This window comes from Sinohyriopsis cumingii, chromosome 16 (assembly GCF_028554795.1).
Source record: "Sinohyriopsis cumingii isolate HCF-2022 chromosome 16, ASM2855479v2, whole genome shotgun sequence".
NCBI classification, from domain to species: Eukaryota; Metazoa; Mollusca; class Bivalvia; order Unionida; family Unionidae; genus Sinohyriopsis; species Sinohyriopsis cumingii.
The window spans coordinates 53,464,056-53,536,144 of record NC_142976.1 but is presented as its reverse complement, the minus strand read 5'-3'; the positions used below and the strand labels follow the sequence as shown (position 1 = coordinate 53,536,144).

The 72,089-nt window shown below is 34.8% G+C and overlaps 1 protein-coding gene across 1 annotated transcript; it reads right to left on the bottom strand.

Annotated features, from left to right (window-relative positions):
- Window positions 1–16,672: 16,672 nt before the first annotated feature.
- On the bottom strand, window positions 16,673–65,411 carry LOC149780428 (protein zer-1 homolog). The gene is made up of 17 exons (XM_089937354.1): window positions 65,313–65,411; window positions 56,829–57,688; window positions 48,766–48,978; window positions 46,436–46,538; window positions 44,773–44,922; window positions 43,422–43,480; window positions 41,334–41,396; window positions 38,994–39,048; window positions 37,424–37,477; window positions 34,050–34,223; window positions 32,050–32,140; window positions 28,356–28,426; window positions 27,443–27,490; window positions 23,807–23,874; window positions 21,304–21,492; window positions 20,455–20,552; window positions 16,673–17,162 (listed from the first exon to the last, which is right to left on the bottom strand). Exons 2-17 carry the CDS (start codon window positions 57,653–57,655, stop codon window positions 16,960–16,962), a joined length of 2,466 nt encoding a protein of 821 aa, XP_089793480.1. The 5' UTR covers window positions 57,656–57,688; window positions 65,313–65,411; the 3' UTR covers window positions 16,673–16,959.
- Window positions 65,412–72,089: the final 6,678 nt, after the last annotated feature.

Sequence of the window (72,089 nt, the reverse complement as noted above, 5' to 3'; positions counted from 1 at the left end):
TAATGTATTGTCAAGGAAAGGGCTGGATGTAGACGAGTGGATGTACTACTAATGTATTGTCAAGGAAAGGGCTGGATGTAGACGAGTGGATGTACTACTAATGTATTGTCAAGGAAAGGGCTGGATGTAGACGAGTGGATGTACTACTAATGTATTGTCAAGGAAAGGGCTGGATGTAGACAGTGGATGTACTACTAATGTATTGTCAAGGAAAGGGCTGGATGTAGACAGTGGATGTACTACTAATGTATTGTCAAGGATAGGGCTGAATGTATGAAGCAGTGGATGTAGTTGTAACATGATTGGGAGGGATGTATGTTTGATGGAGTAGATATACTTCTGTTACAGTTGGGAGTGCTGGACGCACCAGGCTTTGGATGTCCTTCTAATATTATATGACAGAGAGGGTTGGATGTACGAGGCAGTGGATGTACTCTTAATTTATTATGATTGGAAAATGTATGTGACTTTTCAAGGCAATCCAATGAAAACTGCATGAGTAATTTACATACAGACAAAAGAAATTATTGTTGGAGGGTCACAAAGGAAAAGATAAATTCAAGACATTTTTTAAAAACCTGGGAATGTATGTCAAGCCCACGATCAAAGTACTGATGAAAAACTTGAACTAAGATGTTAACTTTTGACACAACCTTCTCAGCTGCTTCATGAAAGGTGGCTGCTACTCATATCATGTGTCACTAACATGCAATCAGCAGTACAATTACATCGCACCCTCCAAATGTATCATACTCCTCTCCATTAATGTAGGACTTGAATAATGTATCATGCACATCTCCATTATACAAAGGACTCCAATGTATCACATAATCTCCATTATCTGTAGTATCCTCAAAATGTATCATGCAAATATTGATGATCTCCAGGACCCTCATAATGTATCATGCAAATCTTAATGATCTCCAGGACCCTCATAATGTATCATGCAAATCTTAATGATCTCCGGACCCTCATAATGTATCATGCAAATCTTGATTATCTCCAGGACCCTCATAATGTATCATGCACATTTCCACTATATGTATGATCCTCCAAATTTTATAATGCACATTTCAATTAGGACTCTCAAAATTAATTATGCACATCTCCATTATCTGTAGGACTCATAATGTATCATGCACATTTCCATTATGACTCTCAAAACTAATTATGCACATCTCCATTATCTGTAGGACTCATAATGTATCATGCACATTTCCGTTATGACTCTCAAAACGTATTATGCACATCTCCATTATCTGTAGGACTCATAATGTATCATGCACATTTCCATTATGACTCTCAAAACGTATTATGCACATCTCCATTATCTGTAGGACTCATAATGTATCATGCACATTTCCATTATGACTCTCAAAACGTATTATGCACATCTCCGTTATCTGTAGGACTCATAATGTATCATGCACATTTCCATTATGACTCTCAAAACGTATTATGCACATCTCCATTATCTGTAGGACTCGTAATGTATCATGCACATTTCCATTATGACTCTCAAAACGTATTATGCACATCTCCATTATCTGTAGGACTCGTAATGTATCATGCACATTTCCATTATGACTCTCAAAACGTATTATGCACATCTCCATTATCTGTAGGACTCATAATGTATCATGCACATTTCCATTATGACTCTCAAAACGTATTATGCACATCTCCATTATCTGTAGGACTCATAATGTATCATGCACATTTCCATTACGACTCTCAAAACGTATTATGCACATCTCCATTATCTGTAGGACTCATAATGTATCATGCACATTTCCATTACGACTCTCAAAACGTATTATGCACATCTCCATTATCTGTAGGACTCATAATGTATCATGCACATTTCCATTACGCCTCTCAAAACGTATTATGCACATCTCCATTATCTGTAGGACTCATAATGTATCATGCACATTTCCATTACGACTCTCAAAACGTATTATGCACATCTCCATTATCTGTAGGACTCATAATGTATCATGCACATTTCCATTACGCCTCTCAAAACGTATTATGCACATCTCCATTATCTGTAGGACTCATAATGTATCATGCACATTTCCATTACGCCTCTCAAAACGTATTATGCACATCTCCATTATCTGTAGGACTCATAATGTATCATGCACATTTCCATTACGACTCTCAAAATGTATTATGCACATCTCCATTATCTGTAGGACTCATAATGTATCATGCACATTTCCATTATGACTCTCAAAATGTATTATGCACATCTCCATTATCTGTAGGACTCATAATGTATCATGCACATTTCCATTATGACTCTCAAAATGTATTATGCACATCTCCATTATCTGTAGGACTCATAATGTATCATGCACATTTCCATTATGACTCTCAAAACGTATTATGCACATCTCCATTATCTGTAGGACTCATAATGTATCATGCACATTTCCATTATGACTCTCAAAACGTATTATGCACATCTCCATTATCTGTAGGACTCATAATGTATCATGCACATTTCCATTATGACTCAAAAAATGTATTATGCACATCTCCATTATCTGTAGGACTCATAATGTATCATGCACATTTCCATTACGACTCTCAAAACGTATTATGCACATCTCCATTATCTGTAGGACTCATAATGTATCATGCACATTTCCATTATGACTCTCAAAATGTATTATGCACATCTCCATTATCTGTAGGACTCATAATGTATCATGCACATTTCCATTATGACTCTCAAAACGTATTATGCACATCTCCATTATCTGTAGGACTCATAATGTATCATGCACATTTCCATTACGACTCAAAACGTATTATGCACATCTCCATTATCTGTAGGACTCATAATGTATCATGCACATTTCCATTATGACTCTCAAAATGTATTATGCACATCTCCATTATCTGTAGGACTCATAATGTATCATGCACATTTCCATTATGACTCTCAAAACTAATTATGCACATCTCCATTATCTGTAGGACTCATAATGTATCATGCACATTTCCATTATGACTCTCAAAACGTATTATGCACATCTCCATTATCTGTAGGACTCATAATGTATCATGCACATTTCCATTACGACTCTCAAAACGTATTATGCACATCTCCATTATCTGTAGGACTCATAATGTATTATGCACATTTCCATTATGACTCTCAAAACTAATTATGCACATCTCCATTATCTGTAGGACTCTCACAGTGGCTGATGCACATCTCATTTAACTGTGAAAATTTTGAGCTAAGTTTCAAGGCAATGTATTTAAAACTGAAGGATGAGTTCAAGATGCACACTTTCACTATAGTGACAAGGCACTTGAAAAATGACTTTTTTTTTCAAGCACAAACTTCATTCTGTACTCTTACAGGTTTTATATGTACATCTATTTATAACGATGCAGAAACTTTTCAAGGCAATACATTAGTTTTTTGTTCCTTGGTGCTTTAAACAGCACTTTTTAACACATAATTAGGTGCATCATGCCAAGGAAATAGAGCTAAGTGACCACTGGGTATACACCAAGGCAGCCAACCTGGGATGACTGGGATGGATCAAGGACCCATGACTTTGGATTCAGTCCAATCTTTACCAACTGAGCTACTCCCACAATGAAATCTGTAGGAGTTGATTACACACCAATACATACTCTATAATGTTGTGCGTGTGTAATTTGGATTTTTAATGTAACTTTAACAATTTTTCAGTCATATCGCTACAATGTCTGCAGTGTGGCACATGATGCAGTGATGTCTAGCACTGGGGCATCATGCTGCAGACATGTAGCATGATGTCCCACCCAGTCACATTATTTTGACACCAGGCCGACCAGTCATAACACTGACATCTTAATGCTGAGTGCCAAGCGAGGCAGCTGTTAGTACCATTTCTGTAAGCCTTTGGTATGACTCGGCTGGGGATCAAACCCATGACCTGCCGTATCCGAGGTGGACTCTCTAAGCACTAGGCCACCGGAGTGGTCCTATGATGTTGTGACATACACAAGAGTTGATCACACACAAATACATACCCTATGATGTTATGGCATACACAAGAGTTGATCAACAATAGATGACCATGCACAAATACACAATGTATGATGTCCCGACATACACAAGAATTGATCACACACAAATACTTACCCTATGATGTGACAGACGAGTTGATCACACACAAATACATACCCTATGATGTGACAGACGAGTTGATCACACACAAATACATACCATATGACGTTGTGACGTACACAAGAGTTGATCACACACAAATACATACCCTATGACGTTGTGACGTACACAAGAGTTGATCACACACAAATACATACCCTATGACGTTGTGACATACACAAGAGTTGACCACACACAAATACATACCCTATGATGTTGTGACATACATAAGAGTTGACCACACAAATACATACCCTATGATGTTGTGACATACACAAGAGTTGACCACACAAATACATACCCTATGATGTTGTGACATACACAAGAGTTGACCACACAAATACATACCCTATGATGTTGTGACATAAACAAGAGTTGACCACACAAATACATACCCTATGATGTTGTGACGTACACAAGAGTTGACCACACACAAATACATACCCTATGATGTTGTGACATACACAAGAGTTGACCACACACAAATACATACCCTATGATGTTGTGACATACACAAGAGTTGACCACACACAAATACATACCCTATGATGTTGTGACATACACAAGAGTTGACCACACACACATACCCTATGATGATGTTGTGACATACACAAGAGTTGACCACACACAAATATATACCCTATGATGTTATGGCCAGACGTGCAATCCTGTATGACCTGTGACAATTTTTAGTTGGGATATACGTATGTCAGATGCTAAGAAAGCCACACAGCAATGTGAAGTCAACATGATTGCATTCAAGAATATCCTGAGGAATATTGTTATCAAATTTGAATGGCTCACACTGATGAAGGACCATATAGTAACCCTGACATGACTACACAGCTAGGTAAGTTCAAGCTGGGCCAGATTAAACATAAGGAGGCTCTATGCCACCCATCTTCTAGACCTCCAAATGAAAACCAAAATAGATCAAAAGTTACAGTGGCTCTTTATTGCATTTTAAAGCACAAATAAAGACATAAACACACTAGTACATAATTAAATTTACATCTCAAAATATGCATCAGGTATATCAATTAACATACAATATTTATATCTAAAATTGTACAGCAGCTACAGAAAAAGTGACAAAATTTCTTACATCAATACATCTAAAGTTATACACAGAAACAACAACCTCTACGAAAGCCCAATAAAAAAAGTTTTGTATACTGCTGAATCATAAATATTTATAGAGCTAAAATTATATCCACATGTGTCTTGTCTTATTTACGCCTGGCAATATTGAATGGATCTGAACTCAATTAACTGACCTGAAATAGTAACAATAAGTTTCAAGCAGGTTTTTATTTCCTGGATATCTTAAATCAAATAAAAATAAATGAAAATCATAAATTTAAATTTTCAGATTCTACAGTATATTACATGTTAGGTATCATACTTCCCATTCTGCAAATCAGATGTAACATCTCCATGTAGCTTCTAACAGAATCAGTTTTCCATCCTTTCCTTAAAAATTAACCAATCAGTACTTAATTTTACTTGTATTGATTAGAGGGCAGCCTAAAAATCAACTGGCCAGGTTCAGCCTCTTAGCTTATCCAAAGGATGACCAAGATGAAAACCATGATTTGTCAGATGTAGCAAGATCATTATGGTCAGTTAAATTTACTGTCGTCATAGCTGACTACAATGACCAATATGTTGTATTACTGATCTGTATGCTTTAAATTATTGTTATGCTTTAGATCAAAATTATAAAGTACCACAAAAAAAGGGATGTGTGTGTGTGTGATTAGGATTTTTAAGGTAACTTTTAAAAAAAAATCAGTCATATTGCTATGATGTCTGTATTGTGACAGTTAATAGTGATGTCTAGCACTGGGGCTTCATGCTGCAGACATGTAGCATGATATTCCACCCAGTCACATTATCCTGATACCAAGCCGACCAGTCCTAACACTACCTCTTAATGCTGAACGCCAAGTGAGGCAGCTGTTAGTACCAGTTCTGTAAGTCTTTGGTATGACTCGGCCAGGGATCGAACCCACGACCTCCCGCTTCCAAGGCAGATGTTCTAACCACTAGGCCACCAGAGCAATAACCAAAAAAAATTGAAGGAAATATGTAAGGAGAGAAATAAACTCTTGAACAAAAGGTTGCCTGCCAAAGCAATAGAGAGCTGACAAATATGTAGAAATCATATTGGTTGCAAATATATGACAAATATGTAGAAATCATAATGGTTGCAAATATATGACAAATATGTAGAAATCATATTGGTTGCAAATATATGACAAATATGTAGAAATCATATCGGTTGCAAATATATGGCAGAATAAAAACAAATGGATATAACAGACATGTAAAATCAACACAATTTACTAGGAACAGTTTGGATGTGTTTGTTTGAACACATTATTGGCAACATGATGTCTAGGAAATGGGAGCTGAATGCTTTCCCCCAGGACACATTAATACAGATGACCTGTACTGGTCTGGGCTACAAGGCTATACTCAAATTCCAAATCTGAAGTTCTTCCCAATGAGCTATCAGAGCTCTAGGTAAAGAAAACAGAGTATAAACCTTAACTGAAAGAAAAAGGTCACTGTGACTTCTTCGCCTGTATCATGCATATGTACAAGCCTACACATGGTTTGACCTAAATAATTCTGTCCATTTATCCTTTCAAACTGAATACTTGTATTCGTAAAGGCCTAGTCCACTCGAAAATTAGACATCGTAATAGAGACGGTGGAGGAGTCTTTTAAATTTGACATTATAATAAATGTGGGTTTATTATCAAAAACATTAGTAAAAAGTTTTTATTACTTCAGTAGGCAAGAAAGAAACTCCTGGCAATATATAATAATACAAACCTAATACATATAGTAACATTACCATAGTAACATATAAGTCAATTCCAAATGCAGACATAGGCCCTCACCTGCCTCAACATAATGAGCCAGTTGATCTGGGTCTATGACATCTGTTCTACTGATCACTCCTCAAAAACTACATACACCCAGGTCTGCCAGTATATGCAACAGCAGATCAGGATCTATGATATCTGTCATACCGATCACTCCTTACAAACTACATAACACCCAGGTCTGCCAGCACATTATGCGACAGCTGATCTGGGTCAATGAAGTTTGCTGTTGGATTTAACTTGTAGCTGAATAAAGCACACACCCTCAGTATTGTTCACTATGATGCAATAAAGCAGATCATGTTGAAGATATGTGACTCAAATATTTTAACACAAAACCTTACTATGATACAACAAGCTCTATGACTGAGAAAGTCAAAGCAACAAATTAGCATGCACTTTAACCTCATCTTTTTTTGCTTTATTTTCTATGCCATGAAATCATGGCCATAAAATGATCAAAAACCACGGTATAATAAATGATTGCACTGATCACCCCATAACATCTTTTATGTAATCTCCAGTAACCATAGTAACTATATTACTCGAGCTGACAATAACTTTACACAAAATTGATATTGACAACGAAAATTTGACCCCTGATATGCTATGAAAGAAATAAAACAATAAAATGAATATTCTTTTCTTGATATCAAAGTAGAGGTAGTAAAATAACTTCATAATAAGCAGAAATTCATGCTATTTTGTATTTTTTTCCCCTTATAAATAAACCACTGTTCTTTAAATGTGATACAAAAGTCTACTATGTATGATACGAAGTAAAAGGCCTAGAAAAATTTATGTGGACATGAGCTAAACACAAAGGATTAAGCTATAGTAGTAAAGCAAAATAAAGGTCACAGTGACCTTGTTTGACTGTAATGGTGTAGTACTAACATATATGCATCCAATTATCAAGTTTCATAATTATAATATGATCAGCACCTAATAAATGATCTTAAAATACAAAACCAACAATGTCACTGATGCATAAAATATAGGTCATAGAGACTTCATTTTGCAATAGGATGTAGTAATTGTCCAGATGCATTTTCTGCCCATGTTTCCTGACTCAATGTAGAATAGCATGCATACAGCATTCCAAATGGTGTGCTACTAAGATAATTACAAAAACCTGAAATACAAATCATGATGAGCCTTAGAGTGTGGTACAAACAGAGATGCATATCATCGATTTTATGACTGTAATGACCTGAGAAATTGACCTCAAATAACAAAATTAATTCCAAGTCAGCAAATCATAAATTATGAGCCATAATGACCAACTACGTCTGCAATAAGGGAGCAGCGGTCATCAAGATTCATTCCTAAACATGTTGCATGATTCTAGATAGGATAGTATGTACAAAGCATGCAAAAATTGTGGTCATAAATGAAATGCATAAGTTTGACCTTGCCTGTGAAATGTAGGTCACAGTGACCTTTTTGTAAGAATGTAGTACAAGAAGAAATCTACACAATCATTCAGTTTGATGATTCCAGTACAAAGACAGTTTCTTTGATAAAACAAACTTACAATGACTGTGAACTCTGACCTTTAGACCCCAGAATTCATAGGTTTATATTTATCCTATGTGCATGCCATCAACAAAATGTAGTCAAGGAACTTATTCTAAAACAGAAGTTACTCTGCAAAAAAACTCTTCTCCCTGCTCCACAATGACCTTAACCTCTGACCCCAAATCAGAAGGCCTTTTATGTGTACAACCACCGCAAACGTTTTTGTCAACATATGGGGTCCAGAAAAAAAAACCTGTGTAAAAATGTTTTTGTTTTTTCAGTAACCTTGAACTCTGAACCCATTGTGTAAGTAGTACACAAATATATGCCTTTCACCCAACTGTTTATGTCAAGCAAATATGTCTTGATTTTGTTGAAGTGTACATGATGTCAAGAAGACACTAGCATTGTATGCAGCTAAAGTGTTCTTGGAACATTCTTCCCAAATGATATAAATTTAATTTGTTCTCCATTATATGTGAATTGGCTTTGTTTTCTTAATTAATCCACATTTACAGCACCCATCTATTACTTCAATGTTTGGGGCAACTAGTTTTCATTACATATTTTTATTCACAAGGACCTGGTTAAACTACCCACTACAAAGTAACGAGTTACCTTTCTAACACCATTAATGGGAGACAAAGCTGCAACATTTATAAAAACCTTAGTCAGGTTACTACCTATATAACTGTTTAGAAAATCGTAACCAGTTACATGAACATGCAAGTGGCTTCCAGTGACATAAGAAATACCCATTCCAATTAAGCGATCTGCTACCACATCTCTGTTTAAGATGACTGTTTATTAGGGTTTTTCTGTTAAATCTTTCTTAAAGTATTGACGATTTTCACATCGAATGCAGCATTGCTAGAAAAAAGCCAAAGTTGATGAGAATTGGCTGTACCACACGTAACTACATTATACATCATATTGAGTGACTTATCATGCTGAAAAAAATTCTTTAAACCCTTTACCTTTGAAAATGTGTTCGAAAACAGAATGTGTGATGTGTAACATTTTATTTTAAAGATACATTGTTTAACTTTGTAAACCACTAAAGTTTCTTACTGTCATTGCAGGCCCTGTGAAGCATGGTATGTACATTAACTTTGTAAACCACTAAAGTTTCTTACTGTCAATGCAGGCCATGTGAAGCATGTTATGTACGTATCCAGACTGTACGTCCTGCTGCATTATTATTTTCATCATATACATATATACCTGCCAACGAGAAGCAATGTCGTGATGATGAAAGTTTCTTTTAACAAAACTGTTTGATATATTTGATATAATGAACAAAAAAAGTCTTAAAAACTGAATCCTGTCAAAATAAGAGGTAGAAATCATGCATAAAAAAATTGCAAACTGAGTGAGGTATGAATATCCATCAGCAGCTGAAATCACGATAAGCAGATTGTGGGAAAGGAAGAGTTCTGAATTGTTTTAATTAAGTGACATCATTTCAGCCATTGTATATAAGGCTACATCAAAACAGTGCTTTAAAACACAACAAATTTAGGATTTATTGATTTTAAACCAGATTATATTTAACTTCACTAAGCCAAGAACTAAATGTGAAAAAAAAAATTTTTTACAGCAGTCATAAAAGAAAATATGACATTTAATGGAATCCGTGTTCATACCAATATTAAAAGTGGTTTATTTTGCGGAATTTTACAGCCAGGGTAATCTATGTTAAAATGGGACAGCCTAAATATGAGGTCCAGTTTCTACTTTCACTTTCTTTTCAACCAGTGCTGCCAACATTGCAATGTCATCACATAAGTTAATGTGAAACATATGCATCAAAACTGGACAATTATGACCTACTTTTCAGGGTCTTTTCAACATTGCTTAAACATATAGATGTGTGCACCGAAATGAGGGAATCTCACAAGCAACTCTAAGTTATAGTTCATAGTCTATGGATATCTTTATAAATGAAAATAAAATTGTCCTACATAGCCCAAAATGTCCTGCCATTGCAGGTTAAGCAATTTTCAAAAATACTGTTGAAGTTACACAGAATTAGTTTATTACATTTAGCTTGTAATTTATACATACAATATTACATGACACATTTGATAAATTATACAGCATGACACAGTCCTGCCAAAACAATGGCAATATGATGCTGACTGTGTAGACAACATGTCTATAAACAACTGACCAAGCAAGTATGGTGCAGGTAGTGTAAAAAAGGGTCAAACTGCAAGCCAGACAACCAAAATGAAACAAAGCTAAAAGAAAAGTATCCCTTAAAGGGACTGATGATCTTACTGAAAATAATGTCCAGGAATTCAAGACAAGCTCATTTCTTTATTTCAATTACTACTTGTTGAAACCAGTGGATATTTCTAAGCAAAATAAGATTCTTTAAATTAGTCACTGTGACTATTGGGATGTAAGACCAGCACCACTTTCAGTGTGGACCAACTTGACACTATTTGGAGCATTTTGATGAAACGTCATATGAATATGGGTAGTAGTAACAAAAATTTCAAGACAGCTGCTATTATGGCCATACTACAGATAAGCATCAACTTAATTTAGGACCAGACAGACATCATATAAAGCCTTCTCATGAACAACTCGTGTTGATATGATGACTTTTTGTTTAGCAATAAAAGGGCAATAGTGGCCATATTGGATGTCAAATTCACACCATTTTCATTTATGACCAACCAGACATCACAGTAAGTGTTTTGGCATAAAACCCAGTGTGATATTGCCATCCATATAGGAGAAAAACAAAATGTTCATAATTGGCACTGTCAGTCACAATGGAGATCAGAAAACCCCATCTTTATATGACTTTTCATACAGGAGGATTAGCTATAACAAGATTTTCAAGATGGCCGCTGTGATGGCCATACTGGATGTCAGATGGGCAATGTTTTCATTTAGAACCATGCAGATATCATTAGAAATCTTTCAGAAAACATTATGTTGAATTGACCAGTAATACTGGATGTCCAAGCATCAGCATTTTCTTTTACAATGAACCTGCCATGGTAAGAAGTCTCTGGTGAAAACCCAATTTCAATATGACTTTCCATTCAGGAAATGTAAATACAACATAGCTTTTCAAAATGGCTACCATGACAGTCTAAGTGGACATCATTTAGGACCAACTAATCATAATAAAAAGTCTTTTAGTTAAAAACCCATGATGATACGACAATCCATTTAGGAGTAGCAATGACAAGAGATTTCAAGATGGCCACTGAAGTGGTTATATTGGATGTCTGCATGGCAAAATTTTCATTTACAACCAACTAAACATACTACAAGATTTTCTGGCAGAAACTCCACATTGTTAAACTTTCCATTTGGGGGAGAAGCAATAACAAGATTTTCTTCAGATGGCTGCCATGGCAACCATACTGGACATCAGATCATTTCCATTTTCATTCATTATCAAATAGACATCATGAGAAGTCTTTTTAGTGAGTAATAATAACAAGATTCGCAGCAGCAATATTGGATATCCAAGCATTTTTCACTTAGGGCCAAGCAGACATTAAAGACCTTTTGGTGTAAACCGCACAAAATGACCAGTCTTGAACAGAAGAGAAGTCATAAGATTTTCAAGATCACTGAATGACAGCTTCACAAACTAGATGTGATGAATGTAATCCTCCAAGTAGACACAATTCTAGTAACACGTGTGCTAATGAATATCCATTCTAGTAACACATGTGTGCTAATGAATATCCATTCTAGTAACACATGTGTGCTAATGAATATCCATTCTAGTAACATATGTGTGCTAATGAATATCCATTCTAGTGACATGTGTGCTAATGAATATCCATTCTAGTGACGTGTGCTAATGAATATCCATTCTAGTGACATGTGTGCTAATGAATGGATATGTGGATAATGATGACGGACAACAGGCTATTAAGTAAGCTATTCTGGTTCATGACTAGTAAATTAAAAAATCTATATAGCTCATATTTATTACCTACGATGCATACACTGGGATATCCCAAGAAAATGAAATACTGAAAACAATACCATTCTGATAGCGAACAATTTTAGTGAATTTATCACCTGAACTAAAAATATAATTACATTCAAATTTATAGCGATACTGCTGTAGAAAGTGCATTATGACACTGAGAAAAAATAAATACTGAAAAGTCATGAGTACGCTCAATTTTCCAAAATCAGTTCTGCAGAATACACTGTCTCACCAACAACAGTACCAATGCTGTATCTCCAAACAAGCCAAATGCCAACAATGACATTACTGTGTCACCAAATGGCAGCAGGCCTGACTAAAAAGCAAGAGACTGATCATGCTAAATATGCCAATTTATAATAGTTTGCTTTTCCTTGTTTTGAAATTGATGTTAACACCTCAGTAAATAAGATGCTTTTTCTCTGTACCAAATGTTCTGGAAGAATTAAATCAATTACAAATTCAAGCCCTGTGCATTTACTGTGCTTACTTAATCTATTTTCACCATAATCCTTCCATTTTACTACCCTGACTTGTGTGGGCTTACTTAATCTATTTTTACCATAATCCTTCCAGTTTACTACCCTGACTTGTGTGGGTTTACTCAATCTATTTTTACCATAATCCTTCCAGTTTACTACCCTGACTTGTGTGGGTTTACTCAATCTATTTTTACCATAATCCTTCCATTTTACTGCCCTGACTTGTGTGAGTTTACTCAATCTATTTTTACCATAATCCTTCCATTTTACTGCCCTGACTTGTGTGGGTTTACTCAATCTATTTTTACCATAATCATTCCATTTTACTGCCCTGACTTGTGTGGGTTTACTCAGTCTATTTTTACCATAATCCTTCCATTTTGCTGCCCTGACTTGTGTGGGTTTACTCAATCTATTTTTACCATAATCCTTCCATTTTACTGCCCTGACTTGTGTGGGTTTACTCAATCTATTTTTACCATAATCCTTCCATTTTACTGCCCTGACTTGTGTGGGTTTACTCAATCTATTTTTACCATAATCATTCCATTTTACTGCCCTGACTTGTGTGGGTTTACTCAGTCTATTTTTACCATAATCCTTCCATTTTACTGCCCTGACTTGTGTTGGTTTACTCAATCTATTTTTACCATAATCCTTCCATTTTACTGCCCTGACTTGTGTGGGTTTACTCAGTCTATTTTTACCATAATCCTTCCATTTTACTGCCCTGACTTGTGTTGGTTTACTCAATCTATTTTTACCATAATCCTTCCATTTTACTGCCCTGACTTGTGTGGGTTTACTCAATCTATTTTTACCATAATCATTCCATTTTACTGCCCTGACTTGTGTGGGTTTACTCAGTCTATTTTTACCATAATCCTTCCATTTTAATGAGCCTCTAGTATAGCTCAAATGGAATGAAATAAGGTATTCGTCAATCTTTATCCAAATATACTTATTGTCAAAAGAATATTAGTTTTACAAAACCCCAAAATACTTAACACTACCTGGCAATATGATATCCTGCTAAATCAGGAACCTTTCTCTGTCAAACACAATAATATTCACCTAAATCAGTTATCTTTCTCTGCCAAGCAATGTGATAACCACTTACATCATGTACCTCTCTCTGCCAAGCAATGTGATAACCACTTACATCATGTACCTCTCTCTGCTAAGGTCTATGATATCTACCTTGATCAGGTATTCTTCTCTGCCGAGCAATGTGAAATCCACCTAAATCAGGTACCATTCTCTGCCAGACCCAATAATATCCACCTAAATCAGGTACCTTGCTCTGCCAGACCCAATAATATCCACCTAAATCAGGTACCATTCTCTGCCAGACCCAATAATATCCACCTAAATCAGGTACCATTCTCTGCCAGACCCAATAATATCCACCTAAATCAGGTACCATTCTCTGCCAGACCCAATAATATCCACCTAAATCAGGTACCATTCTCTGCCAGACCCAATAATATCCACCTAAATCAGGCACCTTGTTCTGCCAGCCACAGTGAATTCCACCTAAATCAGGTGTGTATCTCCACCAGGCACTGTGATATCTCCTTATGGATCTTCCTCTCCCAGGCACTAAGATATCCATTCAAATTAGGTACTTTTCTCTGTCAATGTCATCCACTTAAATCAGGTATCTTTCTCTGACAGGCACTATGAAATCTACATAAATCAGACATCTTTCTCTACAAGTCACTTGTATCCACCTAAACCAGGCATTTATCATGCCAAACAGATACCCACCAAAATCAGGCACTTTTCTTTGCCAGACACAATAAAATCAATTTCAACCAAGTACCTTTCTCTGCCAGACACTGATATCCACCTCAATGAGGCATCTTTGTCCAGCAGACACTGATATCCACCTCGACCATATACCTTTCTCCTCCAGACCTCATGTTATGAACCTAAATCAAGAATCTTTCTCCACCAGGCTATGATATCCACCTAAATCAGTCATCTTTTTCTGCCAGACTATGACATCCCCCTAAAGAATCACTCTCCTCTGCCCTACTATGACATCCCCCTAAAGAAGCACTTTTCTCTGCCAGACTACGACATCCCCCTAAAGAATCACTCTTCTCTGCCAGACTTTAACATCCCCTTAAAGAATCACTCTTCTCTGCCAGACTATGGCAGCCACCTAATCCAGGTACCTTTCAAGCTAGACACCACCAGATAATATATTTGCACTGACTGGATATCACAATGAAATAATACCCCCACATTCTACATGATTCATGCATTAAAATTACTATTCCTACACAGCTCGACATGATTGGAGTTAACAATTTCATTTCTTTTGCAACTGTTCAACTTGTAAAGCAGTCACAGACTATATGTATACAAACTATGCAAGTGTTTGTTCGAATGGCAGAAAGACGAGATTGATATGATGAACAAATATATTACAGTCATCAGGCTGATATGTACTCAATTGCCATATCAACTGAGTTCTTTCTAAAACTCTGAACAAAAAAAGAAATTCTGTATTAATTACATACAGTGCTTAAAGAACTTTTCCATTTTCTGTAGATATAAGGCAATCTACTTAAAGATGTGAATCAATTCAAAACAAATATAAATTTATACAGGTATGATTTACTGTGAAATCATACTGATCCTCAAATATCAGTGAAATCCACTGAACCCTCCAGTCTGGTTTGTGATTGAAAAAAGAAGATGTATCTTTATCAAACATCGTATCAGTCATGTAAGATCTAATATATATATCAATGAATTTCAATACAGCCTGGTTGCATTCATGAATTTCAATAGTCTTGATGCATCAAAGAATTTCAATACAGCCTGGATGCATCAATGAATTTCAATACAGCCTGGATGCATCAATGAATTTCAATAAAGACTGGATGTATCAATGGATTTCATTGCAGCCTGAATGCATCAATGAATTTCAATAGTCTTGATGCATAAATGAACTTCAATACTGCCTGGATGCATCAATGGATTTCATTACAGCCAGGATGTATCAATGAATTTCAATACAGCCTGGATCCATCAATGGATTTCAATGCAGCCTGGTTGCATTCATGAATTTAAATACAGCCTGGATGCATTGAAGAGTTTCAATGCAGCCTCAATGCATCAATGAATTTCAATACAGCCCAGATACATCAATGTTTCCTGTTATTTCAGCAACAAGAGTACAGTGATTGGCTCGTTATAATCTTGCCCCATTTTTAGTAGTGTAGATAAAGAAATATTTTTGCAGAAACCACTTTTCTTAGTCAGCAACTCTGGTCTTTGACACTAAATCAACAGGGTTCTTCCTTACTTCAAGTGCAAACACACACAAATCATGATAAATGTAGGTGATAGTGAACTTAAGTTATTATACAGAAACTATTTTACTACTTTCAGTCAAAGTGACATGACCTTCTACTCTTGTAGGGTTCTCCTTACCTCATATGCAAACCATTCACAAAGTCTGGTAAAAGCAGAGATGGAAAACGACGAGTTATTATACATAAATCATTTTTTCTTCTTTCAGTCAGTGTGACCTTCTGCAAATGTGATAAGATTCTTTTTCACTCAACAAAATTTTGGCAACTGTACATGAGTTTGTTCAAGTTATTGTGCTCAAGGAAGTTAGCAGAGACACAGACTATGGTGGAGAGACAACATCATAGCATAATAACAGTCTACTTTGTGGCTGGCAAATAAAAATCAAATGGATTTCTGTTTGATAGTAATAACAAAGCTGTATGAAAGGTCTCACTATTACTAACATGTATTCATATTCACAAATGAACCGTGTATAAACAAATTAGAAGACAGAAAAGATTAATCATCACTGGAACTGTTTTCAACAAGTCAGGTTAGTAAGCACATATTACTAAGAGAAAAATAATTGCGTCTTTATAAGTGCTCATCGTCTTCCGATTCTGATGCCATGACAACATCCTCCATAACCTGCTCAGTACCATCCTTGTACTTTCTGTACATGTCCAAGATGTTGCTGGCCAGTATTTTGATGGCTGGGAGGGTACATGGGTTAGTGAACACTTGATTAAGGAGCTCAATTCCCTTCTCAGACTCCAAAATTGGGTAGTATTTATCAGCTGAAAAGAAAAATAAAAGTTCTGCAGAATATAATTTTGCAACCACTTGACAGCAAAATCTTGTTGAATTGCAATCTTTACTTTCTTTGCCATCGTCAGGTTGTCCCACGCGAATTTTCTCAAAGTATGTTTCATGAGATGATCTGATGAGATTAGGATATGATACAATACGTAAATCATGCATGCAGTGTTCATTTCAGGCCAATCTATTTTTCTAATGACCTATATTTTTTAATTCTGGGACAAGACAGTTGACTCTAAGGTACCCATAGGGCATACAAAAAGACTCTGGAAAATACAGAGCAAAGATTATTATGGATGACTTTAGACTGACTAAACTGAATGCACCATACACTGGCTTACTAAAACACTTTTCTTTGCCAAAGAAACATAAAAGAATCGATTTCATTGGTTAAAACAAATGCCTTAATGATTTAGATTACCTTGATAAAAAAATATGAGCACATGGTTGGTGAATACACATAGAAAATGGTTTCTGAATAATAACTCTATGCAAAATGTGAAACTGTAGAGTGCCACCTAAAGCCTAAAATGTGCAGATGGAAAAGAAATCTGGATTAACAGGAAGGTTCTTCCAATAAATCATTATTTAATGTTAAGGTACACAGTCATCGTTTACTATGCACAGTACACAGGAGGAACATGGTAGATTGATTATGTGAATGCTCACATATTTCAAACCCTGACCACGTAACAAAATCTTGCAGATTGTTCAAATCTGGAACTTTCTGATACGATTAAATTTTTAAATTACATACACATGACAAAATCTTCCCAGCAATGTTCTGCAGCCATTTTTGAGCCTTTCTGCAGTAAGAAAACATCATTATTTGTTTATTTTTTTTTTTATTGAAACTTGAACAGCTAATGAACAACATGAGGTTACATTAGGGTACTTTAGTATCAGAAATTTTCAAGAGGGACTAATTTTTGTGGTTTTCATTTTTGCTCTGAACCATGAATTTAAACACCCAATGAAAAATTAGCCAATTATGAGGTTGGGCAACCCCACTCCCCATTTTCTTACTGTTTTTACTCTTTGGAGATTAACAATTTAACAATACTAGTAGTATATGATAAATCAATATCAATACTGTAATCTGGTAATAAAATATCAACTATTATACATGTTTGTTTTATTTGTATCCTTTGGAAAAAGACTTATTAAGCATTTTATATTGTTTCAATGCACACATATCAATAAGGTATCTGGCATCAGGTAATTGAAATTTCCACTCAATGCACACATATCAATAAGGTATATGGCATCTGGTAATTGAAATTTCCACTCGATGTCTTAAATCAATATGTCAGATAAGCAAGGATAGTGAGGAATGAGAAAAAGCACAAGGTATCCAACACTAATAATATTGAAAATGAAAGAAAGAATAATAAGTACTTATTGTCAAGTGGTTGAATTTGTCTGTACATGAGCAGGCACAAAAAATGGAGTGATACCCCGTCTTTCAATTTTGTTGGCAATTTATGGGCTCTAAACATAGCAAGTGTTGGCATTGCCTGCTGATTGCATTGAGCAAGGGGCAGCCAATCACGTGTTTTATTCAAATATGGAATTATGGCATTATCCACATAATGAATTACTTCTGTGTTAGTTTGTTTGCATCACTTAACTCGAGGAAAACTACACCCTTAGGCAGATGTCTGCCACTCTTTCATGCATAAATGAGACGTGGGGCCAGGAAGGTACTGGATTTTGTTATTGCGGGTAAAATTATAATCTGTCTCTTGTCATCTAGTGCAAAAACTGGCACTTGTTTACATATACAGACTTGCATTTTCTACTCACCACCTGGTACAAGTTGGCACCTGGTCTAATCCCAATTTGTCTGGAATATTGTGCTGTTTCACTACAGTTTCAACATCCTCTGAGAACTTGTTCTCATCAAAGTCACAGAGCAGCTCTTTAAATGCCTTTTTTACCCCTCGCTTAACAAATCCTATATGGTCAAGTATGTGACCTCGCCCAGTGCTTGGCAATGCTGATGTGTCCACTGTAAAATGTCAGCTTGCTGCAAGCATGCAGGGCGATCACAGACTCTGTCAAACCCATACAATCCTTATATTTATCATTGCCCCCATTAATTCTAACTTTCTTGATCCAATCCTTTACCTCTGTCTCAAGCAAGCTTCCTAGCAAAGGGCTGCCCTGGTGTGACTTAAGTACATTAGAAAATTCTTGCCCATTTTGCTTTTAACTTTATGTATTGGTTCCAAATACTCCGTACAGTGGTCTCACTAACTGTACAACTCATATCGCTGCTGACTTCCTCAATGTAACTGTTACACTCTCTTCGCTTTCTTTTCCAGGATGGTGAATGAAGCAAGGATTCTAATGGATTATTTGCTGCCTGGTAAGGAAGATTATGTACCATGATCACAGCTTCTGACGAGTTAGGAAATCCAGGCACCAAGAGGGCCTAAGATGAACTTTACCAGACTTAAACCACTGTTTTAACATCATGATTGTTTAAAAGTATTGATGGTGCAACTTTATGGACAGTAGTTTAAATAAGAATCATACAGATGTACTTTAATAACAGATCTGCCTAGAAATGTTGACTGTGTCAGCTTCCTTTGATGTTGATGAATCAAACAAAAACCGTTGTATATGACTGATCTTGACAAATGTTTCATTTGATAGTGTTATTTTAGTGTTGTTGACTGTGTTTGACTTCCACTGATGTCACTTGGACAAAAAAATATAGTGTACGTATTGAACTTGTCAAGACTTTAAATTGTGCTCAGACAAGTGGCAGTATGGATTTAAACATACTACATTTGCATTGGCATCATTGTATTCTTTTGGATTCTTTATTTTGGGTAACTGAAGAGGTTGAACCAAGAATTTCAATACCTACTAATATAAAAACTTTGACTGGCAAAACCACATTTAAATACCCACTAAATATCTTTTTCTTACAAAACCATGAAAACTGAGCAAAATGAAGAAAATGATACTCCAGTATTCAGATATCCAGTGCAGCAAAGAGAGTTTCAAGAAAGCAAAAGCCATCCTGCATTTCATACAGTGTATTATTTAATAAGAAATGGTTGGAAAAGTGAGTTATCTAATAATATGATGACTCATACAAGTTTATGAATTTTAATATGCAACTAGTACTGACAATATCCAGGTTTGTGTAATCTGCCAATTCTGAAACATTTTTTAATGTCTGAGCTACTTCCTTGCATCTATATCAAGAAGTAAAATGTCTGCATTAAGCACCACTGGTGGTGCTGCTATACATACGATAGACTTGGGTGAGGTTGCACAGCGCCCACACAGCCCAGTGCTGAACGGCAGGTGTATGATAACATCTGGCAAGTTTTAAAATGGGCTCAAAGGACCTGCAACAAAAGAGATTAAATTAATTTTATCAGGAGTATGTCATGAAATCATACCAACTGTATGTGGAGGGTATTCAACTTGAACATTTTTCATGGTCTGTATTTGGAGACAAAAGTGACATATTGCAGGATTTATTATAGGATGCATGATGGAGTCACACAACACATGAAATTTACCAAATGTACAAAAATCAAAAGTAATGTTTGCATGCCTAATTTTCAATTACTTTGTTAAATCCCCTCCATGTTATAAAAAAAACTCTCCCTTTTTAAAACAAAGGGAGAAGTGTTCCCCCTAAATTTGTGATTATAAAACAGACCCTGATATTTTCATTCTAAATTTTTTCACAGTGAACTTATCATTACACAATTCCTTTGGAAAAGAGTGGTTAAAAAGAATATGTGAATACAAATCAAAACCTACATTGCTATAAATCACCAAATTCAATGCACAGTGATTTTGTGCTACGTTAACAAGAATTAAACAGGCAAAATATTTATTCCAGCTTTATACTGTATGCATATTGCCAATAAATATACCAACAAAACTGAATGTCACAAAGAGTAATTTACCTGCATTTGATACTGAATGTCAAAGAGTAATTAACCTGTATCTGATACTGTCACTAAAGGTAATTTACCTGTAGCTGATACCACATGTCAAAAAAGCAATTTACCTGCAACTGTTACTAAATTTCATCAAAAGTAATTTATCTGTAGTAGATAATAAAAGTCACCAAAAGTAATTTACCTGTAGTTGATATTACGTTTGCTGGACAGAGGCCACCTTTCGATAGCTTGGACAATACCTCTGAGCACTTCGTTACGTGTGGGAGATTCTACGGTCCAAGTCTCTGGACTATCAGAGGCTATGTGAGACAGGACACCAGCTGAGTTATAGCTAACTTCTATGCCATCTTTAGTGGAGCTGAGAAATGCACTGTAAGACAAAATAAAATATAGTCCCCCATCATGTCAAAATGTATGTTAGAGAAAAAATAATTTATTAAAGATTTCAAATGTAGGAAGTTATCTTTACAAAATAGGCAGGGAAGTGATAACTAGAAAGTGTGAATGGTGGATGGATGGATGAACACCAATTTAGGATCCAATAAATTACACATGATGTACAGACCAACATAATATCCAATAAATTACACATGATGTACAGACCAACATACTATCCAATAATTTATTTACACATGATGTACAGACGAACATACTATCCAATAAATTACACATGATGTACAGACCAACATAGTTTCCAATAAATTACACATGATGTACAGACCAACATACTATCCAATAAATTACACATGATGTACAGACCAACATACTATCCAATAAATTACATGTGATGTACAGACCAACATAGTTTCCAATAAATTGCACATGATGTACAGACCAACACAGTATCCAATAAATTACACATGATGTACAGGCCAACATACTATCCAATAAATTACACATGATGTACAGACCAACACAGTATCCAATAAATTACACATGATGTACAGACCAACATAGTATCCAATAAATAACACATGATGTACAGACCAACATTGTATCCAAAAATTTACACATGATGTACACACCAACACAGTATCCAATAAATTACACATGATGTACACACCAACAGTTTCCAATAAATTACACATGATGTACACACCAACATAGTTTCCAATAAATTACATATGATGTACACACCAACACAGCATCCAATAATTTACACATGATGTACACACCAACTTAGTTGCCAATAATTACACATGATGTACCGACCAACATACTTTCCAATAAATTACACATGATGTACACACCAACACAGCATCCAATATATTACACATGATGTACACACCAACATAGTTTCCAATAAATTACACATGATGTACAGACCAACACAGTATCCAATAAATTACACATGATGTACAGACCAACACAGTATCCAATAAATTACACATGATGTACAGACCAATATAGTTTCTAATAATTTACACATGATGTACACACCACCAGTTTCCAATAATTTACACACCAACATAGTTTCCAATAAATTACACAAGATGTACAGACCAACACAGTATCCAATAAATTACACATGATGTACAGACCAACACAGTATCCAATAAATTACACATGATGTACAGACTAACATAGTTTCCAATAATTTACACATGATGTACACACCAACATAGTTTCCAATAATTTACACATGATGTACAGACCAACACAGTATCCAATAAATTACACATGATGTACAGACCAACATAGCATCCAATAAATTACACATGATGTACACACCAACAGTTTCCAATAAATTATACATGATGTACACACCAACATAGTTTCCAGTAAATTACATATCATGTACAGACCAACATAGTTTCCAATAAATGACACATGATGTACCGACCAACATAGTTTCCAATAATTTAAACATGATGTACAGACCAACACAGTATCCAATAAATTACACATGATATACAGGCCAACATAGTATCCAATAAATTACACATGATGTACAGACCAACATAGTTTCCAATAAATTACACATGATGTACAGACCAACATAGTTTCCAATAATTTAAACATGATGCACAGACCAACACATTATCCAACAAATTACACATGTACACATCAACAAAGTGTCCAATAAATTAACTCATTATGTACTGACCAACATAGTTTCCAATAAATTACACATGATGTACAGACCAACACAGTATCCAATAAATTACACATGATGTACACACCAACAAAGTGTCCAATAAATTACACATTATTTACACACCAACATGATGGTCATATTTAAAAGAGTGAAAAAATTGGATGAGAGAAATAATCTTATGTAGGTGTTTGAATCAAAACAATGAAATCCTAGTCACAGGTTTAAATAATTTGTCCTCAGCAGAGCCTTGTGGGGAGACAAAAAAAATGTAACCCTGCGACTGGAATTTCCTTGTCTCAGTGAAAACCTCAACATAGATTCTCTTAATCCACAACTTCACTCATTTTTCTTCAGTCTTCTTTACATTTCCAAGCATGTATTTATAATTATTCTTTATTGGAAGCCATGCAAAATCATGTGTTTTATTACTATAACTAACAATTCTTGTTAAGTAATTGATGCTTCAAGAAACTATATTTGCATTTCACGAAAATTCGACATCTATATTTTAGAGATCCTTAAACATGTTACAAACCTGAAAGAAACCACACAAGTATAAACTGCTGATGGTTAAAAATGTACTTACTATATCACAGACATGTACTTGGGATCCATCAGATGGACTCGGAGTTCTTTAACTTCCGCTATGTTTCCCTGAATATGCAAAGCACATATATAAATATTTTAGACCTGAATGCACGAAAAATAGTGTAAGGAGAAAAACAAATGCAACTAAATTTTAAAATCAAACAATCTAAAATCAGCATTTAAACACTGATTGGAGATTAGGCAATCTAAAATCAGCATGGGACATGATTGGAGATTAGGCAATCTAAAATCAGCATGGGACATGATTGGAGATTAGACAATCTAAAATCAGCATTTAAACACTGATTGGAGATTAGGCAATCTAAAATCAGCATGGGACATGATTGGAGATTAGACAATCTAAAATCAGCATTTAAACACTGATTGGAGATTAGGCAAAAATTACAGTTATTGTGCTAGCAGTTGTTTAATTGTAATTACAACAGAAGGGAAAGAAAAGAGGATCATGATTCAGAATGAGAAGTGGCAGAGATGGTGATGGTGGTGTTATGTATATTTGATTTAATTTATATTTAACTTAAATGTTTGTTAGTTTTAATTTTTTTATTTTTTTCATTACATGCTATTGTATGTATGTATGTATGTATGCATGTATGTATGTATGTATGGATGCATTCATGCATGCATGTAGTGTTTTGTGGCACCTCACCACAATAGTGGTCATATGGTGCAAACTAAAGAAAAAGTTTTTAAAAAATATGCAGAAGTTTTTGTAAGGTACAAAGTGGAAATTGCAAGAAAACAAGAGCAAACACTATTATAAGCATGATCCAAGAGAAAAGTAATGTAACTTTATTTACTGGATTTGACATTGTCTAGAAATTCAGTTCAGTTCTGTTTGACTGTTTTTTGTAAACAACTAATAATAGAAACTTTGTATCTAATGCTGACCTAGTTCCCGACCTTGATTCAAAACAAGTAAGAGTTGAAGTAAACAACTTGTTTTTATTTTATTGTTTTATTTCTTTCTCAGAGTAAGATTCATAAAGAGAAATCTAGGCCATACTTGGAGTACATGATAATTAACATGTAGCAATTCTTACAAACTCTGGTTTTTCCAGAGGATTGACCCACATCCAGGCTTCTGTTTTGCGCTGTAGCTAAATTTATTATTTATGTTTTGAGAAATAATAGTCATTACTTGCCTTAACACTTGAGAAGTTGAAATGTTTTACGTTGTGACCAGTTTTTGGGCTAATTATTTTGTTTTCTTCAAATTATTTGGATTCCAAGAGATTATTTTTCCCCAGAAATACTTGTGCTCTAAATTAATTCATGGACAAGGACAGTTATCAAAATTTACACAGAATTCATACACTGGAATATTATTTTCTGTGATTCAACAAAGAACTGTTGACACATCAGTAGGACGCTGACCACAGCATGTGTCATCACCTTCCATTTTGGATTTCATCGGGATTCGAACTCAGATTCAACAGGACTTTTTTTTTACTAGGACTTCTATTTTCTAATTCTTGGATTATTTTTGGATTTGATTCGATAAGTTCTTTTTCTCATTTTTACCTTGTTTTTCCAGAGAAATAAAATATTTGTTAAATTTTACAAAGCTTACTGTCTTCACTCTTTTCTTGTTACTGTTTGAAAGGCACTAAACACGTAACAGTGGTCACAGTAGAAATATTGGTGGTAGCGTGGACAATAGTGGTAGCAACATCAGTGGCAGAGGTGGTCATGGTGGTAGGACTGAATAGAAATATTTGTTGTTGTGTGGACAAATGTAACAGCAGTGGTAGTAGTGCTAGTGGATATTGATTGTGATGTGGACAGTGGTCGCAACAGCAGTGGTATAAGTGATGGTGTTAACAGTACTAAAAATAAATAATGGTGGCGGTTTGGGCAATGTAAGTGCCAGAAGTAGTAGTAGAGGTGGTGGTGGTGGTCACAGTACTAAATAGCAAGGCTCTAAATTAATGCTAATCCACAACCCCAACATGTGTGTGTATGTATGTATGTATGTATGCATGTATGTGTGTGTGTGTATGTATGTATGTATGTATGTATGTGTGTGTGTATGTATATATGTATGTATGTATGTGTGTGTGTGTATGTGCATGTATGTATGTATGTGTGTGTGTATGTATGTGCGTGCATGTATGTATCTGGATGTGTATGTATATTTGTATGTGTATATATGTATGTATATATGTATGTATGTACATGTGTATGTATGTATGTGCATGTGTATGTATGTATGTGTGTATGTATGTGTATGTATTTATGTATGTGTGTGTGCATATATGCATGTATGTATGAATGTATGTATGTATGCATGTCTGTATGTCTATATGTATGTATGTATATAGCAATGTATGTATGTATGTATGCATGTATGTATGTATGTATGTATGTATGTGTGTGTGCATGTGCATGTATGTATGTGCGTCTGTATGTATGTTTGTATGTGTATGTATGTATGTACGTGTATGTATGTGCATGTGTATGTATGTATGTGTGTATGTATTTATGCATGTGTGTGTATTTATGTATGTGTGTGTGTATGTATGTATGTATGAATGTATGTATGTATGCATGTATGCCTGTATGTCTATATGTATGTATGTATGTATGTAGCAATGTATGTATGTATGTATGTATGTCTGTCTGTATGTATGCATGTATGTATGTATGTGCATGTGTATGTTTGTATGTGTATGTATGTACGTATGTGCATGTGTATGTATGTGTGTATGTGTGTGTATGTATGTATGTGTGTGTATGTATGTATGCATGTCTGTATGTCTATATGTATGTATGTAGCAATGTATATATGTATGTATGTGTGTATGTATGTATGTGTGTGTATGTATGTGCATGTATGTATGTATGTATGTGCATGTGTATGTATGTTTGTATGTGTATGTATGTATGTACATGTGTACATATGTATGTTCATGTGTATGTATGTATGTGTGTATGTATGTATGTGTATGTATGTATGTATGTATGTATGTATGTATGAATGTATGTATGTATGCATGTATGTCTGTATGTATGTCTATATGTATGTATGTATGTATGTAGCAATGTATGTATGTATGTAGTTATGTATGTCTGTCTGTCTCTTTGCATGTATCCATGCATGTAGTGTTTTATGGCACCTCGCCACAATAGTTGTCATGTGGTGCAAACTAAAGAAAATGTTTTTAAAAAATATGCATAAGTTTTTGCAAGGTGCAAAGTGGAAATTGCAAGAAAACAAGAGTAAACACTATTATAAGCATGATCCAAGAGGAAAGTGCGTTACTGAAACAAAATCCTACTGTACAATGAATAGAAATATTGGTGGAGGTATAGACAGGGTAAAAACAGCAGCAGTCACCAAGATGGTGGTAGTGATAGTATTAAATAGAAATATTGGAAGTGGTATGGACAGGGTAGAAACAGCAGCAGTCACAGAGATAGTGGTAATAATATTATTGAAAAGAAATATTGGTGGTGGTGTGGACAGGGTAAGACCAACAGTAGTCACAGAGATAGTGATAATAATATTGTTAAATAGAAATATTGGTGGTGGTGTGGACAGGGTAACAAAATCAGTGGCAGGTGACGGTGGTGACAGGGAAGCTGTAACGAGTAGAGCAAGATAATTTACCATTAATCCCATCATGTTCCTCAGTAGTTCCTCTTTTTCTGGAAATTTCTACCAAAAAATAAACATAAAAATCTATTATCTACTGTAAAATATACAAATGTGTCAGATTCAAAGGGTCAAAGTTTCAATACCCAAATAAGCTGCATCTGTGCATCTTTGGCAAAGGCATCATGCTCAAATTTTCCCAGCATCATATAGTCAATGTGTTAAAAGTACCATAATAACTATCAGGACAACTGACGTATGGAATACAAGATCACATAAAAGACCACTCTGATTAGCTAGGCAAATCTGCTATTTATCACTAAAGTTGGCACTTTAGTACATAACGAACTACTTAACACTACACCATAATCACAAGCCATTAGGCAAAAATACAAAACAAAAGTAATATTCTCTTATCACTTGTATATTTTTAAAAACCTGGAAATCTTGCCGCATGCAGCTTCAGGTGAAAAGGTACACAGAAGATTACTGCCTAAATCTATGTGATAGCTGAGGCCATACATGACACTGAAGCTTGCCATGAATTGATGGATCTACTGAGCAGTGATAGCTGTCCCCCTCATTATAACAACAACGGATGCCAAATTTAAAGTCTTAATTATCACAAATAATGACATTACAAGTATCAGCTAACAGTCTATACTAGCTTGTTAAATGAAAAAAAAATGCAGAGCATGCCTAACACAAGATTTTTGAGTGATAAAGAAACAATCTAAATTTGTCTCATGTCACAATAACTGATTTTTACTGTAGTGATTTTGTATGTCTAGGAATCATAGCTACATGGACAATAGTGTTGATGATTTCTGTAAGCTGTCAGAGCACAGATAAATTTGATTGGCCATGGTTGAAATGAATGCAATGTCATGAAGCTAATGACAGGTGGGCCTACAAGATTTTTACTTACCTCTACACATGCTATAAAATGTTGCATCCCACCCTCAAGTATGAATTTCTGGCAGTTTGACGGGGTCTCATCTGCAAAACATTAACAAAATTTATCTATGGTGCTCCACATTTTTCATATCACTCTCATATAAACATATTATTGCAGCTAATAACGACAAGAAAATCTCATAAGGAAATGGTTGACAAATATATTGAAATACAATATACATGTATTTTAATTTTATAATGTTTTGTCATGTTGCTGTAAAGCAACTATGCTTCAAAACTGCATTGGAAACCACTTTCTGAAATAAAGAATGCCACAGAGGATTAAAGAAATGTAATGAATGCTAGAAAGAACCAAAGAAATGTAATGAATGCTACAGAGAAATGTAAGGAATGATGGATAGAAAAAAGAATATTTAATGAAAGATGGACAGAAACAAAGAAATGAAAGATGGAGAGAAATAAAGAAATGTAATGAATGATGGATATAAATAAATCTAATTCAAGAAATCTAATGAATGCTACAGAGAATTAAAGAAATGATTTAATGACTAAGAACAAATGAAAACCAACTTGAAATATATCGTAAAATACTTGAATGTAGTATAAGCATTATTGACCATTTGACAAGAATTAAGATGGCATGATACTGCTTAAGGTATGATGAAATCATCAATTGGGATACAAAATATTTGTGTATAATAAGTACAGAGTAAAATTCAGTCAAACAATAGGTGGAGTATACTTTCCAGTGATGAGAAAACTCTAAAGCTTTGCTCAAACCTGAGAAAGAGCACCAAATGAAAGCTATTTCTGAGGTCACTTGAGTATGTCTAGGCATGAGTGACTGAAGTGATTTGGCATCAGACCCTCTAAGGGAAGACCACTCTTGTTTGACTTCCATTTTGGTAGGCAAGTGACATTTTAGCTTTTAATTGCTAAGACAAAGTAACAATTTGGTCCATGTCTTTCTGTCACCTGGAAAGCCTAGACTTGTTAAGTAGTATAATACTCCAAATGTAACATCATTGGGTTATGTATTTGAAATACTTGCATCAAACTGAAAGCATTAAAAAATGCCAGCAATTACAAATCATAATTTGTTAAAATATATGGACATTAATTATTGTCTTCTTACCATCTTGTTGTTTTCCTTTCAATTTATTGTACAAGTCTAATTTGCAACAGCTCATAAAAAGAATAGAACTTTTTTGTGTTATACTTTCACAAAATAATTTTGAATAATTTCCAGTCCAATTTTTGCAATTATGCACAAGATTTTCTTCATTAAATTATGGACACAATATAAAACTAACTTAGCAAATACGATTTTTCATATTACTGAAGTTCTTGAACTTCTCCAAATTCATAAAGATGAGGTTAAAAGTGATAATAAAATGTAAACTAAATATAATGAGGTTGCAAGTCATAATCAAATGTAAACCAAATATAATGAGGCAGCTACAAGTCATAATCAGATGTAAACAAAATATGGAAAGGTTACAAGTCATAATCAAATGTAAACCAAATATAATAAGGCAGCTACAAGTCATAATCAGATGTAAACTGAATATGAGGCCTTGTTAATTTACATCATATATGAAAATCTCCCTATATCTTAATGACAATTTCTAGAATCAGATTTTCCCCCATCATTATCAATCTGGATTCGTTTTTATGGAATATATTTGTCGTGTTTGTCAGATCCAACTGCAAAACAATACAGACCATGGACCGCACTGGTGACTAGTGGTTAGAGCGTCCGCCTCAGATGCGGGAGGTCGTGAGTTTGATCCCCGGCAGAGTCATAACAAAGACTTACAAAAATGGTACTAACAGCTGCCTCACTTGGCGCTCAGCATTAAGAGGTTAGTGTTAGGACTGGTCAGCCTGGTGTCAGGATAATGTGACTGGGTGGGACATCATGCTACATGTGTGCTGACATATATGGGTCTATGTCAGTGTTTCCCTTTACACACATTTGTGAGTCAGGGATGCATGCTGGAGGAAAATGACACACATACATTTTGTTGCCGTGGGTTTCTTTTAATGCAAAGGATTCGCATAATGTGATCAGGATTTATTTAATATCCAATGCATTGGATGAGGGATGGCATCATGTATACTTCGAGCATGGGCATTGACTGGTTCCCCGCTTTGAGCTCCTCTATTCAGATAGAAGAGTGCAAAGCAAGAAGATAGAAAATAAGGAACCAGACTACCATAGGCAATATTATGACGGAGTAGCTTCCCATATCTCACATGCTCTCACACGATTTCCATCGAGCTCAGCAATAAGTCATCTAGATGTTTAACTTCAATGCTTGTTGCACTAGAAAGTGATCTCCAGATGAAACATAGTGCACTAAGAATCATTAGCAAAGAAAGTGAAAGTAGCAAAACCCAAAAGAGTAACTGTGGACCTAACTTTATATGGAGAAAATAATTCCCTTGACTGGAATACAGCACATCCATTAGGATAACCGGTGTGACTTCTGATCACAAGATTGCAAAGACTGCAAAAGTGAATAATCCTTTCGTGACTGAGTTTAAGAATTTTAAAAAATCTGCTCTCGTTTGCCACAAGATATCTGGAGAAAACATTATAACCCATGACATTCTTTCACAACAAAGAAATCAGTAAACTTGCCAAGACAAATGCGTTTTTTGGATTACAAAGTCAGGAGGTCATTCAGATTTTGTTGGTTTTTAACTCTGCTGCAATAAAAGAAAGATCTTAAAGTTCAAGTGTAACTTATTAGAAACAAGATGAATCATTAGCCTCCTTGATTTTTGGATAAATTTGTTCTAGGACGAAGTACAATGAAACCAATGATAGTACACATTTTATGACAGGCAGTAAATTAATGCAATTTGGTCAAAAAGGTTCATTTGGCTTTTTGTATTGGCTTATATGTTATGTGTTGGTCTATAATATTGCTTCTAAAAGATTATAAGGAGACTGTTAAAAGTATGACTTTAAAAGAAAAATGAACTAATAAAATTATTCTTTGAATGGACAATGCATTTATTTGTTATTTGAGCATGCTGGTTTATTTGTATGTTAGAGAGAGAGAGAATGTTGTGCAAGTTGCAATATCCTATTTCAAACTGAAAAAGTACAAGTCAGATGAAAATTTGTCAGTATGTTTTTTATCCCCACATTTTTTATTTGACCCCCACTTCTGACACCAATGTTTTTCTTTACACCCCTGGGAATTACACTGGTCTATGTGCTTTGCTTTAATGACTGATGATAATGATCTGCAGAGACACTGATCTGACAGTGCAATGTGACAATAAATCTGGGTCTATATTGTTTGCAGTTTGACCTGACTTGTATGCAAGTACATAAAGTAATCAATACAAAATGGTACAGCAAGTACATACAGTAATCAATACAAAATGGTACAGTAAGTACATAAAGTAATCAATACAAAATGGTACAGCAAGTACATAAAGTAATCAATACAAAATGGTACAGTAAGTACATACAGTAATCAATACAAAATGGTACAGCAAGTACATACAGTAATCAATACAAAATGGTACAGCAAGTACAGACAGTAATCAATACAAAATGGTACAGCAAGTACATACAGTAATCAATACAAAATGGTACAGTAAGTACATAAAGTAATCAATACAAAAAGAAAAACAAAAGTTTCTGGATTTGAGCAGCTTTCAGTGAACACACAAATAATTACCTGTAACGTTCCAAAGAGTGCTCCATGCAACCTCTAGAACTTCATCACATTCTGCTAAGGTCAACTTGTGTTTGATTATCTTACACATCATCTGAAATGAACCAGGAAGTCTTCAGCTGACAAAACTGAACCACATAATATTTTACCATTTCCTTCTTACCATTTCATTTATTTTTTTGTTATGTTTGTATATAATCTATCTAACCTCAAAAACTTATGGTATTTTGTACATGCGTGACCTCTGTATGCAGGTTCACCTTTAAACTTGGTTTTTTAAACAAATACCTTGCATCATTATCATTATTACATTTTGGTGATGATAATGATATCAACATAACAAAGATGATGATAATGATGATATCAACATATTTAGTGCTCTATTCAACAAAATCATAAAATACATGCATAAGCTTTTCTCACAAAGTTATGTAAGACAAAAGATTACTACATCATTTTAATCCAGCCGATAAAGTTACTCATCACTGACTTTTAAATAAAGGAACAGTAATCTTAGTTTCTTTTACACACCATAATGAAAAACTATTCTTACTACTGACATCTTACATATCACTGTGAAAGTAATGACTTTTTGTTCTGCCAACCTGTATAATTAAGCTTGGAAAGGTCACATTTCAAACAATATCTGGATTAACATATTGCTCAACTCCCTGAGATCAAATGATAGTCAGCCTGTGTGAGATAGAATGAAAGAAGCCTAAGAAGGTTACTGTTTACAACAAAAACTTTGCTTCATATATCTCTCCAAAAGGATGAACCTTTTTTTTAACTTCATAAATAGCATTAATTCACAGGGAAATGAAATAGATAAAGATATCTAACTGAACCCATCATGCTGAACAATGGTGACTCCTTTCTGTTGCAACAATATAACTACATTTCCCACCTGTTACCAAAGAAACTGCTTCAACCCTCTCATCTAATAATTTCTGCCTCACTTTCAAATTTGATATATGGACATCTTTGAGTTACACTAAAAGTGTGACTGTAATATGCTAATTAAAGTGAAGAGAAGAAATGTTTACACTTTAATTCACATGATGCGCCTTTATCTAAATAATCCATTCCTCCTGAGGCAAATGTTTAATTTGCATACATAGAGCAGTCACTATCAACAACATCATCACCATTTACTTTTCCTCAGGTCCATCCAACCAATGGAAAAGCCTGTTCATTAAACCATTTTCAACTCTTAATACTACAAGCGACCAAATAGATACCTCAAAAGCTCCCTGGCTGCCTAATGAAATGACTCTTTATACACATTCTATCTCAACTACTCTTAAGTTATTCCAAGTCTCTTTATGATTTACCAACCTCAACAACACCCTAACTGTCCACAGCCCTTTGTGACATAATAACCTCAACAACACCCTGACTGTCAACAGCCCTTTGTGACATAATAAACTCAACAACACCCTAACTGTCCATAGCCTCTATGTGATATAATATCCTAATAACCTCAACAATACCCTAACTGTCCACAGCCCTTTGTGATTTACTAACCTCAACAACACCCAGACTGTCCATAGCCTCTATGTGATATAATATCCTCAACAACACCCAGACTATCCACAGCCGTTATGTGATTTACTAACCTCAACAACACCCTAACTGTCCACAGCCCTTTGTGATTTACTAACCTCAACAACACCCAGACTGTCCATAGCCTCTCTGTGATATAATATCCTCAACAACACCCAGACTATCCATAGCTGTTATGTGATTTACTAACCTCAACAACACCCTAACTGTCCACAGCCCTTTGTGATTTACTAACCTCAACAACACCCAGACTCTCCACAGTCTTTATGTACTTTATCACAGCCACTGTGTGATGTACTTACCTCAGCAACTCCCAGGTTGTCCACTGCGTCTTCATGAATTACTAACCTCAACAACTCCTTTGTTGCCCACCCCTTTGTGATTTACTAGCCTCAACAACCCCTAGGTTGCCTACTGCCTCTATGTGACTTACTAACCTCAACAACTCCTAGGTTGCCCACTGCCTCTTTGTGCTTGCCATCCACCTGACAGGCCAATGAGTTGAGCAGAAAGATCCCAATACGTGGGATAAAATCATCTCCATATTCCTGCCTCATTTCCACCTTTAACATATTGACCAGGACTTTAACTAAGCGGTCATAACAGTACATCTAAAATCAAAACAAGACATGTACATAGTTAGTGTAATTTCTGCTTCCTTCACTGGTTTAAGGTAATAATAATAAATAAATAAAGTTTCACTTCAAATTCTTCACTCAGAACATTATTACATGTTACAAAGTTCAATGTACATATAACTGACATTTAAAATGATGACAGAATAAATGTAAGTGATGTGTGCATAGTAAATGGCAATGACTGTGGGAAAAAACATAGCCAGTGGCAAAGAAAGTAGCAGAAAACAGCCAATGGTAATGGCTGAAACAGAAAATACAGCCAATGGCAATGATGTAGCAGAAAGTATGGCTATGTATGTGGCAGAAAACAGTCAATGCAAATGTAACTGAAAAGAAACACAATCATAGCACAGCCTTTCATGCCAATGATTATCTCATTCTTTCCAGTACTCAGGTAGTACTTGAATGTTTCAATAATAATAATAATAATATTAAAAATAATAATAATAGTAATAATATTAATAATAATAATATTGATGACATTAAGTTTATTTAAAAAGTGTGACACAATTATTTGCATTTAGCTAATCACCCTGTGGTCCTCTTCCTACATAGATACAGAGTACATGTACATAGTTGTACACACAATAATTCCAAAAAATAAAAAAAATAAAAAATACTAATAAAAAACATTAAGAGGAAGCTGTATGCATATATAGACAAAATAAACAGATTTTTTTAAAACATGCTTCACTTAGGAGCATTGTGTTCATACAGTACAAAAGATTGTAAGACAACATATTGGAAGGTTTGAGAATTTATAATTTAAGTTGTAACGTATTTTGTGAAATCAAACAGGTTCCACTATTCATTCACTAAATCAGATTATAATTAAATGCATCTATATTTACACTTTCTCTAATTTCCTTTCAGATTATGTTCCAAATTAGTGACCCCAAATATTGAAAACTTTTCTTAAAGAGTTCTTTACTTGGTTCTTGAATGGAAAGGTGGTTAGCTGAAATTGGTCTTAAATTGCGATTGTTGCCTTGTTTTCAAGCATGAAATAGTTCATTGTGATATAACAGGTTCTTATTGTTTGAACATTTGTGCGTAAGTCTAGCCTTTCTCAAAAATAATCATTCAATTACTGATAACAGTTTAATATCATCTGGAATGTTTAAATCATTATCTAAGATGAGTCTGCAAGCTTACTTTTCCAAGCAGAATAATTTGCAAATATTCTTGTCAAAAGTGTATCCCCAAATAGCATTAGAGTATGGTTGTATATAGCTCTTGAAGTATATGAACCAATGTTTGTTTAATAAATATGGCCTTATATTGTTATAAAACCACATATATGAATTGACTTTATGACACATGACTTGAATATGTTCATTCCACTACAAAGTGTTGTCAACCATTACTCCAAGTCTTTTGTCAATATTTTGTAAGTTAGTAATATGAAAGCTTTCATTTTCTAAGTTTACTTTTTTGTAATTTTTCTTAAACCATGAATCTATTCAAGTAAGACTATCTTATGAGAAACCACAAAGTCTGATTTTTGCTGTTTGAAATCTGAGTGGTGTCATCTGCATAGAACTTGGCAGATGAAATACAGTTGTCTATTTTCATCATTTATGAAACTTAGAGAAGTGGACCCAGGATTGATCCCTGTAGTACTCCACATGTAATTGGTTCTTTAGAACATCTGACATTCATTTTGATGAGTGATCAACTACAGGTGGTGTCTCATACATAAATGAGCAAGATGGTATCAAGCTTCAGCAGGAAGTAGTTTTGTTTCATTAAATGGTACAACAGAAAAAATAATATTTCCAGATAAGTCTCATTTCACCTGTTCCGCTGTAGCATAATCCCAAAATAGCCACTACAACCATGCCTATTACAAATTTTAAACTAGGTCTGTCAGTAAGCAAGCACTTTAATGATTTACCTAAAAGTAATAATCTGAAAAAGCTCATACTGAAAAATGCAGACTGTGTTTCATGAATATGTCTCAAATGGTTTGGATGATAGGAAATGTCAAGAGTATGGTTGAGAATCATATAATGTTCTAAACAAAAGATAATTACAATTTTTAAAATACTGACGAAACAGAGCCCATTCTTTCACAAGACACACTGCTGAGTCATGATGAATGAGTATAGCAAGTTTCATGAAGTCATCTCAAAGGGTTCTGGGGATATTTAACAAAGAAGAATATCAAAGATGTAAACAATCTGTAATAAAATGGCCACAACTCTTAAATTGCTGATCAGATAAATTTTAACAGGGTATAATGTATATCCATGTTTCGTGAAGATATCTCAAATGGTTCACAAGACATTAAGTTAAGAAGAGTTTGATGGACACACAAAGCTTGTAAGATGCTGATAAGAGTCCATCTCTACAGGATACATCATGATACAGAAGCTAGCAAGTTTCATGCACATGTTTCAATGGGTTCCGTTGACATTAAGTTAACAAAGTAAAATGAATGGACTAGACAATGAATTCAGTATACAGCCCCAACCCTAAAAAAAAAAAATCTTCATTTTAAATAATCAGAATTATGTCTAATTAACATGATTTTGCAAATTCATATCCAGTCATCTTGATTTTTGATATGTTGGTCACAAATTCAATAGGAAGCTACCCTTCCTCAACTTTAATGCAACTATGACATTGATCAAAATTGGGAATTTACAGAAAGTTAACTTATCATAAGGAAACCAAAACATACCACCATACATCCAAATACCTTTTATCTCTAAGCCCAAGAATGAAGTGAGGTGACTAGCCCAAATGAAACAAATGATTTGTCTGATGAAAATTGGACCCTGCAATCTTGACTTGAAAACAAGAGGGAAAGAAAAGGCTCAAGTGGGCCTGAAATCACCGACTTGGTTCCTGCCAATAGCAAACTAAAAGAACAATCAGTCAAATAATTTAAATCAGCAGGAAGGTTTCTTAAGACATTTCTGTAGCAGTTTTTGATTGCATATTTGAATATTTCTCCAGTGTTTTGAATTCATATCTGAGGGCCTATCAAGATCATTCTTAAACAATATCAGCTGTTCTTGTGTGGGAGGCAGTAATAGCATATAAAGCAACTTCTTCTTCCAAACATGCTGTCTTGGTACATTTGTTTGGTTTCTTATATGATACATAATGATTTATTATCAAGATGCTTATGTCAAATTGACTTTTTTAAAAAAGGATTTACATACCACGTCTTTGGGTATTTCAGCATGGCACAGAGTGAGGCATCCATTTCTCATCATCTGAAAGACAAGCGAACATGTAAGTTACCCTGTTTACAAACACAAAAGAGCAATCCAACTTACATAAAAATGCTTCAAATTTTTTTAATACTGTAAAAATTCTGTTCACATTGCTTTGATGAAAGGGACCTTAAATAAGTACCTTTTTACATGGCTACAATAATTGTGCTAATATTACAGATGAAAGGCAACCCATAATATCTGGACAACCCATAATGTCTGGACAACCCATAATGTCTGGTTTAAACTAGGTATAATGGAAACCACCTAGTGGGAAGGAAGGGGAGTTAAACTGTAAGAGTTACTTTTCTTTATATAATATACTGAAATAAAGAGGATTTTCCATCTTTCCAGAGCTGGATTTGGAGATAACAAAGAAGGTTATCCTAATGCAATGTGACCTGGTATTGCATCTGACAGAGAAATACAGACTGAGAGACACAGAGAGAGAGGGAGGAAGACTGACAGAGAAATACAGACTGAGAGACACAGAGAGAAGGAGGAAGGCTGACAGAGAAATACAGACTGAGAGACACAGAGAGAGAGGGAGGAAGACTGACAGAGAAATACAGACTGAGAGACACAGAGAGAGGGAGGAAGGCTGACAGAGAAATACAGACTGAGAGACACAGAGAGAGAGGGAGGAAGACTGACAGAGAAATACAGACTGAGAGACACAGAGAGAGAGGGAGGAAGACTGACAGAGAAATACAGACTGAGAGACACAGAGAGAGGGAGGAAGGCTGACAGAGAAATACAGACTGAGAGACACAGAGAGAGAGGGAGGAAGACTGACAGAGAAATACAGACTGAGAGACACATAGAGAGAGGGAGGAAGACTGACAGAGAAATACAGACTGAGAGACACAGAGAGAGAGGGAGGAAGGCTGACAGAGAAATACAGACTGAGAGACACAGAGAGAAAGGGAGGAAGACTGACAGAGAAATACAGACTGAGAGACACAGAGAGAGGGAGGAAGGCTGACAGAGAAATACAGACTGAGAGACACAGAGAGAGGGAGGAAGGCTGACAGAGAAATACAGACTGAGAGACACATAGAGAGAGGGAGGAAGACTGACAGAGAAATACAGACTGAGAGACAGAGAGAGGGAGGAAGACTGACAGAGAAATACAGACTGAGAGACACAGAGAGAGAGGGAGGAAGACTGACAGAGAAATACAGACTGAGAGACACAGAGAGAGGGAGGAAGACTGACAGAGAAATACAGACTGAGAGACACAGAGAGAGAGGGAGGAAGACTGACAGAGAAATACAGACTGAGAGACATAGAGAGAGAGGGAGGAAGGCTGACAGAGAAATACAGACTGAGAGACATAGAGAGAGAGGGAGGAAGGCTGACAGAGAAATACAGACTGAGAGACACAGAGAGAGGAGGAAGACTGACAGAGAAATACAGACTGAGAGACAGAGAGAGGGAGGAAGACTGACAGAGAAATACAGACTGAGAGACACAGAGAGAGGGAGGAAGACTGGCAGAAGGATCATGATCTTACTGTTGTCTCTGTGTTGTGTCTCTCCATGGCATCCAATAAACAGTCTATCATCCTCCTATAAAAACAATGGGAGACACTCTAAATGATTATTAATTTAATAATATACTTTTATAACATGCTGGCAGTTGATAATGGCACAGAGATCTATATCTACCATTGCATATGTCTAGTAAATCACGTCTATACTGTTTTGCCTTAATACACAATAGGTCATTCACAGATGGACACGCCATACATGGATACAGTTGGCCATGAGTATCCAAAACTCAAGACATTTGCAATATTTCAAACATTATGGTACACTAGCCCTATACACAGATACTATTAGCCAAGGGTACATGAGGCTCAGGACATTCACAATCTTATAATATAATAAACTAACACCATGCATAGCTACTATGGGCCAATGGTCATGACATTCATAATATACCGTACACAATAACAAACTAACACCATACATAGATACTATGGACCAATGGTCATGACATTCAAAATATACCACACATAATAACAAACTACCACCATATATAGATACTATGGGCCAATGGTCATGACATTCATAACATACCGTACACTATAACAAACCAACACCATACATAGCTACTATGGGCCAATGGTCATGACATTCGTAATATACCCTACCCTATAATAAACTAACGCCATACATAGATACTATGCGCCAAAGGTCATGACATTCATAATATACCCTACACTATAACAAACTAGCACCATACATAGCTACTATGGGCCAATGGTCATGACATTCATAACACACCATACCCTATAATAAAATAACACCATGCATAGCTACTATGGGCCAATGGTCATGACATTCATAATATACCATACCCTATAATAAAATAACACCATGCATAGCTACTATGGGCCAATGGTCATGACATTCATAATATACCCTACCCTATAATAAACTAACGCCATACATAGATACTATGGGTCAATGGTCATGACATTCATAATATACCCTACACTATAACAAACTAGCACCATACATAGATACTATGGGTCAATGGTCATGATATTCATAACATACCATACCCTATAATAAACTAACACCATACATAGATACTATGGGCCAAAGGTCATGACATTCATAATATACCATACCCTATAATAAACTAATGCCATACATAGCTACTATGGGCCAATGGTCATGACATTCATAATATACCATACCCTATAATAAACTAACACCATACATAGATACTATGGGCCAATGGTCATGACATTCATAATATACCATACCCTATAATAAACTAACACCATACATAGCTACTATGGGCCAATGGTCATGACATTCATAATATACCATACCCTATAATAAACTAACACCATACATAGATACTATGTGCCAAAGGTCATGACATTCATAATATACCCTAAACTATAACAAACTAGCACCATGCATAGATACTATGGGTCAATGGTCATGACATTCATAATATACCCTACACTATAACAAACTAGCACCATACATAGATACTATGGGCCAATGGTCATGACATTCATAATATACCATACCCTATAATAAACTAACACCATACATAGCTACTATGGGCCAATGGTCATGACATTCATAATATACCCTACCCTATAATAAACTAGCACCATACATAGATACTACATAGATACTATGGGCCAATGGTCATGACATTCATATCATACCATACCCTATAATAAACTAACACCATACATAGATGCTATGGGACAATGGTCATGACATTCATAATATACCCTACACTATAATAAACTAGCACCATACATAGATACTATGGGCCAATGGTCATGACATTCATATCATACCATACCCTATAATAAACTAACACCATACATAGATACTATGGGCCAATGGTCATGATATTCATAATATACCCTACACTATAACAAACTAGCACCATACATAGATACTATGGGCCAATGGTCATGACATTCATAATATACCCTATAATAAACTAACACCATACATAGCTACTATGGGCCAATGGTCATGACATTCATAATATACCCTACCCTATAATAAACTAGCACCATGCATAGATACTACATAGATACTATGGGCCAATGGTCATGACATTCATAATATACCCTACACCATACATATATATATATAAACATTTTAGTATAATTCCATTATATACAATATATTACATTTTAGCATATTTCATTCATGCTATACAATACATATATTTTATTACATTTTATTATCATTCATGCGTACCAAAAAATATAAATTTTATTACATTTTATCATAATTCATTTATAGATGTATTTTATTACACTGTTTATATAATTCATTCACATCATACCAAAACAGTTTCTTACCTTTTCTGCTGTGATGTTATGCTATCCTTATGAGGACCTTTGGCAATGTAGAACAGGGATGCACTGAAAGAAATAATTATGTATCATGTAGAACAAAGATGCACTGAAAGAAATAATTAGGTATCATGTAGAACAAAGATGCACTGAAAGAAATAATTATGTATCATGTAGAACAGAGATGCACTGAAAGAAATAATTATGTATCATGTAGAACAAAGATGCACTGAAAGAAATAATTATGTATCATGTAGAACAAAGATGCACTGAAAGAAATAATTATGTATCATGTAGAACAAAGATGCACTGAAAGAAACAATTATGTATCATGTAGAACAGAGATGCACTGAAAGAAATAATTATGTATCATGTAGAACAAAGATGCACTGAAAGAAATAATTATGTATCATGTAGAACAAAGATGCACTGAAAGAAATAATTATGTATCATGTAGAACAGAGACGCACTGAAAGAAATAATTATGTATCATGTAGAACAAAGATGCACTGAAAGAAATAATTATGTATCATGTAGAACAGAGACGCACTGAAAGAAATAATTATGTATCATGTAGAACAGAGATGCACTGAAAGAAATAATTATGTATCATGTAGAACAGAGATGCACTGAAAGAAATAATTATGTATCATGTAGAACAGAGATGCACTGAAAGAAATAATTATGTATCATGTAGAACAGAGATGCACTGAAAGAAATAATTATGTATCATGTAGAACAAAGATGCACTGAAAGAAATAATTATGTATCATGTAGAACAGAGACGCACTGAAAGAAATAATTATGTATCATGAAAAATGCAGAAGGATTTGCACTCATGTCTTGAAAAATGCTGGAGAAGATTTGAGCATTTTGTCTAATAAGTTTTATAATCTCACAAATATTTCTGTAAAGGATCTGAGAATTGTGTCTAACTAGTTTTACATTATCACAAATAATGCTGTAAAGGATTTGAGCATTTTGACAAATAAATTTTAAATGTATCATAAATGTTTCTGCAGGATTTGGCATTTTGACTAATAATTTTTAAATGTATCATAAATATTTCTGTAGGATTTGAGCATTTCTGTCAAATAAGCTTTAAATGTATCATGAAAAATGCTGGAGAGGATTTGAGAATTTTGACTAATAAATTTTAAATGTATCATAATAATTTCTGTAGGATTTGAGCATTTCTGTCAAATAAGCTTTAAATGTATCATGAAAAATACTGGAGAGGATTTGAGAATTTTGTCTAATAAGCTTTATATGTATGATGAATATTGTTGTAAACGATCTGAGAATTTTGTTTAATATACTTATTATGCTTAATGGAAGGTAGCAAGGCTCATTGGTTAGTGTGCCATATTTGTGATGAGAAGGAAGTGGGTTTGAGTCTTCCCCACACCAGGCTGGGCCAGCTACATCTTAATACAGCTACAACCACATGATAAAAAATTTCCTGTCTTGACATGCTTTTAAAACTATTCACCATTATCCTTTCTTTCCCTACTGACACAGTTTTTACATTTCAGTTGCCCAATTTCACCCTACCACTGTGTTTATTCAGATGGATCATACAAAAAGTCTCAGATTTGTGGTACCTAAAAATTACTGTCATTTTTTATTTCTCTGGAAAAAATAAAATATGTGATAATGGTAAGACAGTATGGAAATCAAGTTATGGAATGATGCAATATAGCATTTCCCCTAAAACAAGCAAGTAGTGGGTGGGTGAAGGGTTGTAATTTTTTTTTACAGATAATTAGGCTTAAAATTTAAAAGAGCTTCATACATGAAAACATGACAATCTTTACTTTTTAGTTCATGGACCTATTATCAACAATGGGTTAATAATAATAATAATAACAATAATAATAATAACAATAATAATAATAATAATAATAATAATATGGTATTTCATCCACAAAAATTATTAGAAAAGTGTATCCTAATGAATAATTGCTAAAATTTTGTAAAAATGGGTGAAGTGTTTACAAAAAGGCATAAGCATATCATGGAATAAAAACTGAAAAAACAATAAAAACAATAAAAACAATAATACTGTTTTGATCAGAAAACTGTGACACTAACCTTCCGGATATCTGTACATGTTTGTCATGCTTGTTTAGTTTCATGCCATTCAGTATTCCCTATAATTCAAATCAAAGGCAAGACATTAGTACATAGAAATATTTGACATTACGACATTTTAAAGTACAGTTTAGCAAGAAAATTTCATTTGTGTGAAAAACATTCAGCTTTACAATATGTGCATTCCCTCCAACAAAATGCGATGTTGTGAACATGTTGCATTTCCTACTGCAAACTTTCGAAGATGACAAACATAGATTTCCATGACCTATTTTTGCTAACATTTTGTATAAAGTTTATATTACATTAGAAAACAATGAATGCAAAATTCTGTAATATTGTTTAATGACAAAATGAAAACTGACTGAGTCACCAAAAGAAAGAAACCAGGAAAATTTGAATACATCCAATCTAAAAATCTTGGACAATGTTTTTTGATTTTGGCAAGAAATTAAAATGTTGTGGTTTTTTCTACAATTTTCAGAGACGTTCAAAGACATCAGGGTAATCTGCTCAATTTTCCCAAACTTTCAAGGCCTTGAAAATGCTACATCATATTTCCCAGACTGTCAAAGACCTTCAAAAGTCTGTATGAACCCTTTTAGTATATATATAGTGTACTAAATGCTTCAATTACTGGGCTAAACTGGCTCAATTAGATGCTTAAATCTGTTTCAGAATTTTTTCTTCTCTTCTTTCTCTTTGCTACTTAACCGGTGGTATATGCACTCATGTGTAGCAGACACACTCGCATGATGACCGATTAATTAATTCTCATCTAACACAGTCATTTCGGAATCCTATCAAAGAAATCAAAGTATATAAGATTAATTATAAAGAATTTTAAATATACACCAGACATATATGATAGTATTATTTGTATTAAATATTAATTCTGCCTACCATTATCAAGCATTCTCCTATAGAATCCAGGGATAGCACTTTTTGTTCTATCTTGTATATTTATAATAATAATGATTTGTATATATTTTGTACCGGGGGGAGGGGGGGCAGTGCTAAGGTCAGAAACATAACACATGTACAGTCAGCCAACCAAAGACACATCTTTTTTTGCCTAATGTGAATGTACAGTACTATATTTGACATAATACTTAATAACTGCAGCAGCCTGTTTTTCTTCAAAACCCTCTCTATTATAAATCCCAGATGAAAACGAAATGCATGAGTGCATGTTATTAGGATCAAAGCAAAAAAAATGATTAATTTGAGTAGGAAACATTTATATCACAATAGTATGAATTGCTAAACATACTTCTTACTTTAATGCTGTATAATATGAAACAAGCAAAGCACAGAACAAATTAGAAAATAAAAAACTGACAAGACTCACCTCTAGAGCGCAGCAATGGTCAGTGATGTTGGGTGGAGGGTTGCGAAACCATTGAAACAGGTTGTTGAGCCCTCTTGTCAGGAGGTGTGGCTTGTCTCTATAGCGATGTATGGACAAGAGAATCTGTGCCTCATTGGCTTCACCTGTTATCTGTCAATTTTATTGAATTGAAACTATACTGATTGATCTTGCAAGGCATGTGTCCTATCTAGTTTGCAAATAGCATGAACCTAGGTCAGCCATCACATAACGGCAGTGAGGATGCCATATTATGCTCAATGAATAAACTCAAAATGATGGCATACATATCATTATGTCCCTTGTACTTCATCATACACGAATGCTATAATAGTACAGTGTTCATTTGTATTTTCTGTTTGTCAAAATTTGTAATCTTAAATTAAATTTCATTTTCAAAACTTACTCTTGCCATTAAGTGTTTGATAAATTTAATTAAACTGCTTACTTGATACAAACTTGTCTCCAATTATGATGCAAATGAAATGATGCACATGAATGCAAATGGTAACTTTCTCACATGAATACAAATGGTAACTTTCTCACACGAATGCAAATGGTAACTTTCTCACATGAATACAAATGGTAACTTTCTCACACGTATGCAAATGGTAACTTTCTCACATGAATACAAATGGAAACTTTCTCACATGAATACAAATGGAAACTTTCTCACATGAATACAAATGGTAACTTTCTCACACGAATGCAAATGGTAACTTTCTCACATGAATACAAATGGAAACTTTCTCACATGAATGCCTTCTGTTGTGGGTTGGTTGAATTTGAAAGTGCCTTCCCATTGGGGGTATATATTTTACTGGAACAGACCTGACCTGCTTTTTTAAAACTGCTTCTGTTGTGGGTTGGTTGAATTTGAAAGTGCCTTCCCATTGGGGAGTATATGTTTTACTGGAACAGCCCTGACCTACTTTTTTAAAATTGCTTCTGTTGTGGGTTGGTTGAATTTGAAATGCCTTCGCCCCTGGGGGGTATATGTTTTACTGGAGCAGCCCTGACCTACTCTTTTAAAATTGTTTCTGTTGTGGGTTGGTTGAATTTGAAATTGCCTTCCTCCTGGGTGTGTATGTTTTACTGGAACAGCCCTGACCTACTTTTTTAAAATTGCTTCTGTTGTGGGTTGGTTGAATTTGAAAGTGCCTTCCCATTAGGGGGTATATGCTTTACATTGGGGGGTATATGTTTTACTGGAAGAGCCCTGACCTACAATGGGATTCTTTTCATTTTGCACTCAAGATTGTACACTATACCAACCAACAATCCACATTAAATATTTGAAGGACTATGGGCCAACTAAATTTACAGCTGTCTGTTGGACTACAGACATATGTTAGAGCTGGGAAAAGATTGTTTAATGGCACAGAAAAGTTTGGTAAAAATATAAAGCTTTCCTTTTTTGTCTTTTATAACAGTTTTCAAAATTAACTAAAGACAAATGTAAACGAATAAGAATTCAGGTAGTGAAAGGCATCAGTAATTGGTTTATAATCAATCCTCCATCTTTCCAACTTAATATCTCAATAACTTGTTCATTGTTTTATACTGTACAGGGGATTCAACCATCTACTAATGTAAATTAGACAATAATGCTGCAAAGTTAAAGTATAAAAGGGAGAAAATTTACCTGTTTAGCTGGAATTCCCTGCCTGTAGCAAGCATCTCCTGTACAATCCAACAGACCTAAAAAGTCAAACTGTCGACCTTTCAATCCTCTGATAGAAAAGGACCTGAAAATTATAAAAATGTTTATGTGTACAAATGACTAAACTGTGGAAATTCCTAATAAATTATAAAAATTATATTAAAATAATATATGGAAAATGTTCTACGAAACAGACTGTCTCATCTAAATGCAACTCTAGGATGTATGTTGTGCAACTATCAAACAAAGAAACAAAAAAAAACAAAAAAAACTTTGTTCACACCACTGGCACCACACAAGTGAAACCTATCATGTTTTACTATCTCTACTGCTGCTGGAAAGATAAAACTGCATACCAGTCATAAGAGAAATGTGTCAAGCACATCCAATGCTAACTTTAAATAACTCATTAAAACAACTTTTTACAGAAATATGTTGAGGTGATGATCAGAGCATTGCTAAAATCTTATGAAAATCTTAAAAGGTTACCACTACACTGATTACTCCAATGTAATCAAAAATTGACCATGTCTTGTTTTGTACTAACAGGACACAACAAAAATCCTCTTGATATCAAGGACATGTTGAAAAGGCATCTTGATATTGTGGACATAACAAAAAGCCTCTTCATATCAGGGACATGAAAAAAGTATCTTGATATTAGGTATATGACAAAAATCATCTTCATATCAGAGACATCACAAAAAGCCTCTTGATATCAGAGACATCACATAAAGCATCTTGATATCAGAGACATCACAAAAAGCATCTTGATATCAGAGACATCACAAAAAGCATCTTGATATCAGAGACATAATTAAATGCATCTTTATATTAGGAACATAACAGCATTTTGATAACTGGGACATGACAAATGGCAACTTGATATCAGGGGAATGGCAAAATCATCTTGATATCAGGGACACAGCTGAAGGTATCTGGATATCAGAGGCAGGGCAAAAAGGCATCGAGATATTAGATACATGGCAAAAGGCATCCTGATATGAGGGACATGACAGAAAACATTTTGACATCATGGACATGACAGAAAGCATTTTGAAATCAGGGACACACTAGAAGGTATCTTGATATCAGAGACAGGGCAAAAGTCATCTTCATAAACAGATACATGGCAAAAGGCATCTTGGTATCAGGGACATGATAAAAAGCATTATGATATCAGGGACATGGCAAAAAGCATTATGATATCAGGGGCATGGCAAAAAGCATTTTGATATCAGGGGCATGGCAAAAAGCATTTTGATATCAGGGGCATGGCAAAAAGCATTTTGATATCAGGGGCATAGCAAAAAGCATCTTGATATCAGGGGCATGGCAAAAAGCATTTTGATATCAGGGGCATGGCAAAAAGCATTTTATATCAGGGACATGGCAAAAAGCTTCTTTTTATCAAAGACATGACCAAAAGCATCTCAGTATGAATAGGAATCCAAATGATTTCTTGCTAGAAATTTCAATAAATCTGTTATCTGATTGGTCAATTAATCTGAAATATTTAATCAGGAAAGGTATATGTCTGGTTAATGATTAAAACTGCATTAAATTGAAATAACCACTCTAACGATTTTTGTCATCATTAAATGGACACAATAAATCAAAAGAATTTTGTCATGGCACAGCTGAATATAACATCCTGTTAATAATTAATTGGCACACTGAATCAAAACAACTGTTAATAATAAATTGGCACACTAAATCTAAAGACTAGATAATAATATATTGGCACACTAAATCTAAAGACTAGATAATAATAAATTGGCACACTAAATCTAAAGACCAGATAATAATAAATTGGCACACTAAATCTAAAGACTAGATAACAATAAATTGGCACACTAAATCTAAAGACAAGATAATAATAAATTAGCACACTAAATCTACAGACTACATAACAACAATCTGTTATTAGGCACACTGAACCTAAAGAACTGTTGTCATTAAACTGACATGTCTGAACCTAAAACCACTTTCCTTGCAAAACACAAATCAAAATGTGCACAATTTTAACAGAACAAAATTGACACCATACACTCAAAAACAGAGATTTTTTAGGAAAGAAACTTGTTTATGTTTATTTTCTACCCACCACCCCATAATCACTGATAATATGTCACATGGTTGCTTGGGTTAATTGTCTCTGCCAATACTACAAAGAGTAATTATAGTTATTCATCTCATATTTCATCATAAAAACATAATTCATTTTGCACTGTTTTCATTGCTATACACTTAAACTGTCATTTTTTGCAAAAAGTGCAGACAAAAATGGGGAAATAAACAAATTCACTTACACAGGCTCCTCCTCCATGTAACCTGAAGATTTTGGCTTCAATCGGTGAGACGTTGGTTCGGTATGATTTATTCCTGCCAAGTTTGTCCCTGATATGTCCAGTGAGGTTAAGTGTGGCAAACTCTGTACAAGCTCTGCTAAAACTGCCTCTGGATGAGAATATCGAACCGGTACATTAAATGTGTCATCGTTTCCCTGTGATATATCCAGATGTCTGAAAATAGCAAGCAAAATCATGTAAAATGTAAACGCAGTGGCTCAAGATACAACAAACCAGAGTACGGACAGAAGGTTGAAATCTTGTCCAGACCAGGTTAGATCTAAAGCCATGGTGCTTATCAACTGCCTTGACAAGATATAGCCATTCATGTGTTGATGTACTATTTAACAACAGTCAATGAATCAACTGCTGGAAATGCCATCTTCATGGTTATGTGAACTATATACAATCAACGGCTGGAAACGCCATCTTCATGGTTATGTGACCTTCACCCATCCCCGAAAGTTCACAACTTAAAAAGAGCCAAATAAACCCGGAAGATTCATTTCTGAAAGCAAAGACCCGTCTTCCCCATGACAATCAATGCCATTTTGTGACACTAACACTTAAGAGAAGGAAAAATGTGATACAGGAGGTCCCTTATCTCAATCAATTTAAGACTTGATAGAATGATTCAGATTCACAAAAATCAGCACACATTCAAGATTTGTCTAAACGGACTCGGTCAAAGTGCTCAAAGCAATTTTTCTGGACACAGGCCCAGGGCAAATGGCTTTAAAACAATCACTTGCTCTGAATCAAAATTCCCTTTCCCAACAGAGTCGATGTTGTTCACAACTGGACCCTACTTACATGTGAGTATACATGGCAAATCTGTATAATGATGTTGAAAATCTGAATAAAAAGGAGCTTTAACACTATTAGAACTAAGGCTTTAACACTATAAAACAAATTTTCTTTCCCAATTTGCACCGACCCTTAAATTTCTAACCATAATGAGGACTGAGTTTTTACTCCAAATCAAATGAAAGGTCATCTCAAGTCCTACCGTTGGCTCAGCCCAGGTCAGCTAAAACAGTACGCCATTGAGCAAACCTTTAAATTCCAAATGCTTTAGTATGAAATAACCTGGACTGTGCTGATGTGTGAAACAAAAAACTATGCCCACTCTAAAGAACAGGCCACCCTTGAAAATATGCTATTAGATCTTACCAATATGAATTATAAAAAAACTGTTTTCGGTTCTATTCTTTACAATGTACAGTATATTTTGTTTATATCAGATTTTTAAAACATTTTATATGCTTATGTCACTACTGTTTTCAGCCAGCTCTAACAAAACTGTTAATAAAACACATGTTAATAGTTTTTCTCCCCAAAGTTAAGACAAAAATAGTACATGTCCTACATAACCTAATAGTAGTTTTGCTCACAACCCAAGGGCAACAAAAATGTTGGATTCTGGCAACTGAGTGAATATTTAGGTCAAGCTGAAATTTGGTGATAACTAAATTACATTTATCAGTTCAAAGCCTTGCATTGTTGCTTGGAACAATGCAAAGAATATCAGTGAACAAAATTCCAAATCTGGAGTTGTATCCTGAAGATTTATAGATTACTGCATTTGTATGGGAAAATATGAACAAGTTGTAGGAGTGGAGTATCCATCCGAGATGAGCCTCAAGTGGTCTAAAGCGCTCTCCATCACAGATCACTGCCATCACACCTCTGTCTGCATGGGTTCGAGTCCTGGATTCGGCCAATGTGGGCATGTGAGAAAGCTTGCCAGTAGCTTCTCGTGGGTTGGTGGTTCTTTCCGGGGTTTTCCCGGGTTCTTCCTCCACCATTGATACTGGCCGCCATGTATAGCCTATCCTGTGCTGAAAAATGGCGTTAAAACCTATAACAACAACAGTCCATCTGAGAAAATGAGTTCATATTTTTCTATACAGATGTGGTAACCTTTTTATTATATACTCATTTTCTTATTCTACCAAAGGCTTAATTTTAACAAATGCACAAGAAACAAAGTAACTGAATTTATGCTATATTCCAAAATAAATACAAAACCGTAGGTTCATCAAATACATAATAACAATATTCATGTGCACGCAGCCCAGCCCAGCAACCTTTGAACTTAGCTGTGCACTCTACATTAGTTTTTTTTAAAAAGGGTCTACTTAAAATTGAAATCTTCAGCTGAGTCATATTGTGAATGAATGCACATGGCTTTTGTTTCTATTTTGATCCAACTCAATTCTGAATACAATGAATTGGTTTATCTGGTCAATTCAATCCAGTAAAGATAATGGATTTGATATGGAAATGTAGGCTACTCGAAATTTCAGTACAGTTTCAGTGTGTATCAGATGTTGCAGGACATGTCGGTCGGACTTAAAAGAACTAAGTACATTTTGTGGAAATTGAAAATGAATTAATGTAAATATATTTATTACCAACTAAGGAAAACATGTATGCCCTGTCCCTTGCATCTCGCTGTTGGAGGAACCACAGCTATGTCCTGTATCATACAGTGCGTTTTCTATCGCTAGCCTAACATTGTATCAAAATAATTATACAGGGAAAATTGAAAAGAAGCTGTTGAGTGACACTCCATTTACCCAGAGGAAATAATACTATCTTGTCGTCTTGGATGACTGGCTCTGAGACTCTTAATTTCCTACCCAAACCTTCAGTTGCATTTTTTCCTCAAATCTAATATTCTGATCAATCTGCAAAATGGTTTGTCTCTGATATATATGCAATAGCCCTCAATGCTGAGAACATTTGTCCTAGTCTGAACCAGTCTATTTTAAAAAAGACATGAATATTCACATAAATAAGAGTTTCAATGATCAAAATGATATTTTCAATTGCCGTGTCTCTCTTGTTTGTTGATGCAATTGCGAATATCATGTGCATTTGTTTGCTTGTTTAAAAGTTTCATTTCTGGCTCAGTAAACACATCCACATTGTTGACTTTATCATCGATACTTTCATCTGGATTAAACAGCTGCTTTAGTTCATTCACAAACTTAATCAACCAAAACCTAAAATGTCTACTACACGTGGTTTGTTTACAAAGTAGTTAACAGTGAGCATATAATAAAAGTCTAATTTAAAAAGCAAAAAAGCTAACAAAGAAAAATGTTTGGGAGTTCACGTTCGTATCTACTTTGGGTTACTGAATTTAATCTGGAATCCCAGTATTTTTGTCCCTAATAAAACCACTAGATTACCATCCAATTTTGAAATTTTCTTGGACCCTGTCTGCACTGATGAGTGACTGTCATACTTTCTAGAATGTACAATTGTTTAATTCTGGCCACTTTTCAAAAATTGTGCCAAAAATTCATGTAAAGGTACAAAGCACTACCATCAACCTCTCCTCTGCTTTTACAAAATTCTTTTTCAAATGGAAGGAGAAAATTTCTTCCCAAAAATGTTCAGTTCTAGACTTTAGCATTGCTGATCCTTGCTATAAAGTTCTAAAAGAGGGAGAACATATCTAATGGACCCTTCTGGTGACCGATCAAAACTGCTGTAAAATTCCCATTAGAAAATCAATTTCATGTTATGTCATGGCAAAAATGAAATGTGTTTCAAACAAAAAAGAAAGGCATGGTGTGAATCTGGTATTTTGGCCAGCTGGATAAGCTTTGAAATACAAGAGAACATGTCTTGAAAGACCACCTTGCATGCCAAAAAATAATGGTCTCTCAAGACAGGTGGTTTCTCATAACAGATCATATGATAACACAATATCAGTGCTGTCCAACCTGCGGCCCGCAGGCAGATTTTAAATGGCCTGCCAGAACTCAAGCAATTTTTTTGCACATTTATGTAACAAAAAGTCCATCTAGTATATCTTCTTAACCAGATAAAATATTGTGAATAATTTTTTATAGTCGTTGCTTTGAAGTTTTCTTCTGCGGCCCTCGGCTTCAATAAAAAAAATTCCAGTGGCTCATGCTGTCAAAAAGGTTCGAATAAACTGCACTAAATAATCAATAAATATGTGCATGGAGATCCTGGTCTCTCAAAAAACAGGTTATACTGATAAATTTCCAGGGTTTTTTCAGGATTAAATTACTTTTTTCAAGGTTCACATATGACCATTACTGAATGGAATTAATGAACATTTTAGATTATAAAACAGACATTTTTCTAAATCTAAAGATGTTACTCTTTCAAGGCTCTCCAAAAAACATCTAAGTCAGAAAAGATGATCATGTACAAAACCACAAAATGTATCACATAAAACAAGTTTAATTACATTCCTATAAACTGGCATGTAAAGTCATTTAAATGTACAGAATAAAAAGTCAAACTTTATATGGCTGCATTTTGTTGCTAAGTAGGAACAACATAATGAACATAAATTATGTTCTGTTTCCTTTCAAACCTTTAACTCTAAAGACTTCCATAGCACTATATATATATATATATATATATATATATATATATATATGCATCGCATAGAAGTAACATTTCCTATTACAGTATATAATTAAAACAATAAATGCAACTAATTAGAATCGTGTCTTGTAACGAAAAGAGTTTAACCCTGAATTTATCTGTGCCAGTAAAATCCCAAATTAGATTTTTCAAACACTCTACTCTCCTTAAGATGATCTGGTTAAACCTCCATCATTGAAATTTTTCAAAAGGACCAATTTAAATTTTGACAAAAGACCTTCAAAATTATATACTGTTATAGAAACACAGACTGAATTTCTGTAAAATCAACTTGCCTTCTTGTAATTTGTTAAACCAGTCCCCAAAATGATACAGGGGCTCATATCATTTTTTTTAAATATATAATACAAGAGACAACAATATCTCATTTCAGCACTGAGATTCAACCATTTAGACAACAAATTTGGCTAAAACGAATAGCAATCCGTTTTCTAATCAAGTTTCCTCCGAATATTCCCACCCCATTTATCATATTGTGACATTTATGTTGGGGTGTGGGGCATTACAACTGCATATCGAAAATTTGGAATTTGCTGCCACCATGCAGTAGCAACATTTGGTAGTAGCTTACCAGTGGGCCTAGAAAATGTAATTGGCTCATACCTGCATGAAATTGATAAAAAGTAATTTATTTTCTCATAAATGGCAAATATTATAATCGTTATGTCGTTAATCCATGGACAGACAGAAATAACTATGGCATAGATGAAACCTGACCCAGTACTTGCCATTTGGATTACTAGTCACATGACTTTACAAATTTCAAATGATGACATCAGAATTCCAATAGTCATGTGATATCAACAACAAACTTCTTTATAATGTTGTTGCACAGAAATTAAATTATATTAAATGAAAGTCAGATATTTTTTGTAAAAACCAGCAATCTGGCCAGTCTGATTGATCAAGCAGAGAGCACATGTCAACGTGGTAGTCACGTGATACAACAAAACTCCAGAAGTTGTTCTCGGAATACATAAATATGGAGAATTTTGTGTTCTTTCATTTTTGTATTTTTACTACAACCATTATAGGACTTTCATTTATTATTTTTTAATTTTTTCTCTACAACATTTGAAAATGTGGGTTGTTAGATTTGTGTACTCATGCGACTAGCAATGGAAATCGCATGTACCAGGTCACATTTCATCAACAACGTAGTTTTATCTTGTCTTTTAGCAGATTAAAGATATAACGATTTTAATACTCACAATTTCTGAGAAAATAAGTAATCTTCATATCAATTTCATGTATGCATCACTCGATCTAAAAGCGTTTCAAGTTTGCGACGCCATCGGTGAACGGCTATGCTTTGCCACCACCATGTTGGCCTCTTGTGATGCTAGACTAGTTTTCATACCTTCTATGTAAGAAAAGATACAGATATCAAGCTGACTTTGAAAATAAGTTTTCTAGATGAACCTAATCCACTGGGCATTTGGACTGACTCAGCATATACATGTATGTTTATTGCAAGCAACTAAATGATTCATACTGCACCCACCGAATATTCTGGTTAGAACTCTATAAATGTAACTCACAATCAGTTTAGTTATGACTCAATTACGTGATTGTTTCGGTCATCAAGTGGTGGTGGAAAATTGACAGGTTTTTCCTGACTTTCATCAAAATTTGAGAAATTCAGGAACTTTTCACGGTTGGGAATTTTTAAAAAATATCTCCCATCTTTTTCCCAATTTCTCGGTAGCATGGGAACCCTGCGTACAAATGAAGATTAAGTTGATAATGATTCCAACTGATGAAGGTAATACAAATACGGGAATTAAAACTATTAATTTGGTGATAAGAATACCAAAGTTTATCTTACTGTCTGCAATATTTGTCACTGCATCAATAACATAAGCACTAAATTTCTACTGAAAACAACTTACAGAAACACAATTAGTACCAAAAACAATATTTACAAGTTTACAATTGAGACAATGACAGGAATTATTAAAGTAAATACAAGCAGTCAATTGTGAAAACCAAAGTCAAATTGGAGCAAAATCAGGAATAGTAAATTTTAAAGTACAACCCTTTTCTGCTGTACCAAATAATCAAGCAAGCAAATATATTTATGCAACAAAATTTGGCAACTGCTTAGGAAATATTAGTGCCAACCAAGTTTGCAGTTACCTTAATGTGATTTTGATATGACAGTTGAAGATCCTTACAGCATAGATCAGTGAAGCACTAAAATATACATGTAAATTTAATTAGGTAGGACACATTCAAACACACATTAGACTATACATGTGAGTTTGATTAGTTATGAGACTATCAGTCAAGCACTAGAACATACATGTAAGTTTCATTAGTTATGAGACACTATCAATGAAGAATAGAATATATAAGTTGGATTAGCTATGAGACACTATCGGTGAAGAATAGAATATATAAGTTGGATTAGCTATGAGAAACTATCGGTGAATAATAGAATATATAAGTTGGATTAGCTATGAGAAACTATCGGTGAATAATAGAATATATAAGTTTTATTAGCTACGAGACACTACTAGTGAAGAATAGAATATATAAGTTTGATTAGCTATGAGACACTATCGGTGAAGAATAGAATATATAAGTTGGATTAGCTATGAGAAACTATCGGTGAATAATAGAATATATAAGTTTTATTAGCTACGAGACACTACCAGTGAAGAATAGAATATATAAGTTTGATTAGCTATGAGGCACTATCAGTCAAGAATAGAATATATAAGTTTGATTAACTAGAATAGAATATATAAGTTGGATTAGCTATAAGAAACTATCGGTGACGAATAGAATATATAAGTTTGATTAACTATGAGACACTATCAGTGAAGAATAGAATATATAAGTTTTATTAGCTATGAGACACTACCAGTGAAGAATAGAATATATAAGTTTGATTAGCTATGAGACACTCTCAGTGAAGAATAGAATATATAAGTTGGATTAGCTATGAGAAACTATCGGTGACGAATAGAATATGTTTGATTAACTATGAGACACTATCAGTGAAGAATAGAATATATAAGTTTGATTAGCTATGAGACACTACCAGTGAAGAATAGAATATATAAGTTTGATTAGCTATGAGACACCATCAGTGAAGAATAGAATATATAAGTTTGATTAGCTATGAGAAACTATCAGTGAAGAATAGAATATACATAAAGTTTGATTAGCTATAAGACACTATCGGTGAAGAATAGAATATACATAAAGTTTGATTAGCTATGAGACACCATCGGTGAAGAATAGATATAAGTTTGATTAGCTGTGAGACACTATCAGTGAAGAATAAAATATACCTAAAGTTTGATTAGCTATGAGAAACTAACAGTGAAGAATAGAATATATATGTTTGATTAGCTATGAGACACTATCGGAGAAGAATAGAATATAAAGTTTGATTAGCTATGAGAAACTATCAGTGAAGAATAAAATATACATAAAGTTTGATTAGCTATGAGACACTATCAGTGAAGCACTTGAATATATATGTAAGTTTGAAACACTACAACAGACATGTACTGTAATCTTCTAAGAGAGACTGTCAATGTTGGAAAAATGTGACTTGACAGTATACTAACCTAAGACCTGTTATTTTTGCAATGCTTTTCAGTGCACTAACACTTCCATCGAGAACATCTGATAGAGACAAAGATGTGAGACATCGTAAACTACTCAAAATGTCCAAGTAGTCATTTCTCAACTGACAACCACTGAGATCTAAATGAGTCAATTTTGTCATGGGTTGAAACAATGCCTTGAAAAAATTTCGTAATTTTTCATCTTCTTGTACGCCATTAGGGTCATTGTGATAATTGTCACAATCTTCATCTGGACTAAATTCAATGAAATTTACATCTTTTATCGTGAGTGACAATAAATTAGGACAACTCAAAACTTTTTCATTATTTCTTAGAATGTCACCCCTGTCAAGGTCATACATTGTGTCAAGCTCTTCATACAAAGTCAGATTTTCGTAGCCCTCAAGTTTGCCACCCATACGTAAAAGTTTCAAGTTAGGACCAGCCTGGTTTATTGCAGAGATATAATTACTCCTAATTTCCTCACAGTAACTGATGTCAATTTCTGATATGGGGTGTTGGCACAGGTGTTTCAACTGTTTTAAATCCACAGATGTGTGACGCAGATTCAAACAAGTAAGTACACAGCAACTTCTATCACAGAACAGCCGGAAAATATCCTGCTCCATAATTTTCAAATAAGGAATCTTCGAAACCATGCATTCTAGAAGCTTATCTGAGAGTCCTCTTGGGAAGGTGATGCTAGGGCGGAAGTACACCCCTTGCATCAATGGGTACTCTTCCACCAGTAGCCAATGGTTGTTAACACAAAACTCAATGCAGATCTCCTCAAGTGATGGAGGGGATTCTTTTGGCCAGGACCCCATATTTGTACAGCTTCAGGTCTCCAGTCAAGCCATCTGAAACATATAAGATCACACATAATATTTTGACATGAACAGCATACACCTTCTAAGACAAATGTTCTTATTTTCTTATTGTGTTTGTACATTTAAAAGTAGAACATAAAATTATGGGTTTTTTTCCCCAGGTCAGTATTACAAGAGGATCATGGGACAAATGCTGCCCACACAAAAGTTTCTTTCACTCCATGTAAAATATGGAATTTGCTGCAAAGAAATTACACAGTTTACCTGACTCAATTAAGAAATAAACAACGCTTATAAACTTTGTGAGCCCCGATATTCAACCTCTTATGTAAATAAAGACATTTATTCTTCCAAAGTTGTGTACCTTTTGTTTTCTGACTCGACAGGAAATATACATGACTGGTAACTTTTTCATCTCACACGGTTTTGTAACTTTTGTTCTGTGACTCAACAGGAAATATACATGAGACTGTAACTGTTTCATCTCACTCTTTTGTGGCTTAATAGGAAATTAGAAAATGTTAAAAAAAACATGCTGAGAATATTTAAGGTAGGAAACATTATTAGGTCTTTAAGTTTGTTCTTGCAGTCGAAATAAGTGAGTTTTGAGAGCCCTCTTGAATGTGATCACTGTGTCTTTGTGTCTAAGTTCAGTGGGCAATTCATTCCACGGTGCTGGGCCCTGGTATGCAAAAGAACGCTGTCCATATGACTTTGTTTTCATAGTAGGAATAATGAGTATACGATTGTCAGAAGAGGAGCATAAGTATCTTGCTGGTTTGTACACATGGGTGAGGTCAGATAGGTATGTTGGACTAGAGTCCGACAATGAAACGTAGCACAGAGAACAAATTTTGTGTCTGATTCTGGATTGAATGGATAGCCAGTGTAGGGTACAGAGCAGCAGGGAGGTGTTCTCTAAGTATGATCTGAGCAGCTGTGTTTTGAACATTTTGAAGTTCTGGAGCAAATATTGAGACGAACCAGACAGGATTGAGTTACATTAATCTAGTTTTGAAAGTACTAATGAACACACAAGTGTTTTAGTGGCATCAACTGAAAGATATTAGCGAATTGAGCTGATGCGTCTCAGCTCAAAATATGCAGCCTTGCATATGTTCATGACATGTTGGTGCAATATCAAAGTACTGTCCAGAGTAACACATAGGTTTCGTACTGATTGTGTGAATTTAATGTTGGCATTGCTGATATTTATTTTTTGAGGTAAAGGATGTGATTGAGAAAGTCTTTGTGTTGTGATCAGAATGGCCTCAGTTTTATCATCATTCATCTGCAGCTTGTTCCATGTCATCCATGATTTCACATCAGAAATGCACCTCTCTACACCCTGGATGGTAGCATCAACTTCAGTTGGGTGGCTAGATTTGTATATTTGGGTGTCATCAGCATACAACTGGTGAGACGCTGGATGATGATCTATGACACTTGAGAGCGACTGAGTGTACAGAATGAAGAGAACAGGTCCAAGAACTGTGGAACACCATAACATAGATCAAATGGGCTGGAGTGTATTCCATTTACAGATACAATTTGTGTCCTGTTGACCAAGTAGGACTTGAACCACAGTAAGGCTGTATCATGAATGCCAAATAAAGGCTGGAGACAGTGAAGTAATATAGCATGGTCTATTGTGTCAAATGCTGCAGACAAATCAAGGAGGGTGAGGACTGTATGATGAATCATTCTTAGCGTTAACGATGAAATCGAAATAATCAACAGTAGCGAATGCAGATAACTGATCTTACAAAGGCAAGTAAACCATATCATCATGATTAGTACAAGATTCTTTATTATAAAAAAAACTTCTGATCTCTGACTGTATCTGGCTTCAACTTTGCCTTCAGGTCAGTGTGCACATTAATCATGATCTGTAACAATAAGTACTCGGAAGTCTTGTAATAGTTTTCTTTTTTAAATGCTACAACAAAATATCTCCAAGTTTTTTCAATAAAGGTTGAAAACTGAAATTAAACTGAAAAGGCACTGGTCCTTATTTTATATCAGTAAAAATGGTAGCTTGAAGTTTCCTGATTAGTTTCTATGAAAGTATCATGAATGTGTCACAGTTGCAGAAAACACTCTGTATCAACTCATTTAAATATACTGATTAAAACATGTAGTTATCTCCATTTCTTTTGGGTAATAAGCAATGTACTGGAGGTCTTTATAAGTCATTAATCACTTGCTTAGTTTAATTTTCAAACAGCTGCATAGTTACAGCTTTATCAAAACAGTTGTAGTTTGTTTAATGCTATTTTTCAACATATGACAGGCTATATATGGTGGTAGTATATCTGGGAGGAAGAACTGGAGAAAAAAAAACAAGAACCACCAACCTATGGGAAACTATTGTCAAGTTTCCTCACATATACACACTGGCCGAGCCTGAGACTTGAACCCACACGGACGGAGGTTAGATGTCAGTGTGTCAGGCGAGCACCTTAGACTACGCAGGGTCCCCTATTTAAAAAGTGACAAAGTCTGCATGAGCTTATTATTATTATAAATTACACGTAACCAATGAAATAAGGAGAACAGAATAGTACTCTTCCTCATCCACTGTCACATGCTTCATTTTGCACACAAAGTTTGTAGCTGGCAACGGGACCTACAGATGTAGCTCCATCAGCTGACTTAGTATAATTAATTTGCCAATGTCTTTTGAGAACTTCAAAACTGAAATGTTGCATTTTGTCAGCTGGGACATGGTTTCTTGGTCAATTTAGATACTTTTGTGGACAGACTCGCTTAGATTATGGAAGGGTCTTTTTTTATAAGCTCTAGTATGAAATTTCAAGGTGGAAACAACCTGAGTATGAAATAGAGAAAGTTTCTAATGAGTATATATTTTTTAAATGTTAATACAGAATATTATCAAAGTACACCTCTCCCTCGATAACTCACACACAACAGGGTCCATAAACATAGACCAACACTATAATCAAGGCACGAGTTACCAAGGGACCTCCAAAAAATTTCCAAATTCACTTTGACATAGAGAAATCTGGGGGTGGGTGGGGGGAGCTGTGTTAGGTAACTGGGCTGTGTATTGACTGAATCCTCATTTTATAACCATGTCAATAGGAATTTTTAATAACATGCTTTTTCTAATGAAGTTGTTCCTTATTCTGTTTAAATAACATTTATTTTCAAAATGTCCAACATATAAAAGATCGTTCCAACTGGTTTAAACAAACATCACATGTACGCAAAAAAATCTGTATATTATATCAGTGCTTTTTGTTTTCTTGAGTCTGGTTCCCACAGTGGTGTTTAATAGTATTCTGCCAATTTGGGAGTCAACAGAGCAAGAAACTAGACTAACTGTTGATACATCACCAAACAAGATTCGTTTTATTTAAAAACACGAGACATTTATTTCATGAGACAATCATCTACGTCTAAACTTAATTTTTGTATTGTTCAATTAGTACAGTATTGATCTCATTGGAAGTAATAATTAAACTCCTTACCATCCATAAGGATATCTCTAAGTGCTTAAGGATATCTCTAAGTGCCAGTCAAGAATTCTCTGAAACTGGCATGCCCACAATGGTCCATATCTGTGAAATCAAGCTCTTTATTCTACGAAGTATTCATTTTGCTTCGCTGCCTTGTTATCTTTGATCACCATTATGAAAGAGTTGGTTAATTTAAGGTAGTTTACTTTACATACACATTAACATTTATAAGTGTTCAATTTATCAAATGAAGTGAGCTCAACCAACATGCGACCAGGGCCGCTAGATTTTAAGTTTCTTTTATTCCACCTCCTTTATTTGACTCAAAAGACATAATTAACGTGGTAATACAAAGGAGGCCAGCTTTTAATTTAATTAAGTGCAACAATACTGAAAAATACTTCCGGAAATCAGTTATCCAAACACGGTTGGCACTTAATTAGGTTCTGAGAGAAACACTCACGGACATAACTGTTATGGTAGATTGACGCATTTAATGTTTAATTACAAGAGGACACATTGCATTTATATTGATTACACTTAAAAGGAACTAAAAGATAGAACTAGAACACAAATTTCAATTGAGTAAGTGACATTTTCATTGATGAAAATTTCCTTAAATGTTGTTAATTGCGGTGTACTAGGAATGTTGTTTGGAAAGAAAATCTAAAAATTGTATGACCTATTTTTAAATTTGATATTTCAAAGTGCTGATTAAAATTTCCAGGTCTTATCTACCGTTTTCAATGACAAAATGTGCAACACATCAAAGTTTCCATTTTGATCGCAATTTTCTTCAAGTTCAACAAATAGGGATCAATTTTTGGAGTATTCTCTGGTTTAAAAAATGAGAGCCACACCTGACCCTGCATTATAATCGGGTTTGCAAGTTATCAGGGCGTGAGTTATTGAGGGTGTGGAGATGTAACAATCCCAGTAATGCTACAACAAACTTGTGAGATTTTTTGATTGTAAACAAATCTACTTGCCGTGATGGAATCGGTGCAGTTTTTAAAAACTAATGCTGAAAAAATATCCATCTATACACTTACAGTAAGCATCACATCTATCATTATCAACTATGCTTTCAAAACTTAACCAATAAAAATATGCACAAGTCAAAAGTGTCTCTTCCTAAACTATGCAAAAAACAATAAAATAAAATTACTAGCTGATTGTGTTCTGCACATACTGTCAAAAATAATCAAATTCCGTATCTATCATCTATTCATTCCATTGTTATCAACACATAATTTGTTGTAAAAAAAATAGGCATGTTTTAAAAAACTGCAATCCAGTCAGATGACTTTAACAAACATTAATAATTCCTGGTATCAGGAAATAGAGAATCTTATAACTATCAGATTTTAGAAAGCATTTATACTGGCCAATCATTTTATACTTCTGGTCAATCACTAATTATTCTACTACACAAATTAGGACTTTATGCATAGATTTAATAGCATCATTTTTATAGCCTATATTTAAATGGCAGATATCAAACCATTTGTTTTAAATGATCCATCCCCTGCTATTGTTGGAGTTGCTCAATAATCATTTCTCATATCACTTTTCTCTGATGAACTCCCTTTAATATCTGACCATACCGATTCGTTTATGTATGCAGATAACTCAAGCTGTCAAATACAAATGTTTATTAAATTGAAAGCAAAACTAAATTCTAATGTGTCCAACTTTTCACTTTGGTATACCAAGGATGCCATATGCTCAAATTCTCAACAACAAAAAACAATTTTTTCCTAACTGAAACTTCAATTTACCTTTTATAGATAATACAAGTAGATCACCCTGCCAATTAAATCATGCGAAATGATGACCTGGTTACCTCTGACAATTACTCAGTATTTGGCAGAGAAATATTTGTCAGGTTCGGTGACAGGTTTATAAAAAGGCAATTCCGATTAAAAAAGTAAAATTACCAAGCTGCAAACATTATACAGCATCAAATTAATTAGTAATATCTTATATGTTTTATTTGGTAAATCATTCAAATCAATTTAAATCAGCCTGATATTATATTCATTCATAAGGAAATTTACTTTAAAAAATGTTATTTTATTTAATATCAGTCAAATCTTTACTTTAAGGCTAAATAAAAAATATGTTTTTCTGGTCGGCCAACCATCCTTGGTTTTTGTTGATGACCCTTCCCACCAGGGTAAAAAAAAATATTTTAAAATAAATTCCCAAAAATTGATTTATGCATCTAACTGAACCGGGTTTGCCCAGTCCCAGAAGCACTTAGTACATAATATATACTAATCAGTGTAACATATATAATGTTATTTTTAACAAAATCCTACCTACCTACCTACCCTGATTTTCAAACCAGTACAACAGGAAACAAAAATATTTAGGGTTGGCCTAACTGACTTACATTTCGGCAGCCTGTGAAGTAAATGGATTAAAACTAAATAGCACAAGCATAAATAGTTACTGTTTAGAAGTATACTGTTGAACATAACAATGAATAAGTTCTCCCCTGTTCATGAGATGGAATTTTGACCAGTGCTGTATGTTTATGCAAACATGTACATACATGCTGAATATATTGTAATATAAATATCCAAAACCACTGTATTTGTATTTCTTTATTGTTGGTTTCCATTTTCATCCCCTAATGATTCTTCAACTGTCAAAATTACAAATTCACCAATGACCCCATTTCATCAAAATCAACTGAAAAACGTACCAAACATTCCAAAATTTGCAAATATTTATGAGAACCAATTTATTATCATGACAATTAGCTTGTACACAGAAAATGGCAGACATAAGCAATGCCTAGAGTTATGTCCATTTTATACTTGCTCATAGAGTACTTGATTGGTGTGATGGCAAAAGAATCTTAATTATGTGTTGATGATATGCTTAAATGTGTCACTTACGAAAAATTTAGGAGTCACAACTGATGACACTCTATCATGAAATAAACCAATAAATTCTGTATACAACATAATATCCTCCAAATTATTTCATTTGAAAAGAATTACAGATTTTCAAATTTCTACCTTTTTACAATTATTATATTTAAACTCCTTCTGATTACTGATGTAATTCTTGGGGACATCATTCATCTTTTAAAATGTACTCAGTGCCTGCAAATAATGTGGCAAGAAATCTTCTAAATGAAATGAACACCCTGTTAGATATGTTGGAAAAACTCGTATCTTTACCTTTCAAAGACAGTAAAATACAACTAATCAGTCCTCACGTACAAAACAATCTTTTACTACAGTATCAGAAGCTTGTGCCAATGAAACTCAACTAATTATCCCAAAAAACAAGACTAAAATCTTTAAAGGGAATATTACATGCAGTATTTAAATACCAAATATCATAAAAAAATAACACCAAACTGTGTACAACTATTGCTGATTTTAAACACAATTGCAAACATTCTTTTAAGCTGAAAACTGAACATATGCCTCAGATCTGTAATAAAACATATGGTTCATATTACACTGTATATTATATCTACCCTGCATGAAACAAGTATTTGGCTCTTTCGAAAATATATTATTTATTATCATCTGGAGTATAAATTACTTTTTGTACCAAGTGTATTGCAGCTCTAATATGGTAAATATCGGATATGAAATGGCTCGAGTGCAAAATGTTCAGCAATGTACACTATATATTCATCCTCGAGCTGCCAACTCGCTCAGTGGTTAGCATAGCGGACTCTCAACCAAATGGGTGTGGTTTTGAATTCCACTTAAGGACCGGCCTGGGTCAATTACCATCGTATGCCCGTGGGCAAGACACTTGACTCCAACTGCCTCGATACCAATTCACATACTTGTGTTGCTGTGCCGTACAGTACCAAACCAAACCAAATATTCTTCCTCGAAAAATTGTGACGCTCGAACAAATTTCCAATTTTATATTGCAACGCAGTTTGAAGCTTCAGTAAAAGTCAATTTTCTGAACCAAACTGGGAATTTAAATTCATGATGGTACGTGCGAACTGTACAAGTCACTAGGATCTGGCTTATTTTCTGATCTTTGGGTGAAAATTATGTTGTGCGCTTGAGGTTTGGGGGCTGGGTATACGGTCACTAATACTAATAACCCATATCTCTAACAACAAAAAAGGTTGAAGATTTTCCATCCCAAAAATTTATATTTTCAATACTTATTATACTCACCAAATTAAAAAATTAACAATTTACCATCTGTTTCATCTTATTGATTTATCTGAAACGGAAATTTCCAGATTTCTTGTCACTTTCTTACACACTGTAGTCTCAAAGTATACGCGATTGGTACACAATTTTGTTTACGAGACAAACCAATATTTTCACAGGATTGTCTCTGTCACGGAAACGACTATTAACTAAGTCGGTGCATGGCATACGCCTCGCAGCGAGTTATCTCTTTGGAAGGAAAACACCACGAATGTACATTTCGAAAGCGTGGGATATGTGAAGAGTATGTCGTTGTCGTTTTCATCGTCTTATTAACGTTTTTGTATTTTTGTGTGGGGAGGATCAAGATAATTTACATGATAACGATACATATTTGTATAGTTCTTGTTTGTTCAGTTAAATTAAATCTCTTATTCAGCTTGAACTCACGATATTAAGCACACACTGAACAGGCAAGTCAAAATAACCAATAGTTGCTATGTAAATTTAAGTGGAAGTTATGTTTAAGCATCAAAGTAACAGCAATACAAACTAATACAGTATCATAAATGTTCAGGCAGATTAAAATAATGATGAAGAGAAATTGTAAAAATATATAAATTTGCTTTATCAGGCAAAATGAAAACAGTGATTTTTCTCATAGTCCTTCACATAAAATCAAAATATTGATAAATATTTAATGATTATTTGTTTTTAATTATTTAAAAAAAATGAAATAATTTGCAAGGCATGTCCATGAATGTTATTAAATGTAATTTCTTCAACAAAAGTCCATCTATTTATTATTTTAAAAATTAACATAAATTTGTGATGATATGCCAAATATTCATTTTAGGCAACAGAAATGTAATTTGTGTGCTGCAACTTTTCTCAGTCGACTATATGCCAAACTCAGCAATGGTTTAACGTTACAAGAGAAACCAAACAGAGCTGCTCCCCAATGAATGTACATTTCACTGTACTTACATTAATATTTTATAAAATAGTTTATTGAAAACAAATCATTATTGTTTAGTAAAAAGATAATAGATAAATTTAAGATACTCCCAGAAGCAATGGGGGTAATTACACCAGAAAGAGGTAATTACACCAAATAGGTACTTAAACCAGAAAAAGGTAATGACACCAGAGAGATTTCATTTTACCAGAATGAGGTAATTTTACCAGAGAGATAGGTAATTACACCAGAGGTAATTGCACCAGAGAGAGGGGATTACACCAGAAAGAGGTAATTACACAAAAGGGAGATCATTGGTTTGAATAATGTGTTTCAGTCTAAGAGGGAGCCATGGTAGCTCTTTTGATAGAGAATTGGACTCGTAATCCAAGGGTCACAGGTTTGACACCTAATAAAGCCAGTCAATTTGTTCTTCTGTGCATTATTGGGGAAGGCATTTAACTCCTTGGCATGATAGAGTCAGTAATGAGTCATTAAAACCCATAAACCAGAAACGTCTTGCCTAAGACCTCAATGTTTACAAAATGTAATGTGCATTCTTAAAATAGCTCATTTTTTATCGGGGGTGGGGGGCTGGGCTTGTTAGAGACTCTGACACTCATAAATACTGTTCTGTGTGGGGAAAGGCAGGAGAATTATTCAAAAGGATTGTTTTGATGCTTGCGACTTAAATGTTTCAGCCATATAAACATAATTAAATCATCCAATAATAATACCTATATTCTCTTTATGGGGGCGCTCACCAGTTATTATGTACTTTTGAGAGAATGACGTATGTAAGGTGAAGTTGTTTGCATTTAAAACATACACAGTGGAGAGAATGTTGGCATACCTCTATGCTACATTAATGTAATGTGGATGATATTTCTTTTGATATTGTACTTTTGGAAATTGTACATGATTTAAACACACTGCTAACTAAAATTACTGCTCCCTTGTGCTAAAATATCAGCCTGAATTAGGCTAAAGTACACTATCCATAGCAGCTATTAAAATAGAGAAAATTAATTTTGCCAGACTAGACAATACCATCTTCTGAAAGTGCAATGAATGAATTACCAAATATATAAAACGTAAAAAAAGTTATTGGCTCTTTTTTATACAATTTACCTCTGAAGTTCAGGAAGTGAAAATGACCAAGTAGAACTAGAATTTTTTTGAAGGGTGCACATCTGGAGTAAGGCCAAGCTGTATACTCTATAACCCATATTACACCCATCAATCACACACTAAAATAAAGGGAATTAAAGGTTCTTCAAACTATACCTAAGATATACAAAGTCTTTTTTAAACAGCCAGTATAACCAGTGAGGAAAGCTGGGGAAATTCTTTTTCTTTAAAATCCTAACCCTATGCAAAATACAAAACTGTAGAGCGCCACCTTAGTTAATGTAGAGTGTATGAACAGCATATATTTGGGCTGTGCAAATGTCTTCTGTAACCAGAAACCCCAGAAGCAGCTGAATTTTAAAGCAGGTCTATTAAACTTAATTGGGTGATAAATTACTATAAATTACTATTAACATGCAAGAATTTTCAAACAAATTCCTTAGCAACTGGACTTTCTGTACTGAGTCATGGTACTATCTTACTAAAATTTAACGGCTTCACATTTATCTTCCATACAGTAGATAATATTGGTGTCCATATACAAAGACATATAATGTCAAGATAAAACATGTGATGTCAAGATAAGACTTGTAATGTCAAGATAAGATGTGTGATGTCAAGATAAGATGTGTGATGTCAAGATAATATATGTTATTTCAAGATAAGGCTTGTAATATCAAGATAAGACTTGTGATATCATTGGATAAGACTTTGATGTCAAGATTTTTTATGTCAAGCTAAAGCGTGTGATGTCAAGCTTGACTTGTGATATGAAGACTTGTGATGTCAAGATAAGACTTGTGATGTCAAGATATATGAGCAATCAAATTCCAAAAGAGGTACAGTGAATAGCAGTCCATTTAATTTCAAACAAGCAAAGCCTATTTCTATATACAAAATTTGCATATATCAGTCTGGGGGGAAAACATGGCAAAAGCTACACAAGATTGTGATTTGTTTTCATGAAGGATATTTTTTGATCTCATTCTCTGAGAAAATGCTGACATCATTCAGGTTATGGTATAACTGAATTGTTTGTATAATATTGTACTTGAGTGATATAAATTTTAGTTTTCTTTACCATATAGGTGTGACTCTGCATGCATTGTTTTCTATATTAAATCAGTTTACAGCAATCAACATTTACAGTACAATCTGGCAGTTTTGTATTTTCAAGATACCTTGGTTGGTTATCCATTGTACAGTGACAAAAGCCAAAATAGATTTTAGTTGGTTATCCATTGTATAGTGACAAATCTCAAAACATGTCTTGGTTGGCTATCCATTGTATAGTGACAAATATCAAAACATGTCTTGGTTGGCTATCCATTGTATAGTGACAAATGTCAAAACATGTCTTGGTTGGCTATCCACTGTATAGTGACAAAGACTAGACCATGCCTTGGTTGGTTATCCACTGTATAGTAACAAAGACCATACCATGCCTTGGTTGGTTATCTGCTGTATAGTGACAAAGACCATAACATGCCTTGGCTGGCTATCCACTGTATAGTGACAAAGACCATAATTGGCTACCCACTGTATAGTGACAAAGACCATAACATGCCTTGGTTGGCTATCCACTGTATAGTGACAAAGACCATAGCATGCCTTGGTTGGCTATCCACTGTATAGTGACAAAGACCACAACATGCCTTGGTTGGCTATCCACTGTATAGTGACAAAGACCATAACATGCCTTGGTTGGTTATCTGCTGTATAGTGACAAAGACCATAACATGCCTTGGTTGGCTATCCACTGTATAGTGACAAAGACCATAACTGGCTACACACTGTATAGTGACAAAGACCATAACATGCCTTGGTTGGCTATCCACTGTATAGTGACAAAGACCATAGCATGCCTTGGTTGGCTATCCACTGTATAGTGACAAAGACCATAACATGCCTTGGTTGGCTATCTACTGTATAGTGACAAAGACCATAACATGCCTTGGTTGGCTATACACTGTATAGTGACAAATGTCAAAACATGCCTTGGTTGTCTATCCACTGTATAGTGACAAATGTCAAAACATGCCTTGGTTGGCTATCCATTGTATAGTGACAAATGTCAAAACATGCCTTGCTTGGCTATCCATTGTATAGTGACAAAGACCATAGCATGCCTTGGTTGGCTATCCATTGTATAGTGACAAATGTCAAAACATGCCTTGGTTGGCTATCCATTGTATAGTGACAAAGACCATAGCATGCCTTGGTTGGCTATCCACTGTATAGTGACAAAGACCATAGCATGCCTTGGTTGGCTATCCACTGTATAGTGACAAAGACCATAACATGCCTTGGTTGGCTATCCATTGTAAAGTGACAAAGACCAAAACGGCCTGATGACACAGACCAAGGTCACTAAGGTTATCCAGAAGTATACTTAGTCTTTTCCATTTTTCTGACTTGATCAAAAGGTCAGGTTGCTCCATATCTTATCATCCTTGAAGGTTGTGTGCTAACACATTACATAACATAACAATAACGTGTTAATCTCAATCACTCTTAGGCTCACTAGAAAGGATATCACAAATTCTATGTGAAGCATTCAAAATTGAATATTGACTTCAAGAGTAAAATACCTGTTTTGAATATTACAGTTTTAAATAATCACCAATCAAGACAGTAGGAGGGATTATGTTGTTATTGTTGTTAGGGGGTGTAATGCCATTTTTTATCACGAGATAGGCTATAAATGGTGGACAATATAATTGGTGGAAGAAGAATCTTGGAAAACCCTAGAAAGAACCATCAGCCCATGGAAAGCAACTGGAAAGTTTTCTTGGATACCCATATTGGCCAAGCCCAAGACTTGAACCCATGCCAACAGCGGTAAGACGGCAGTGATCAGTAATGGTGACCTAGGGATTATTTAACATGAGTACTATAAGACCTACAATGTGTGCATGCTCCCCGTTTAATAGTCCTATACGCTATTAGTTGACCGAACAGTATTACCTTGACCTTGATTTTTAACCTTTCTATTAAATTGACTTTTTCTTTCTTAAAATGCATAGCATGTTAGAATTGTATTGAGAGAAAAAAGATAATAAAGAAAACAAACTTTTTGGTGAAACTCCTCAAATGGAAGAAATGTCACGATGATCATGGCCTACGCTCCAGCCATGGCCAATCCAGATGAAACAAAGGACAAATTTTATGAAGAACTCCACTCTATCATAACATCTGCTTCCAAATCTGACAAGTTCATTATCATTGGTGACCTCAATACAAGAGTCGCTTCTGACAAGATCTCATGGGAAGGGGTCATTGGAAAGTATGACATTGGCCACTGCAACAGAAATGGTCTTCTATTGCTTTAGACCTGCACAAAGCATGAACTGCTCATCACCAACATGGTCTTCCACCTCCCTACCCACAACAGGATCCCTGCGATCTAAGCACTGGCATCTTGTTGACTATGTGATAGTCAGGAAGAGGGACAGGCAGGATGTATGGGTGTCCATGTGTCACCAGGTGTAAAATGTTGAAATGACCAACACCTTGTAGTATGCAAGCTAAACATCTGTATCCAACCTAAAGATGCCTGCAAGGTAAGAAGATTCCAAAACAGCTGAACATTGCCAAACTGAAGTACCGATTCAATCCACCCCTCTGGACACCCAGAATGTGGAGGCAGCCTGGGCGACCTTTAGAGAGCTGGTCTACAACACCACCACAGAGATCTTAGGGCATTCCCCCAGAAAGCACAATGACTGGTTTGATGAGAATTGCAAAAACATCAGGCAGCTCCCTGCCCAACCCCAGTTGACACCCGTTTGTCCTCAGTTGATGACACCATGAAAACCCGTGTCTCCAAGAACTTCTCCTACAGTGGTGACACCCTCCTCCTCTTTAGCTGCAGTGGCAGCTGCTCATAAAATACCTGCTCCCAAAATCAAAGTCCAAGAGAGATCAGGCATGTTACAGCATTTACTGGATTTGTCCAAGCAAGAACTGGCTCGATTTAGTCCGTTGCAAACCCCTTCACCACGTGTGATGCCTGTCATTAAGTTGATACGACGTAAAGACAATCAGTGGCGACACGTTCCAGTTTTAAAAAAATGTCTCCTGAAGACCCAAAGATGTCCCCCTCCCCCCCCCCTCGAAAACTACCCTCTTCTAAATCCAAAGGAAAGAAAAGGAAAGGACTGCCTCCTCTTTTAGTCAAACACAGGGACAGGTTGTCTGTCCTGTCCAAAGTTTCTCCACCCATGCAGGAAAAAACTCATTCAAACAGCCTCCAAAGATGTCATCGATACCGTGTGCAAATGTTGTCTGAACGTCTTGAAAGGCTCGATACCTTTGTCGAAACACCAGAAACCATGCTTAGGCAAACATCGTCATGTTCTTCACCAAATTGTTTGAAAGAAAATTCCCATTTGTCAAAAGAAGAAGATGTTGGTCCAATGTGGAGGAATTTTACCACTATTGTTAGGACCTTTGCTGACATGAGTCTTGGGAACCATGCCGGGAGGACTGGTGGGAGCAAGATAAAAAGGACCTCTGGAGTCCCAAGATCTCAGACGTGACCTATGACATCGAATGGAAGGACGAAAACTAGCTTTAGTGCCTTACAAACAATGGATGGAATACCATCGTTGGCAAGAACAACGAACCCCGCATTTGCCTCCAAATCCCCTCTTGAGCGACATGTCCCAGTTACAACAAGAATTGCAGTCATTGATGGATCGCCACGA

Bases quoted from the DNA above. Each gene is read 5' to 3' on its own strand.
- LOC149780428 (XM_089937354.1), bottom strand. From the start codon at position 57,655: ATGGGGTCCTGGCCAAAAGAATCCCCTCCATCACTTGAGGAGATCTGC. The intron at 43,481-44,772 runs GTGAGTCTTGTC...TTTGAATTATAG, and splicing joins ACCATTGCTGCGCTCTAGAG to GGAATACTGAATGGCATGAA. The intron at 34,224-37,423 runs GTATGTAAATCC...TTTTGATTTTAG, and splicing joins CTGAAATACCCAAAGACGTG to ATGTACTGTTATGACCGCTT.